The following is a 72,089-nucleotide window of genomic DNA, read 5'->3' as shown; positions in this document are numbered from 1 at the left end:
AGAAAGACAAAATACAGTATTTTTCTTTTTTTTAAAAGTAATTACTTCAGTCAGAGACTGCACACAAATGAATTACTTTTCCTACAGCTGTCATGCAGTCTATTCAGTTTAATCAAAGTCTCAGTTTTAAGAAAAATTGAAAATATGTTGGAGGCGTTATCTCTATGGAGTTCTGAACATATCACTACAACTATAACTACAACACCTACAATTATTCATCCCCATCCTAAAGGCTTTATCAGCTTAACCACAGGATTGTAGTGAATGCATTTTGTGTGATTATATGTGTGAAAATAGGTTTTAAAGTGCTTAATCCAACAATTCGTATCAATACGTCGGCCTTTCAGTTGCTCAATAGCGTTGGTCACACAGGCTCAACCAACCAGGACAAAGCTCCCACAACCAAGATGATGCTTACTCAGGGCACCCCGTCTTTTTGTTTGTCTCCTGTTTGAAAATGGTTGTTTCGAACAAAAATTCTGGCACCTTAAGGATGCAATACTCTTTAAAGTGTCGCTACTGAATTTGTAAAGATGGGCTTAAGCAGGGGTTAAATTGGCGGTGGACACGGGTGGACGGCGTCCACCCACCTTTGGCAAATAAATAAATAATTTTGACCGGCAGTTTTATAACTATGACAATCCAGTCCATTTAGGCTCTAGTCCACGTGTTCTCTCTAGCCAGTTACTCGCTCAACCAATCAAAAATCTGAAAAAAACTCATGAGGAACAGTCGTTTATATAGACAGGCACAGAAATAAAAAGATCGTTGATTGTCTGGAAGCGGACGTGGTAGGTAATTTCACTAATGGTAAATGGACTGCATTTATATAGCGCTTTTATCCAATGCGCTTTACAATTGATGCCTCTCATTCACCCATTCACACACACACCAACGGTGAAAGGCTGCCATGCAAGGTACCAATCAGCTCATTGGGAGCAATTAGGGGTTAGGTGTCTTGCTCAGGGACACTTCGGCAACCCTCCGACTGCCAGACAAACGCTCGTACCTCCTGAACTATTTCGCCCCTGGTGTCTGTGTGCGGCTGTTCATTGGGGAGTGGGGGGATCTAGTTCTTTCTACAGATCTTGTGTATGAACATGTTTTAAGGGTCACAAATTGAGTCTTTAGTCAGAACTTGATGAACGTGTTCTGCAGTATTTTCTAGCCTAGACATTCCAAGGGCAAGATGCCCCACTGTTCGTCTGACAGGAGAACCAGGCTTCCTTAAACCACTTTGGCAAGCACCTGCCTTGAAATTAAGGCAAAGAATTAAGGTGGACATTTACTTTTTTCCAAATATATTAGAGGAAACAATAATAAGACTTAATGGTTTTCCAGCCAAAACCTAATCCTCCTATGGTGGGAAGTATAAAAACTTTGCTGCCTGTTGGATAAAAAAGTATAAGAACTCTCAATAACTTAAGCTTCCAGTATTTCTTTCCTTTGGTTCTTTATGTGAAACTATGGGTAGGAAAAGTGTGGTAATCTCTACATTGCGTAACCAAAACGTATATCAATGCCCTTAAATAAAGAGCTGAGAATGTTCTCTTTAACCAGCCAGCCAATGGCAAGATATTACATTACATTACATTACATTACATTACAGGCATTTGGCAGACGCTCTTATCCAGAGCGACGTACAACAAAGTGTATAACCGTAACCAGGAACAAGTGTGTCGAAAACCCTAGAGAGAAGTACCGTTCCAAGTGCAGGGAACAACCACATAGTTTAACTTGGACCCTGTTGGTTAAAGATATTGTATTGAAGATATTTTATCTTAAAGATAAGACATTATAGTGACAACTGAACTTTTAACCAATTAAAGTACATTTCAAAAAGTGTATAGTTTGTTAGGCTTGCATGAAAGGACAAGTATTGTTTCTCCTGCATTAAAAAAAAAATGTTTTTGAGTATGCACGCTGAAAATTCGTTATTGAGGTTTTATGCCTCAAAATGTTGTATTTTTAACAGGGTGAGTATGAAAATTGTGGTAATCTCTACATTGTGAAACCTAAACGTATATCTTTATCTTTATATATACCAAACCAAAATTCATAACTCCATTTCTAACCCTCGTCAACTTTTCTCTATTTTCTCTTCTCTCCTCAGCGTGCCACCTCCTCCACCCCAGTCTTCCTTCACTGCAGATGACTTTGCAGCATTCTTTGACGAAAAGATTGCAGACATCCGCAGCTCCTCCGCCCCCTCTGCGTCCTCCGCCCCCTCTGTGTCCTCCGCCCCCTCTGCGTCCTCCGCCCCCTGTTTCTCCACATTTTCTCTCCTCTCAGACACTGAAGTCTCCCAGCTTCTGCTCACCCACCGCCCTACCACCTGCGCCCTCGACCCTATCCCCTCATCTCTCCTTCAAGCAATCACACCAGACATCCTCCCTTTTGTCGCCTCCCTCGTGAACTCATCCCTATCTTCTGGATGTTTCCCCTCATCCTTCAAGAAGGCCCACATCACCCCGCTGCTGAAGAAACCCACACTAGATCCTTCAGTCATTCAGAACTACCGCCCGGAATCTCTCCTCCCTTTCCTATCCAAAACACTTGAACGTGCTGCATCTAACCAGCTCTCTGCTTTCTTCTCTGAGAACAACCTGCTTGATCCCCACCAGTCCGGCTTCAGGCCTGGCCACTCCTCTCGGTCAGTGAGTCACTCCATGCCGCACTAGCAGCCTCCCTCTCCTCTGTCCTGATTCTTCTAGACCTCTCCGCTGCATTTGACACTGTGGACCACTCTACCCTCCTGTCCTCCCTGGCAGTAACAGGGATCCGCGGCACAGTCCTTGACTGGATTGAGTCCTACCTCTCTGACCGCTCCTTCCAGGTTGCCTGGGCGGGTAAGGTAACACCACCCCGTCCCCTCACCACCGGAGTTCCCCAGGGCTCAGTCCTTGGTCCCCTTCTCTTCTCCATGTACACCAGATCCCTTGGCCCTGTAATATCTGCCCATGGCTTGTCCTATCACTCCTATGCCGACGACACGCAACTCTTTCTCTCCTTCTCCCCATCGGACACACAGGTCCCTGCCCGCATCTCCGCTTGCCTGAGGGACATACAGAGCTGGATGGACAATCACCACCTGAAGCTCAACCCGGGAAAGATGGAGCTAATCTTTATTCCTGCTCTAACCTCTCCCCTCCTCGACTTTTCCATTTCCTTAGGGGACACCGTAGTGATATCATCACCCTGCGCCAAGAATCTCGGAGTGATGATGGACAACAGGCTGTCCCTCTCCAACAACATTGCAGCAGTAACCCGGGCATGCAGATTTTTCCTATACAACATCCGCAGAATCCGCCCCTTTCTCACCACCTACTCAACCCAGCTCCTGGTCCAAGCAATGGTTCTATCCCGCCTGGACTACTGCAACTCTCTTCTGGCTGGACTACCGGCATCTGCCACCAGACCCCTGCAGCTCATTCAGAATGCTGCGGCTCATCTGGTCTTCAACCTCCCCAGACACTCCCACGTAACTCCCCTGCTCACTACCCTCCACTGGCTGCCTGTTATAGCTCGCATCAAATTCAAAACATTGGTCCTAGCATACCAGGCAGTCAAGGGATCAGCCCCAGCATACCTTCACAAGATATTCAAACCCTACATGCCAGCCAGATCCCTCCGTTCTGCTACCTCAGGACGCCTAGCACCTCCCCCTCTTCGCACCTGCACTTCCAGAACACGTCTCCTGTCTGTTCTGGCCCCACGATGGTGGAATGACCTCCCTGTGGAGGTCAGAACAGCTGAGACTGTGACCCATTTCAAGCGATGACTGAAGACCCACCTCTTCAGGCTGCACCTCTCCCCATCCCTCCCTTCCCCCCTGTAAATGACTAAAACTTAGGGTTGTAACTAGGCAGCTGTTTCATAGGTGACTTAGTTGATGCGCCTGTCTTAACGACTACTTGTATTTTTATTTATTTTTATTTTTCCATAGATTGCTTTGTTGCCATTCTCGTTGTTAGTGTTAATCAGTTTAACCATCAGGGTCCAAGTTGAACTATGCGGTTGTTCCCTGTACTTGGACCGGTACTTCTCTCTAGGGGTTTCGTCATACTTGTTCCTGGTTATGGTTATACACTTTGTTGTACGTCGCTCTGGATAAGAGCGTCTGCCAAATGCCTGTAATGTAATGTAATGTAATGTATATCAATGCCCTTAAATAAAAGCTGAGAACGTGAACTTTAACCAAATGTGAATTGTTTGAATGAAAATCTAAAATAGAGTACAGAGCCAAATCCAGAAAAAAATATGCCATTGTCCAAAGGTTATGAAGTATACAATGCACAAAGACGGTGTCTACACACACAAAGATTATTTTTTGGGGTGTGGATTGATGTCTTACTATGGCATTACAACACAACACTGCCCCTGATATGAACTTCTACGTTTCTTTTCGCCTTGCTTAAAGATCAAACGCAGCCCTACTCTTAACCCAGACTCCCTGCTCCCACTTCCTCATGATGGTGAACCAAAAAAATGTCAAAAGCTCTTACTCAAACTTAACACCATGGGTACAATACTTTTATGTGTTTGGCTTATGAAGAACCCCAGGTAACAAACCAAAACAGTTGATGGGTATGTATTCACTCACCTCATAATAGGACTTCTGGTATACCTACATAACGTAACGTGTAACACTAACATGTAATTTCATCTATGCAACATTTTAAAGAGAGATGAATAAACAGCCCCCACGAACGCAGGCTATTATTAATGGCAACTTTGATTGCTTGAGAAAAATCAGCAGGTTGCTGGTCAGCAGCAAAGCTAGGATTGAATATTTCCCACATAACGTTTTATTCAGCGGCGACTGGTGAGCTGAAAATCGGTGGGGCGCAAAACTTTCCTGTAAACGAATCATTGATCTCAACCTGTTTTCATTAGCAATTTTCCTTTATAATCAAGCGTGCCAACGATTGGATTAATCAAATCGCAAGTAGCCTAACACACAGCGTCTTTCATAACTAAAACTTAAAAAAAGGAGAAAAAATAAGCAATTTTTACACAATTTTATAACTTGAATATGTAACATGAGGCCAAAACACATATACAGTATTTTGATGGTTGTGTTTTTAAATTTATCACACCAGTGTGAAATCAATGCTCAATAAGACCTATTCATATGAGGCCTGTGTGAATCATTTTGATGGAAAAAGTCAGTTTTGAGAAGAGAGATGGTTTTGAATGCATGAATGCATTTTGCAAGAGATTTGTGTAGTTTTGGCAAAAGGTTAACTGTTGCTGTGCTTTGTGTGTAGTGTTTTGAGAAATTGAGCTATAGTTTCAGGAAACGCGTTTAAACAATTGAGAAAAAATGTAAGTCAGGGTTGATGTTTTTTACATTTCTGAAGGTAATAATATGTTTGGTGTTGTTCAGGGACTGAGGTTTGTACATTTCATAAATCACTACTTTGACGTGATTTTCTACGTACGCGCCACGCAGTTGAGCTAAAATACGTTTTATAAATGAGGCCCCAGATGTAGTACCTAGTATGAAAGTTCACCGATGTCCTCTATTCTACTGCCCGCTTGTGGAAAATAACACGCAGGCCAGTTTAGAGAGAGCGTCACATGCATATTGCGCCCGACAATAAGAAGCTTATTTTTGTGAACTATAGGCAAATGATATTCGAATATATTCAAACGCTAACTAATTACAAAAGCTAATATTCAAACTCAATTTCATGGCACTTTTGACAGCCTTTCTGTACTGGAACAAAAAAGGTAAATATAGTACTAAAGACAGCAGTGTTTTGTATAAAGTACATCAGTGTGGCGTTGGAAAGTGTATGACCACCAACCACATGCCCGCCTGCGTCTTCTGCAAGCAATGGAAGAGGCATGCGGAGACATTGAGGTGGGGTCAGTCCATGGTTGGATACAGCACGCAAGGTAATATTTTCCCTGATGCCTAGCCAGGGATGACATTGCTTGTGATGTGGATGAGGTGATGTGGCCTGACCCTAACAGAAAAATTGCACTGTAATTATTTTTGTTTCTGTGAGTTTACAGTAACAATGTATTGATTACTGTACTGTAATTCTACATTTCTTTTTGGTTTTTTGTTCTTGTAAAAACCTGCAATGGCAAAAAAAGAATCTGTATATATGTTTTTCTGAAGCCTTCCTATTTTTGTGTTCATTGACATTTGAGTAGATGCACTGTACTGGAACAGTCACAGAAGCCTGTATGAGAAAATTAAAAAGGTAAATAAGGTAGTAAAGACAGCAGTGTTTTGTATAAAGTACATCAGTGTGTTGTTGCTGCTTTGAAAGAGTAATTCAAATGGTGCATGTGTGTATCATTTCGTCACAAAAATGCCATTTTGAAAAAGGATTGTTAGATTTTGATTGCAGAGTTTCAGTGAGATGTTTATCTCCAAGTGTTGTGTCTTATTTGGCTTGTGTGTAGAGTTTTGACACAATGAGCCAAATTCCGCAACTAGTGTGTAAGCAATCGCAAAAAACTGTAAGTCAAGTCCCCCTACAAATAATATTTTGAGCTGAATGGGGAGTTCCTGGTTAAATGCAGGTTAACTAAAATAAAACAGATGTTTTGGATTCATTTTATCACAAGTCTTGGGTAAAGATGGAAATATTTAGCCAAGAATGTTTTAAAAAATGTATATCTTAAATTTTCCGTTCAATATTAAATATATAGCTTATATCTCACATCTTGGTTTTTATTAAAACCAAGTTTTAAAATTCAACCTGGTTTTTCCTTTTATTTGTCACCCATCTGCATGTTATATACATAGTGTGTGTATGTGTGTGTGTGTGTGTGTGTGTGTGTGTGTGCGCGTGTGTGTCTACATTTTTACTAACGACATAACTAATCAGTATTGGCATATTTCATAAAACATTGTAGTTTAAATAAGAGGGGTATCAGGCTTTCTCTCTCTAAAGCAGTAAATCTAACCTTATTAACTGTATTTGAAAGAACAGTGAATGTAACAAATGACGACTTGCCAAGCTGAAGGTACCAAGTGATATTATATGAACGTCATAAATGCTCAAAGGAACCGCTCCTCTGTGGGACTTCGAACCTACATCTTGTTGTGTTACTCAACTCCCCTTCTGCAGAAAAAGAGTACAGATTGTTTGCAGTTCTTCCCTCGCATCTTTTCCTTGGAATCTAACTGTATTACAACAGAAGACAATAACCTGCTTAAATATTAACTGAAATGTTTTTTGTTGCAATTTTCTGGGGAATCATTATCAATCAATCACCTTTATTGTATTTCTTTGCAGCCAGTTACAAATACAACACCATTACAATAGGATATGACCCAGTGTACCTGAAAGACATATAAACGAAACAATAATGAAATCCTCGTTGCATTCATCTTAAATTTGAGGCCAAATGTTTACGTACATCTAGGTTAAAGACATCCAAACTCAATTTTTCACAACTCCACACATTTCATGTTCCATACATTTACTGTGTTACAGTTTTTCTCAATTGTTTAAACACGTTTTCTGAAACTATAGCTCAATTTCTCAAAACTCTACACACAAAGCACAGCAACAGTTAACCTTTTGCCAAAACTACACAAATCTCTTGCAAAATGCATTCATGCATTCAAGACCATGTTCTCTCTTCTCAAAACTGACTTTTTCCATCAAAATGATTCACACAGGCCTCATATGAATAGGTCTTATTGAGCATTAATTTCACACTGGTGTGATAAATTTAAAAACACAACCATCAAAATACTGTATATATGTTTTGGCCTCATGAGGTCATGTTACATATTCATGTGTTTTTTATCCTTTTTTGAAGTTTTAGTTTTCTTTTCGAGGGGTCCCAAAATAGGCTGCAATAAATAAATCAGAAGCTTCTAAGTCATTACATCAATTTTTGGAATCTTCCAGACCGTTTAAAAAGGCAGTCAACTTGGTGTATGCAAACTTTTGGCCCACTGGAATTCTGATATAGTGAATTAAAGCTGAAATAAATCTGTCTCTATTCGATTGTTTTAAAATTATCTCTGATGTGAACAAAGTTGATGCCATCATTAACTAGCCAAAAAAATGTATGCTAACATGAAATGTAGGTGTGTGTAAACTTTTGGCCTAAACTGTATGTCAAATCTCAGATACAATGATCTGATTAATGATCATATTTTTATATATCAGAATCTGAAGAAAAACACGTTTTCAGTGTAAGTTACTCACACATACAATGCCCTCTATTAGTCATGAGGACTTGCAAAACCTAGGCCTGCCATTAAAAGTACTAATATCGAAATTAGGCCAAGTTACAATAAACAATATATGGTATATTAGCTCACACAAATTAAACAGGCTGTATTCCAAAGCAATGCTGCTATCCATTGCTTCCTAAATTCTTTCAAGTAACTTGGCCCAGTGTACTTGGCATTTTTGTACCTTGAAACCATGATTTTCTTCAGATTCTGGTATACAATGTTCTTGCTAATGATCATATTTTTATATCTGAGATTTGACATATGACTTCACTTCTCAAATCTCTAAGGTATTATAAGGGACAGACCAAAAAAACTGGTTCATTTGGATGGCATGAGTGTGCAAAAAATCTTCTGTAATACAAATGCCAAAAAGAGTCCAGGTCCTGATAACATTAGTGGCCAGATACTTAAAACATGTGCACAATTGTCTGGAATCATTCATTATGTTTTTACCCAATCTCTTCAGCTGTAGAAAGTACCAGGGATGTGGAAACATGCCACCATTATCCCGGTGGCCAAGGTTAAGAAACCCCAGTATCACAGACAGATCCTCAGGAAGGCTAATTCTCTTATTGACTGTCCTGACCACCCACTACAGGAGGGGTTTGTGCTCCTGACCTCTGGCCTCTGAGTCAGGGTGCCTTCCATAAAGACAAAGAGGCGCTAAGACTCCTTTGTTTCCATGGCAATAGCTAAGATGAATGCAATTAGGATTTTATGATTGAGTCTATGACACTTGTTTTATATGTCTTTCAGGTTCACTGGGTTAGGGTTAGGGTTAGGGTTAGGGTTAGGCGTTCTGTATTGGCGTTCTATCTCTACCTGGCTGCCAAGAATAAGAGAGAATGACAATGAAGATTTACTGATTGATAATGATTCTCAAGAATAATAAAGAAACGGCTAGGGAGAGTGTTTAAGTTAATATTTACACAGGTTATTGCGTGTTGCATTACTGTTCGTTGCCAAGGAATGGGTACGGCGGCAGGAACTGCAAACAATCGGTATTCTTTTATTCTGCAGAAGGGGAGTTGAGTCTCACAGCAAAATGTAGGTTTAAATTCCCACAGAGGGGCAGTTCCTCAGAGCATTAATAACATTCACATAACATGACTTGGTGCCTTCAGCTTGGAAAGTCTTCATCGTGTTACATTCACTGTTCTCACAAATATGGTTAATAAGGTTAGATTTACTGCTTTAGAGAGAGAGAAAGCCTGGTACCCCTCTTATTTAAACTACGATTGAAATACGCATAATACTGATTAGTAATGTTGTTAGTAAAAAGCGTGTCCTTTTAATGACATGGCAAAGTATTCACCGAGTGGTGGAAAAATATCACTTTTTTTGTTATGAAAGTTGTGAAGTTGAAGTGTGAATTCAACAGCTGTCTTTGTGAAACATCATGGTAAGTTTCAAAGCTGTAATATATGATGTGACTTATGAATATAGATTTAACAAATATGAAAATATCTGTTTAGATCTATTTAGACGGTTTTATTTTTCTGAATAATGTATGTTTGCATACTGAAACCCTGAAAGAGAACAGTCAGCAGAGGAAACCGAGACAGGTACAATAAGAGCGGCACCCTTAAGGAATTACCAAGGGAAATAAAATGGGCTTTTATTTTGAAACCAGGGATAAGTAAATTGGAGAAGCAGAGAGGAAATAATTTTTTTTTAAATACTTGTTTCTCACAAGTGAGCCTAACTACAGGTGAAACAGTCCCATCTCTTCAGGTGAGCTCAGTGAAGACATTGTAGCACCAGTTAAGATAGCCATATAGGGGCAGAGCCAGCAGTGGGAAATGTACTGTACTGTAATTGAAATAGGGCGGCACGGTGGTGCAGTGGGTAGCACTGTCACCTCATAGCAGGGAATATGCACTGGGCATCACAGCAAGAAGGTTGTGGGTTCGAATATCGGCTTGGGACCTTTCTGTGTGGAGTTTGCATGTTCTTCCCGTGTCCGCGTGGGTTTCCTCCAGGTACTCCGGTTTCCTCCCACAGTCCAAAGACATGCAGGCAGGCCGATTGGAGTCTCCAAATTTCCCATAGGTATGGTGATGGTGTGTGTGCCCTGCGATAGATTGGCTGCCTGCCTCTCAGGCACTCCCAAACACACAGACATGCACACACACACACACACACACACACACACACACACACAGACATTCATTCCCTTTCTGTATTTAGATTAGATTAGATTAGATTAGATTCAACTTTATTGTCATTGCACAGAGTACACGTACTGAGACAACGAAATACAGTTAGCATCTAACCAGAAGTGCAAAAGAAGCAGTAAAGTGCAGTAAGGTGTATGTACATAAGTGAATAAATATGAATACAATATTGATAAATATGAATACAATACAATGTGATATAAACAGTATAGACAGTTATAAACATTATAGACAGTGGATCGGTATAAATATGATAAATATATTATGATAACCGCTAATTTGCGAAAACTGGAGAGACGCTGAGCCTCGTGTTGTGCACGCGCCGCCATCTTGGTCGACCATTTGTTCATGTGTATATGTGTGTGTATGTATTTGTGTGTACATGTGCATGTATGTATTGCATGTTGGTGCATGTGTATATGTGTTTGTAGTTAAGTCTCTCTCTCTCTCTCTCTCTCTCAGCAGCAGAGATGGGGAACACCATGCATGTGTCCAATGAGACGGCAAGGCTCCTGCGCATCTACTACAGCAAGACCCCGATTCTATGGAAACCCTTGACTATGCAAAACTCATCCGGGGGCTTGATGTCAAAAGAAAGTTCTTGTATCAAATTTGTGCGGATCCCTCCCAAAATTTACGTCAGCTGTTCCTCGGATCAGCCAATGTATGTCGTAGTGTATCACGAGGACACTAAGTATATTGTAGATGTCACCTACATTGACTCTGACCACTCTGTTGTTTTCAGTGATGCTGGGAAATGCATGCATGCTCTGGTGTCATTTCAGTGAAATAGCCTGAAAGAAACAGCCAGTGTTGCCATGCTGTACCACACTGTGCAAAAGCTGAAGATCTTTCAGTGACTGAAAGACTTCCACTTATATCCAATCCAATCCAATCCAATCCAATTTTATTTGTTAAGCACTTTAAAACAGCCATGGCTGACCAAAGTGCTGTACAGAAGAATAAATAAATACATTGCAAAATAAACACATCATAGCTATAGTCATATAGGTAACAGTCATACAATCGGAGAAATAAATAGGAAAAAATAAAATAAAATAAATAGGATAAAATAAGGATTAAATTAAAGGGTAAAATAAAGTCACTGTCTTGCTAGGAGTCAAAAGCCAAGGAGAAGAGGTGGGTTTTGACAAGGGATTTAAAAACAGACCGAGAGGAGGCCTGTCTGATGTGCTGAGGCAGGTCGTTCCATAGTGTTGGAGCTGCAACAGCGAAGGCGCGGTCCCCTCTGAGCTTCAGCTTAGTTTTAGGCACTCTCAGGAGCAGCTGATCAGCTGACCTGAGAGAGCGAGTAGGTGTGTAGGGGTGTAGAAGCTCAGAGAGGTACGGCGGGGCAAGACCACTCAGGGATTTAAAAGCAAATAAAATAATTTTAAAATGAATCCTGAAGTGTATGGGCAGCCAGTGGAGTGAGGCTAAAATGGGGGAAATGTGCTCATGCTTGCGTGTGCCGGTTAAAAGACGTGCCGCAGCATTCTGAACCATCTGAAGACGGGAGATGGAGGAAGCACTAACCCCCACATAGAGGGCATTGCAATAATCCAGCCGAGTGGTGATAAAGGCATGGATTACAATCTCGAACTGTTGCCTTGAAAGAATTGGCTTTATTTTGGCCAGCTGCCTCAAATGATAAAAACTTGATTTAACAACCGCCCTGACTTGGCTGTCAAGCTTGAGGTCAGCATCCACTTTTACCCCGAGGTTTGTGATGGTTGGATTGACATACTGGGCCAAAGAGCCCAGATCTGGAAGGGCTGTCCCAGCGGTGCCACCAAAAACCATCACTTCAGTCTTCTTCTCATTAAAATTTAAAAAGTTCAGAAGCATCCAGGCCTTTATGTCGTCAAGACACTTAACTAAGGCAGTGATTGAGTAAGCGCCTTTCTTTTTAAGAGGGACATAGATTTGACTGTCATCCACCCAGGACCGAACCCTGCGGGACCCCACATGAGAGAGGAGCAGAGGAGGACACAGAGTCGCCAAGGCTGACACAGAAGGTTCGGTCTGCCAGGTACGACCTGAACCACTCCAGTGCCACGCCCCTGATGCCCACCCACTGCTCCAAGCGAGAGATCAGGACTTCATGGTCCACTGTGTCGAATGCAGCAGTTAAGTCTAAAAGCACAAGAATAACACAATCACCAGAGTCTGTGGCTAAAAAGATATCATTAAAAACTCTTAAAAGAGCTGATTCGGTGCTGTGCAGAGATTTAAAACCGGATTGGAAAACCTCGAGAATATTGTTGTCTTTCAAAAAGGCCATTAACTGACTGTAAACTATCTTCTCGAGGATTTTTGAAATAAAAGGCAGTTTGGAGATCGGCCTGAAATTGTTAAGAGCAGCAGGATCTAGCCCAGGTTTTTTAATCAGGGGTTGAACAACTGCATGTTTAAAATATACAGGGACCACACCGAGGACAAACTGCTATTAATAACAGTAAGAACAGAGGTTCCAACAGTGGGGAAAACCTCTTTAAATAGTCGAGGAGGTACAGCATCATTTGGAGAACCTGAGGGCCTAAACTGACCAACAATCTCCTGTAAGAAAAACAGAGTCACAGGCTCAAACTGGTCCAGAACAGCAGAGCAGGTGACAGAGATTAAAGGGTCATAATCAGCAGGTGTGATGAGAGCTCTCGCAGAAGAGACCTTATCAGTAAAAAAGTGAAGAAATTTTTCACAAGCAGCAGGGGAGGCCTCTGTACTGACAGTCTGCCGAGCATTAAGAGCTGAGTCAATGGTTTTAAACAAAACACGTGGTTTGTGACAGTTAGACATGATGATATTAGACAAATATATCACAGCAGACATGATTGGCATTTGGTGGATGGTGTTCAAATATCTGTAAACCTTCTTTTTTTGTTCTGCTGCTTAATAAACTGAAGCAATCACAAAACCATCTTGTCCTTCTCATGTTCATTTCACAGTCCTGACCTGCCTTCAGTAAGGACATCTGGAGAAAACTTTGTTCCTTTGTAAATAGTACAATGTATTGTAATGTATTACTTATGATCATCATTCTGCGTAAAATATTTTAAAATACATTATTAAATAGTTTCACATAAGGAACCAAAGGAAATAAATACTATGACAGGAAGCCTAAGTTCAAATACTTTTTTATCCAATAAGCAAGTTTTTATACTTTCAGGTCAATGAGAAACCAGGGAGGGACAGAGGGCCAATGAGAACATAGAGGGGCTCTGCAGTGATTGGCCCATGGCTCTGTGGGTGCTGATGTCACCACCACTGCTCTTTGCTCTGCTGTAGTTCACTGAAAGCACCACTAGAGGTCAGCCTTAACTCACCAGCACTCAGTGATGCTTACCTCTGGGTTTACAAACATGATTCTGGGCTTTTGTTGTCACCCTTTTTGATTGATGAAGAAAACACAGTCCTAACAGAAGAGCTGATTCAACCTTAAATCGAACCACTTCATGGATTTGTAATTTTCAATACTCTGGCTCTGCTTTTTAACCAGGCTCCCATTCTGTAGCTAAAGGTAATGACCAAAAAGGTGTACACATCAATACAGAGCTAATTAATAGGGTGTTGGGCCACCATCTGCACGAGAACAGCTTATATCTGCTATGGCATACAGTCTACCTATATCTGCTGTTCTTCAGCAGGGATGTGGTAACATTCTCCCACAAGAGTCAAATCAGACACTTTTCAAGAATCTCCCATAAATGCTAACTCCTCCCCCTGCTGAACCTGTCCTTCACCCTGGATGGCACCACAGTGTCACCCTCTTCATCTGTCAAGAAACTTGGAGCACATCTGGACAAATAAACTGTCGCTCACTGACATCATAATGGCAGATTCTACGCCATGCAGATTCTTCCTGTACAACTTTCAGAGAATCAGTCACTTCCTCCCCATCTACTCAACCCAGCCCGTAGTCCAGACGCTGATAATCTCCCATCTAGACTACTGCCACTCCCTCCTTTCTGGCCTACCGGCCTCCTCCATCAGATCTCTGCAGCTCCTCCAGACCGCTGCTGCTCCTCTGATCTACAGCCTCCCCAGACTCAGCCATGTCACTCTCCTTCTCATCTCCATCCACTGGCCACCTACAGAATATCAGCTCATCAAACTCAAAACTGGTGTTACCCTGGGGTCCCAGCTCCAGGGAGTCCATGGGGCGGGGCCCTTTGCTGGCTGCTGGCCTGGGTGGGCTTGTGGCCAAGATCTGTTCTGTCATTTGTTGGTCAGGTTTGAGTCATGTTTGAGTCATGTTTACAGTTTGTGGCTTTTCAGGGCAAGAAAACGGAGAACCACTCTCGCGTCATAATTTATCAGAAAAAAAAGGAAAGGAGCATGAAAAACATTTCTGAAAATGTTTCGGCAGGTTGTTGTGATGTGTTGTAGTACAGTGGAAACAGAACACACTACGAAAATCACCTTCTTTTGTCAAAGAATACGCCAAAAAAAGATTCATTTTTTAACAGTCCGAAAGAGCTTGACATTTCCTCATACTTTGTGAAGTCTGAGGTCAGTCGTTCAGAGCTATTCTACATATCTGTTGAGAATAAAGTACATGCAGTAGAACCACCAACAGCCAAGGTAATAAGAAGTGAATATGCAATATGAAGACAAAAATCTGCACTCCTAAAATTCTTATGTGTTCCTTCTCCTTTATTAGAGACTTTGTGGTCTGATTCCATAACCCCAAACACAGTGGCCAAATAAAAAATGAATGACATTATCAGTGATTGGTGTTATGTGGGAATGAGCAAAACAACCTGTTTTCATTTAATTTTTACGCTCAATGGACAACTGTGATATGGTAAACAACCTGGTGGTTTAACAACTCATCCAAGATGAAGACTCTCCTACAGTGCAGTGACCCTATCACAGCACAGGGACATGGAATGCACATTATTCAAATTTGCAGATGATGGCCCAGTTAATACCTTGAAATCTACTGAAGTAATCCAAAAAGATTTAAAGTCCAGAAGTGGGCAGAAACCTGGCAAATGAAATTCAATATAGCTACAGTAAATGTAAAGTTCTACATGTGGGAACAAAAAAATAAGGCATGGTTACTTCATGGGAGGAACAAAATTGGAATGCGCTAAATGTGAAAAAGACTTGGGAGTAATGGGCGATCAAAGCATTTTTTTAGATTCTAGACACTGTCTTACTTATTTTATACAATACATTTGTTAGACCACAATTGGACTATTGTGAGCAGTTCTGAGGACCATACTAATAGAAAGATATACAGGCTATGGAAAAGGTTCAAAGAAGGGCAACCAAATTGATTCCAGGTATGAAAGATTAAAAGCCATGACAAAGGACTTAAGATGCTTAATGTCTCAGAGCTTAGTAAAATGAGACTTAGGGGTGATTTGACTTGAGGCTTTTCAATTCATTAAGGGGATTAACAATGTGAACTTCAAGGGATTATTCAGGCTGAGTTCTGTTACGCTTGATTATAAAAGAAAATTACTAATGAAAACAGGTTGAGATCAATGATTAGTTTAAAGGAAAGTTTTGCGCCCCACCGATTTTCAGCTCACCAGTCGTCGCTAAATAAAACGTTATGTGGGAAATATTAAATCCTAGCTTAGCTGCTGACCAGCAACCTGCTGATTTTGCTCAAGCAATCAAAGTTGCCGTTAATAATAGCCGGCGTTCGTGGGGGCTGTTTATTCATCTCTCTTTAAAATGTTGCATAGATGAAATTACATGTTAGTGTTACATGTTACGTTACGTTATGTAGGTATGCCAGAAGTCCTATTATGAGGTAAGTGAATACATACCCATCAACTGTTTTGGTTTGTTACCTGGGGTTCTTCATAAGCCAAACACACAAAAGTATTGTACCCATGGTGTTAAGTTTGACTAAGAGCTTTTGACATTTTTTTGGTTCACCATCATGAGGAAGTGGGAGCAGGGAGTCTGGGTTAAGAGTAGGGCTGCGTTTGATCTTTAAGCAAGGCGAAAAGACAAGCAGAAGTTCATATCAGGGGCAGTGTTGTGTTGTAATGCCATAGTAAGACATCAATCCACACCACAAAAAATAATCATTGTGTGTGTAGATGCCGTCTGTGTGCATTGTATACTTCATCTCATAAAAAACACGTTTTCAACGTACAAAAATGCCAAGTTACTCACACATACAAGACATACACCGTCTATAACTCATTCATTCAGACTGCCAAAATCCAGGCCTGCCATTAAAAGTATTGATATCAAAATGACGCCAAGTTACGGTACTACAAACAATATAGGCTATCTTGCCTCACCGAAATTTAATAACATGTATTCCAAAACAATGCTACCCAATATTTCCTCAATTCTTTCAAGTCACTTGGCCCTGTGTGTATATAAAAGCATGCAGTACATGGACAGGCCAAACATGTGTGTGGATGGCTTTCTCACAGTCAAGATTGATTGAATAGGCATCTATATGTCCAATGGCAGGCCTGGATTTTGGCAGTCTGAATGAATGAGTTATAGACGGTGTATGTCTTGTATGTGTGAGTAACTTGGCATTTTTGTACGTTGAGAACATGTTTTTTATGAGATTAGAAAAACAGTATGTGCCCTGTCACTTTATGTTGTGGGATTTGTTGTGTTTTTTTATTTGATAGTCGCCATCTCAAGTTACCAAATTGGCTAAATTAGCGCCGACGTTTCCTTGATGTTCCTGACTACGGTCTGAAACACTGCCAAAGAGGTGGTGACATTAAATGACACAAGCAGACACCCCAGGTCCACTATATTATTTAATATAGGTTATTTATATAATTTATTAAGGGTAATGGTTGAAAAAAAAATTCCCCTCATGAAAATAGCTTTTGTCACGTGATTTACTATCACGGTATTGCATTACGTTTATGAATCCGCCAATTATCATCTCAATACAGTCCCCCGTGCTCCCAAAACCCCCATTACATATAGTTCCGTGGCCATAGCCACACCCATCCATATACAAACACCCTTGAGGGCAAACAACTGGTGGGTGATATCCATTAAAATATCACAGCAACCTCATAAAACGAGTCCTGTGTGTATAATAGATGCGTGTACAGCATATCAGACAAACAGCAGTGTTCTAGAGGAGCTGCAGAGGTCTGATGGAGGAGGCAGGTAGGCCAGAAAGGAGGGAGTGGCAGTAGTCCAGATGGTGGATGATCAGCACCTGGACTATGGGCTGGGTTGAGTAGATGGGAAGGAAGTGGTGGATTCTCTGAATTTCTGAAATTCTCTGAAAAATCTGCATGGCGTAGAATCTGCCATTATGATGTCATTGAGGGACAGTTTGTTTTTCCAGATCCACTCCAAGATTCCTGACAAATGAAGAGGGTGACACTGTGGTGCCATCCTGGGTGAAGGACAGGTCCAGCAGGGGGGAGGAGTTAGCATTTATGGGAGATTCTTGGACAGTGTCTCATTTGACTCTTGTGGGAGAATGTTACCACATCCCTGCTGAAGAACAGCAGATATAGGTAGACTGTATGCCATAGCAGATATAAGATGTTCTCGTGCAGATGGTGGCCCAACACCCTATTAATTAGCTCTCTATTGATGTGTACACCTTTTTGGTCATTACCTTTACCTACAGAATGGGAGCCTGGTTAAAAAGCAAAGCCAGAGTAATGAAAATAACAAATCCATGAAGTGGTTCAATTTAAAGTTGAATCAGCTCTTCTGTTAGGACTGTGTTTTCTTCATCAATCAAAAAGGGTGACAACAAAAGCCCAGAATCATGTTTGTAAACCCAGAGGTAAGCATCACTGAGTGCTGGTGAGTTAAGGCTGACCTCTAGTGGTGCTTTCAGTGAACTACAGCAGAGCAAAGAGCAGTGGTGGCGACATCAGCACCCACAGAGCCATGGGCCAATCACTGCAGAGCCCCTCCCTGGTTTCTCATTGACCTGAAAGTATAAAAACTTGCTTATTGGATGAAAAAAAGTATTTGAACTTAGGCTCCCTGTCATAGTATTTATTTCCTTTGGTTCCTTATGTGAAACTATTTAAAAATGTATTTAAAAATATTTTATGCAGAATGATGAATCATAAGTAATACAACGTTTATAAACAATATTTGGCATATTTGTTCTTAATGTTATGACATCATTCTTGATTAAATCAACTTTGTTGTAAAAAAATATGACTTTAAATTTGAAATGCTGCAACAACTTTTTACAATGGAACAAAGCTTTCTCCAGATTTCCTTACTGAAGGCAGGTCAGGACTGTGAAATGAACATGAGAAAAACAAGATGGTTTTGTGATTGCTTCAGTTTATTAAGCAGCAGAACAAAAAAAGATGAAAGGTTTACAGATATTTGAACACCATCCACCAAATGCAAGTCCGCTGTGATATAAGTGGAAGCCTTTCAGCCACTGAAAGATCTTCAGTTTTTGCACAGTGTGGTACAGCATGGTAACACTGGCTGTGTCTTTCAGGCTAATCCACTGAAATTTTACCGGCATTTGAGAGCATGCATTTCCCTGCATCACTGAAAACAACAGAGTGGTCAGAGTCAATGTAGGTGACATCTACAATATACTTAGTATTCTTGTGATACACTACGACATACATCGGCTGATCCGAGGAACAGCTGACGTAAAATTTGGGAGGGATCCGCACAAATTTGATACAAGAACTTTCTTTGGCCATCAAGCCCCCGGATGAGTTTCGCATAGTCAAGGGTTTCCATAGAATCGGGGTCTTGCTGTAGTAGATGCGCAGGAGCCTTGCCGTCTCATTGGACACATGCATGGTGTTCCCCATCTCTGCTGCTGAGAGAGAGAGAGAGAGAGAGAGAGACTTAACTACAAACACATATACACATGCACCAACATGCAATACATGCATGCACATGTACACACAAATACATACACACACATATACACATGAACAAATACAGAAAGGAAATGAATGCCTGTGTGTGTGTGTGTGCATGTCTGTGTGTTTGGGAGTGCCTGAGAGGCAGGCGGCCAATCTATCGCAGGGCACACACACCATCACCATACCTATGGGCAATTTGGAAACTCCAATCGGCCTGCCTGCATGTCTTTGGACTGTGGGAGGAAACCGGAGTACCTGGAGGAAACCCACGTGGACACAGGGAGAACATGCAAACTCCACACAGGAAGGTCCCAAGCCGAGATTCGAACCCACAACCTTCTTGCTGTGATGCCCAGTGCATATTCCCTGTTGTGAGGTGACAGTGCTACCCACTGCACCACCGTGCCGCCCTATTTCAATTACAGTACAGTACATTTTCCACTGCTGGCTCTGCCCCTATATGGCTATCTTAACTGGTGCTACAATGTCTTCACTGAGCTCACCTGAAGAGATGGGACTGTTTCACCTGTAGTTAGGCTCACTTGTGAGAAGCAAGTATTTCGACTTCTCCAATTTGCTTAATCCCTGGTAAAATAAAAGCCCATTTTATTTCCCTTGGTAATTCCTTCATGGTGCCGCTCTTATTGTACCTGTCTCAGTTTCCTCTGCTGACTGTCCTCTTTCAGGGTTTCAATATGCAAACATACATTATTCAGAAAAATAAAACCCTCTATATAGATCTAAACAGATATTTTCATATTTGTTAAATCTATATTCATAAGTCACATCAGCTTTGAAACTTACCATGATGTTTCACAAAAACAGATGTTGAATTCACACTTCAGCTACACAACATTCATAACAAAAAAAGTGATATTTTTCCACCACTCGGTGAATACTTTGCCATGTCATTAAAAGGACACGCTGTAAGACAGGCTTCTCTGCACTTGATCTCACCTGCTCAGGTAGGTGGCTGGGTGTGGTCACAGGTGGAGGTCTCAGGCTGGTGTAGAGCTGAGGATCAGAGGTCTGAATGCCCTTCTCTCTGTGCACCTGGCCTTGTGTTTATAATTATAATTCTCTCTGGAGATAAATACTTATTAATATTAAATTTAATAAATACTATTAATACTTATAATTCTCTCTGGATATAAAGGTGTGGCCAGTAATTGATCACCTGTTTGAGGAAGTCACAATTTCCCAGATAGGGTGGTTTCTTCACTAAATATACTAAATAAATGAAAATGAATAGTAGTTATGGTCTCACTGGAAATGTAATGCATGAGAAATTTAATATTTGTGATATTATTGTATCATAACATGTTTTGAATGTATCCCACTTATCCATTTGGCATTGGAATTGCATGTAAAATGCAAATGGAGATTGCATGATAAAAATAGTTCAACATTCATTTTTAAAACAAGTCTTTGAAATATACTGGAAATGATTAATTGAAAGCTTGGCTTTTGGAACACATACAATGCACTTTGTAAGTTTGGTAGCATAATGGCAAACTGCAGCCTTCATTACAATGTAGGCAGACAATTACACTGTAGTACATGGAGTCAATGGAACTAGGATGAGGCTAGTTAATTAAGTCATTAATGCTTTGACTCTTTATTGTGAAACAGTTATCCAGTAACTGCAGTAAATTAGCTTCAAGTTAATGAGATTCACAGTATCTAATTTTTACATGTACACAAAATATGCTACAGAGCATAATTATCAAAAATCAGAAATTAAGGAATGCTTGTCCTGAAAGCTGAGGATGCAGTCGGGATGAAGAGCAGATTTTGAATCAGGTTCATTAAAAAAAAAACTGACTTACACACACACTAACACACATACTGTACACACACAAACTCACACACATACCCCCCCCTCCCCACACACACTATAAAACACACACTCACACATACACATACATATTTAATGTTTAGACAAATTAATGGAAAATAGAACAATACTTGAATTTCAAGTCCATCTAATATTTCTATCTAATTGTCAAACCAATTTCAATCCTTCTTGGAATGCTGCCATACACATTCTGAACTGTGTGTAGTGAGATATTGGACCACAACCTCTTTCCAAACTCAGACTATTACTATCCATGGATGGATGGACCGCACACCCTACATTTTCTGTTGGATTTTAGATGAGAGTAATGCGAGTGGAGGTAATTTTTTAAAATTCCTCATGCCACATGAAATGTTCTGGATGCAAACACAGTATTATTGCATATTTCTCACTGTCTTCAATGATGATTTTAGCCACAAATGTTTTGGTGAATGTATGTTGATGAATACAGTTGTGTACCAACAACAGTTTATAGCTGGCTGTGTTTCATTTCTGATTGGCAGCACATTAAAGCGACACACCTCTGATATGGCAAAGAGTACATCGCTATTTTACTGACATACTGACAAAATGGCTTCCCACCCAATACCAAATATTTTTGTAGTGCGAAGTAGGGCTGGGTGATATGGCTAAACAATAATATTGAAAGTTTTTTTAATGCTTTTTGGCAATATACAATAAATATCTCAGCCAAATCAAGAAACAAAATAGGTATTTTTCCAAAATATACACAAAGGTTAATTTTGGAGAGTGGCTTTCCCTCTTTCCCTCTTTCCCTCTTGTTCTTGCTTTTTACTCATTTAGAGAGAAATTCTTGGTAAAACATTTAATTTATTTACCAAAAGTAATGTTCTACATTACAAAATTGAAGAATGTTATATTATATATTAATATAAAGGCAAATGTTAACTATAACTATACATTTTAAATGTGAATGTAGGGTTTTAAAATTAAATATATAGAAAATACATTAATTGGTGGCACCCCCTGTTTTTAATGTTAGTTTTTGTGGTTTAAAAGTTTGTTTATATATTTATTTATTTATGATTAGATGATCTTGAGATGAGAAATATTACACAAGCGCTAATAAACATTTCAATGTTGTGCCAAAATCCTAGTGAAAATGGTACATTAACAATCATTTGGTACAGTTAAGAACATTCTAATCACATATTTTTGAATTTGTATGGGTTTCATTAAAATCACCAGCCCTGATGGCCATTTTGTGTTCTATGCAAACTGTGAGGCTTTGTATGCATGCAGATTTGAAAGGATAGGTCAGCATGAAATAACATGCATGGACCTGCTGGTGACTAACATTTCTGGTTAATTTAAATTCTTTAATGTCACTACATGGGAAAACCAGCTCAGATTCTCATGAAGAGTAAACAACTGATTGCAGAAGCACATCCCCTTTCCAACCCACCAAAAAAATGTGTTCATGGTGCCAGTAAATTCAGCCAACCACTCCATTGCCCAACCGCTCCCACACACAAACCGCAGGATGCCACCATTGTCCGATAATAATTCCTCAGAAAAATAATAGAGAAATGGCAACAAAAATAATAATAAACACTTCAACTGGTTGTTTTATTGTAATACAATACCAAGAGGGAAAGCCACTCTCCAAAAATCACTTTTGTGTATACTTTGGGCAAATATCTATTTTTTCTTGATTTGGCTCTGTACTACACAATTTTAGATTTGTAATCAAGCAATTCACATGTGGTTAAACTGCACATTCCCAGCTTTTATTGAATGACATTTTTTGTACCCCATGTAGAAATGACAGGACGTTTAATAGATATGTATTGTATATTGCCAAAAAGCATTTAAACAAATTTTAATATTATTTTTTAGCCATATCACCCAGCCTTACTTTGCACTACAAAAATATTTGGTATTGAGTGGGAAGCCATTTTGCCAGTATGTCAGTAAAATAGCGATGTACTCTTTGCCATATCAGAGGTGTGTCGCTTTAATGTGCTGCCAATCAGAAATGAAACACAGCCAGCTATAAACTGTTGTTGGTACACAACTGTATTCATCAACATACATTCACCAAAACATTTGTGGCTAAAATCATCATTGAAGACAGTGAGAAATATGCAATAATACTGTGTTTGCATCCAGAACATTTCATGTGGCATGAGGAATTTTAAAAAATTACCTCCACTAGCATTACTCTCTTCTAAAATCCAACAGAAAATGTAGGGTGTGCGGTCCATCCATCCATGGATAGTAATAGTCTGAGTTTGGAAAGAGGTTGTGGTCCAATATCTCACTACACACAGTTCAGAATGTGTATGGCAGCATTCCAAGAAGGATTGAAATTGGTTTGACAATTAGATATATTAGATGGACTTGAAATTCAAATATAGTTTTATTTTCCATTAATTTGTCTACACATGAAATATTTATGTATGTGTATGTGTGAGTGTGTGTTTGTTAGTGTTTGGGGAGGGGGGTAAGTGTGTGAGTTTATGTGTGTACACTATGTATGTTTGAGTATGTGTTAGTGTGTGTGTAAAGCCGCGTTTCCACCGCAGGAACTATACCCCGGAACTAGGAACCTTTTGAGGAACTCAGTGCGTTTCCACCGCAGGAACTAGGGTCTAAATTTAGTTCTGGGGGCTTTGTTTTACCCCCCAAAACGTTCCTGCTCGGGGGGTAGTACTTTCCGAAAGTACAGGAACCTTTTGGGTGGAGCTTGCAGCGCTGAACATTTCTGATCGGTCGAATACTGGTAGCATTTGTGTTGTATTTTTTTTTCCGCCATTACCCGCCATGTTTGAAAATATGCAGCGGCAAACCAATTTATTTTCATAATAACTTCAAATCAAACTTGTATGTTATGCGGCGCAGTAGCCTACTTTTGGTTATAGCCTGTCAACGTCTTGGAATTATAACGTGTGCTCTTCTGTTCTTTTCTTGCTTAAGTATTCGTTTTATAAAATGCTAAGCATTCGTCCTGGGACAGCATATTACGTAGGCTACCAAAACATTCAAACGAATTAATTCGGTTGCTGAATATTTTCTTCCGGATTTTCTTTGTTAGCCCGTTGTAAATGACTCAAAATGTTTGATACAGTTATGTGAGGTATGCGGTAGTTCTGCATAATTTAAATTGGTGATACAGTACAAGCAAACTGGAAATTACCTTCCGCACTTTTTATCCGGGTAAAATAACAGGTTAATTCTAGTAATCTTCCCTTTAGCTTTTTCAGACTGCCGTCATTTTACTTAATTTTACTGCCATTTTTTCAATTCCACGAAAAGACCAGGAAGACTATGGACTCATTTATGGTGCATGGTTCGCATCTGGAGGGCACACTTCGCTGCTCGGCTAGCAGTAACTTCGAAGGAAAGCAAACGGTGGCTGTACCACTACTAATTTACATTTTCACGCAAGTCCGAGTTTTTGTTCTATTCTTGTCATTTTGCGATTAGCCTATATGGAATTGACGACGAGAAAGTAATAAAACAGCAAATTGTTTACAACGTGTGCATGTTTTCTGCTGTTAATGAATGTGTTTGAGAGGATATATGAAAATCAATAAATACAAAAGTAACCATATATAGTCATTGTTGGTAACCCGTTGTATATAAGTGGAATAAACCCCTCCGGGCTGTCCCGGTTATTAGAAAATAATGTAGGCTACTTCGGTGGTAGTATGGGGTTACAGAAGAAATCATATGACAGATGGACCGACGACAACGTCAGTGGGCTAATTTGCCTAATCTTCGCGGTACTTTAGACCCCGGTGGAAACGCAGACAACCATTGGCTGAAGGAACCTTTTAGTTCCTGGTAAAGTAGTTCCTGGGACTGAAAGTTCCGGGTAATTTTGGTGGAAACGCGGCTTAAGTATACTGACCACAGTGTTCGCGGACGTGTTGGCTGGTGGTTCATGATCAAAAAGTTTGCACTTTATTTGGAGTGTACTGCCTACTTTGGAGTGGAAGTGGTACTTACGTGAATGTCTAAATAGGAGTCAGCAGAGGTAGGAAGGAGGTAGCCAATTATTTTTAATTGATTAATATATATTAATATAACATATATTATGCATGAAATATGCACAAAATAAGTATTGTACCTTATCAAACCTGTGTTTTGTAGTTGTTCCAATGACCATGATATGCACATTTGTACATGGCTTTGGATAAAAGCGTCTGTTAAATAAATGTAATGTAATGTAATATTATATAGTGAATCATATTTGAATATCAGTGAATCAATTTGCAGAGATGTAAAGAAGTGAACCCAGACCGATGTAGCACCTGTAATGAAGACCAAAGCTATGATAACATAGAAAAATAAATCAATAAAGTAGACATATTCACTTGAAACTGAAGATTAAAGATTGAATAATATCTATTTTGGCTAAATATTGCATTTGTAGTCAATATTTATGATAAAATAATTTAAATATTAGCTAAATATTAGGAACCTAATGTGATTTAAAAATGCATTTAAAGTCAGATCGTAAATGTTGGTTTTGAAAAATAAGATTTATTATATAAGCTAAAGATATATTTTTGTAAAGAAGATATAGTGTCTTAAACCAAGAGTTAAATAAAATAGTGTTTTAGTGATCTTTGTGTTCTGTTCTGGCACCATTTTTCATTGTAATTCAGCAATGCACTTTCAATTCACCCGTATTGCCTATATGTTTTTTTGGATAAGAGTGTTGGGTAAATGCATGTAACGCAGTATAATTCACCCACAAATACAATAAAATGAGATGAACTGTGAGGGCTTCAGAGCTTCAGTCTCCATTCAGGTGTTCATCAGCAGGGAACCTTCGGCTGACGGACAGTTTAATGTGTTAATACAGGCAGCAGTGTGGTTTCATAAGAAAAACAAAATGTACACACAGGAGGCATGACTTGGTAGTTGATTATTTGGTCATTCAATCCTATGAGAGACTTCATCCAGTCCTCTGTACCTGTGTACAGTGTACCAGCCTGCAGTTTGGTATCAGTGTCATAGGGGGGCACTGGCAGTCAGTGCTCCCCCAAATAGACACTTTTGCCCCTCTAAAAATCGACTGCAATCACAATTTCTCCACCCGTGGTTAGTGATCAAAACAATTTGAAAGTGGACAGAGTTGTTCCATACTGTATCTTGTTCATGCAATGTAAATAACATTTGCAAAGTCAAGAGAATAGGACCCCTAAAATTTAAATGCATGCCCATTCTAAATACCCTGGTGTCAAAACTACTGCAAGTGCGAAATGAAAAGGGGAAGGGCAATGCAATGGGTAGGGAGCTGGCTGCAAAGCAAAATTATAAAAGAAGGATCATAAAAATGATTGATTGATTGATTGATTGATTGATTGATTGATTGATTGATTGATTGATTGATTGATTGATGCAGATTTGAAAGGATAGGTCAGCATGAAATAACATGCATGGACCTGCTGGTGACTAACATTTCAGGTTAATTTAAATTCTTTAATGTCACTACATGGGAAAACCAGCTCAGATTCTCATGAAGAGTAAACAAATGATTGCAGAAGCACATCCCCTTTCCAACCCACCAAAAAAATGTGTTCATGGTGCCAGATAATTCAGCCAACCACTCCATTGCCCAACCGCTCCCACACACAAACCGCAGGATGCTACCATTGTCCGATAATAATTCCTCAGAAAAATAATAGAGAAATGGCAAAAAAAATATTAGATGGACTTGAAATTCAAATATTGTTTCATTTTCCATTAATTTGTCTACACCTGAAATATTTATGTATGTGTATGTGTGAGTGTGTGTTTGTTAGTGTTTGTGAAGGAGTGGAGGGGTATGTGTGTGAGTTTGTGTGTGTACACTATGTATGTTCGAGTATGTGTTAGTGTGTGTGTAAGTTTACTGACCACAGTGTTCGCGGACGTGTTGGCTGGTGGTTCATGATCAAAAAGTTTGCACTTTATTTGGAGTGTACTGCCTACTTTGGAGTGGAAGTGGTACTTACGTGAATGTCTAAATAGGAGTAGGTAGGAAGGAGGTAGCCAATTATTTTTAATCGATTAGTATATATTACTATAATATATATTATGCATGAAATATGCACAAAATAAGTATTGTACCTTATCAAACCTGTGTTTTGTAGTTGTTCCAATGACCATGATATGCACTTTTGTACATGGCTTGGGATAAAAGAGTCTGTTAAATAAATGTAATGTACTGTTATATAGTGAATCATATTTGAAAATCAGTGAATCAATTTTCAGAGATGTAACGAAGTGAACCCAGATCGATGTAGCACCTGTAATGAAGACCAAAGCTATGATAACATAAAAAAATAAATCAATAAAGTAGACATATTCACCTGAAACTGAAGATTAAAGATTGAATAATATCTATTTTGGCTAAATATAGCATTTGTAGTCAATATTTATGATAAAATAATTAAAATATTAGCTAAATATTAGGAACCTAATGTGATTTAAAAATGCATTTAAAGTCAGATCATAAATGTTGGTTTTGAAAAATAAGGTTTATTATGTAAGCTAAAGATATATTTTTGTAATGAAGATAAAGTGACTTAAACCAAGAGTTAAATAAAATAGTGTTTTAGTGATCTTTGTGTTCTGTTCTGTTCTGCCACCATTTTTCATTGTAATTCAGCAAATGCATTTTTAATTCACCCGTATTGCATATATGTTTTTTGGATAAGAGTGTTGGGTAAATGTATGTAACGCAGTAGGATTCGCCCACAAATACAATAAAATGAGATGAACTGTGAGGGCTTCAGAGCTTCAGTCACCATTCAGGTGTTCATCAGCAGTGAACCCTTGGCTGACGGACAGTTTGACGTGTGAATACAGGCAGCAGTGTGGTTTCATAAGAAAAACAAAATGTACACACAGGAGGCATGACTTGGTAGTTGATTATTTGGTCATTCAATCTTATGAGAGACTTCATCCAGTCCTCTGTACCTGTGTACAGTGTACCAGCCTGCAGTTTGGTATCAGTGTCATAGGGGGGCACTGGCAGTCAGTGCTCCCCCAAATAGACATTTTTGCCCCCCTAAAAATCGACTGCAATCACAATTTCTCCACCCGTGGTTAGTGATCAAAACAATTTGAAAGTGGACAGAGTTGTTCCATACTGTATCTTGTTCATGCAATGTAAATAACGTTTGCAGAGTCAAGAGAATAGGACCCCTAAAATTTAAATGCGTGCCCATTCTAAATACCCTGGTGTCAAAACTACTGCAACTGCGAATTGAAAAGGGGAAGGGCAATGCAGTGGGTAGGGAGCTGGCTGCAAAGCAAAATTCTAAAAGAAGGATCATAAAAATGATTGATTGATTGATTGATTGATTGATTGATTGAATGATTGATTGATTTATTGATTGATGCAGGTTTGCAAGGATAGGTCAGCATGAAATAACATGCATGGACCTGCTGGTGACTAACATTTCTGGTTAATTTAAATTCTTTAATGTCACTACATGGGAAAACCAGCTCAGATTCTCATGAAGAGTAAACAACTGATTGCAGAAGCACATCCCCTTTCCAACCCACCAAAAAAATGTGTTCATGGTGCCAGATAATTCAGCCAACCACTCCATTGCCCAACCGCTCCCACACACAAACCGCAGGATGCCACCATTGTCCGATAATAATTCCTCAGAAAAATAATAGAGAAATGGCAACAAAAATAATAATAAACACTTCAACTGGTTGTTTCATTGTAATACAATACCAAGAGGGAAAGCCACTCTCCAAAAATCACTTTTGTGTATATTTTGGGCAAATACCTATTTTTTCTTGATTTGGCTCTGTACTACACAATTTTAGATTTGTAATCAAGCAATTCAGATGTGGTTAAACTGCACATTCCCAGCTTTTATTGAATGACATTTTTTGTACCCCATGTAGAAACGACAGCCCGTTTAATAGATATGTATTGTATATTGCCAAAAAGCATTTAAAAAAAATTAATATTATTTTTTAGCCATATCACCCAGCCTTACTTTGCACTACAAAAATATTTGGTATTGGGTGGGAAGCCATTTTGTCAGTATGTCAGTAAAATAGCGATTTACTCTTTGCCAAATTAGAGGTGTGTCGTTTTAATGTGCTGCCAATCAGAAATGAAACAGCCAACTATAAACCGTTGTTAAGTTGGTACACAACTGTATTCATCAACATACATTCACCAAAACATTTGTGGCTAAAATCATCATTGAAGACAGTGAGGAATATGCAATAATACTGTGTTTGCATCCAGAACATTTCATGTGGCATGAGGAATTTTAAAAAATTACCTCCACTAGCATTACTCTCTTCTAAAATCCAACAGAAAATGTAGGGTGTGCGGTCCATCCATCCATGGATAGTAATAGTCTGAGTTTGGAAAGAGGTTGTGGTCCAATATCTCACTACACACAGTTCAGAATGTGTATGGCAGCATTCCAAGAAGGATTGAAATTGGTTTGACAATTAGATATATTAGATGGACTTGAAATTCAAATATTGTTTTATTTTCTATTAATTTGTCTACACATGAAATATTTATGTATGTGTATGTGTGAGTGTGTGTTTGTTAGTGTTTGTGGAGGAGGGGGGGGGGGTATGTGTGTGAGTTTATGTGTGTACACTATGTATGTTTGAGTATGTGTTAGTGTGTCTGTAAGTATACTGACCACAGTGTTCGCGGACGTGTTGGCTGGTGGTTCATGATCAAAAAGTTTGCACTTTATTTGGAGTGTACTGTCTACTTTGGAGTGGAAGTGGTACTTACGTGAATGTCTAAATAGGAGTAGGTAGGAAGGAGGTAGCCAATTATTTTTAATCGATTAATATATATTACTATAATATATATTATGCATGAAATATGCACAAATACTACAATAAGTATTGTACCTTATCAAACCTGTGTTTTGTAGTTGTTCCAATGACCATGATATGTACTTTTGTACATGGCTTTGGATAAAAGCGTCTGTTAAATAAATGTAATGTAATGTTATATAGTGAATCATATTTGTAAATCAGTGAATCAATTTGCAGAGATGTAAAGAAGTGAACCCAGACCGATGTAGCACCTGTAATGAAGACCAAATCTATGATAACATAGAAAAATAAATCAATAAAGTAGACATATTCACCTGAAACTGAAGATTAAAGATTGAATAATATTTATTTTGGCTAAATATTGCATTTGTAGTCAATATGTATGATAAAATAATTTAAATATTAGCTAAATATTAGGAACCTAATGTGATTTAAAAATGCAATTAAAGTAAGATCGTAGATGTTGGTTTTGAAAAATAAGATTTATTATATAAGCTAAAGATATATTTTTGTAATGAAGATATAGTGACTTAAACCAAGAGTTAAATAAAATAGTGTTTTAGTGATCTTTGTGTTCTGTTCTGGCACCATTTGTCATTGTAATTCAGCAAATGCACTTTTAATTCACCCGTATTGCATATATGTTTTTTGGATAAGAGTGTTGGGTAAATGCATGCAACGCAGTAGGATTCACCCACAAATACAATAAAATGAGATGAACTGTGAGGGCTTCAGAGCTTCAGTCAACATTCAGGTGTTCATCAGCAGTGAACCCTTGGCTGACGGACAGTTTAATGTGTTAATACAGGCAGCAGTGTGATTTCATAAGAAAAACAAAATGTACACACAGGAGGCATGACTTGGTAGTTGATTATTTGGTCATTCAGTTAGTATTTATGAAATATGCATAATACTTATTAGTTATGTCATTAATTAAGTGTAGACACACACACACACACACACACAGTGTTTCTGCCTTGTAACTTTATCTTGGAATCAAACATTATTCCAACAGAAACTCCCAATCTGGGAGTCAAATAAATAATACTGATTGCTTACAGTTCCTGCTTATTATAAGTAAGTGATAATAGTAATTCATGTGTAAAGGCTATGACAGACATGCATGTACATACAGTAAATGCATGCAAACACACACAGCCTCTACTCTGAAAGAAACGTATAGGCATGAACTCAAGAAAGAAAATACAAAGAAAATAATAGATATACAAGGAAAGAGAATGTCATATTTTTGAAGGGAAGTATTTTTAATGGTCTGTTGTACACAACAGACATACTAATTGTTTGTATGTCAGTAGAGGATCATTAGGGTCTGCTAACATTCATTTAGAAATGTGGCTTTGCAGGATAGCTACAGTAGCCTAGCTAAAAACTAGTTATCAGTACAGTACAACTAGTTTTCTATACTACTGGTATAACGTTACATATTGGACCTAATCGCAATGCAAAATTTAGAGTTTAATTTTGGATGCATCACAAATATTTAATTTCTCATGCAATTAGTTTCCAGTGAGGCCATAACTGTGCTGAATTAAAATGTATTCTTGTGAGGTGAAGAAAGCTGTCTGCTTCATGCTACCTGGGAAATAGTGACTTTCTCAAATAGGTGATCGATCACTGGCCACACCTTTATCTCCAGAGAGAATATGAGGCCAGGTGCACAGAGAGAGGGGCATTCAGAACACCTCTGATCTTCAGCTCTACACCAGCCTGAGACCTCCACCTGTGACCACAACCAGCCACCTACTTGAGCAGGTGAGATCAAGTGCAGAGAAGTGTCTTACAGCGTGTCCTTTTAATGAAATGGCAAAGAATTCACTGGAAGTGAAAAGTATAACTTTTATTGTCATGAATTTTGCGTAGTTGAAGTTTGTATTCGACAATTGTGCATGTGAAACAACATGGCAAGTTTCAAAGTTGTAATATTTGAAGTAACTTATGAACTATATATTTAACAAGTATGAAAATATTATTATTATAAAATAAATAATAAATATTATTTTAAAATATTTAGGGTGTTTTATTTTTCTGCATAATATATTTTTGCATGTTGAAACCCTGAGAGAGGACTGTCAGGGGAGGAGACCTAGACAGGTACAATGAGAGTGGCACCATGCAGGAATTACCAAGGGGAATAAACTGGGCTTTTATTTTGAAACCAGGGATGAGCAAATTAGAAAAGCAAAGAGGAAAGAATTTAAAAATATATATATTTATTGCTCACAACTGAGCATAACTACAGGTAAAACAGTCCCATCTCTTCAGGTGAGCTCACTGAAGACATTTCAGCACCAGTTATTATAGCCAGATAGGGGCAGAGCCAGCAGTGGGAAATGTACTGCACTGTAATTGAAATATGTCTCACTGTCTCTCTCTCACACACAAGCAACACATGCACTCACAAACACACACACACATGCACACACACAGACATTCATTCCCTTTCTGTATTTGTTCATGTGTATATATGTGCGTATGTATTCATGTGTATATGTGCATATATGTATTGCATGTTGGTGTATGCGTATATATGTTTGTAGTTAAGTCTCTCTCTCTCTCTCTCTCTCTCTCTCTCTCGCTCTCTCTCTCTCTCTCTCTTTCTCTCTCTCTCTCACTCTCTCTCAGCAGCAGAGATGGGGAACACCATACATGTGTCCAATGAGACGGCAAGGCCCCTGCGCGTCTACTACAGCAAAGACCCAATCGGAGGCGCTGCCTTGACTATGAAACACTCCTCCAGGGGCTTGATGTTCAAAGAAAACGCTCCTGCCAAATTTGTGCAGATCCCTTCCAAAAGTTACGTCAGCTGTTCCTCAATTCAGCCAATGTATGTCATTGTGTATTACGAGGACACTGTGCAGATGACAGACAGTGCCTATGTTGACACTGATCACTCTGTTGTTTTCAGTGATACAGGGAAATGCATGCTCTCAAATGCCGGTCAAATTTCAGTGGATTAGCCTGAAAGACACAGCCAGTGTTAGCATGCTGTACCACACTGTGCAAAAGCTGAAGATCTTTCAGTGACTGAAAGACTTCCACTTATATCACAGCAGACATGATTGGCATTTGGTGGATGGTGTTAAAATATCTGTAAACCTTTCATCTTTTTTTGTTCTGCTGCTTAATAAACTGAAGCAATCACAAAACCATCTTGTCCTTCTCCTGTTCATTTCACAGTCCTGACCTGCCTTCAGTAAGGACATCTGGAGAAAGCTTTGTTCCATTGTAAAAAGTTGTTGCAGCATTTCAAATTAAAAGTGATATTTTTTTTACAACAAAGTTTATTTAATCAAGAATGATTTGATAACGTGCAGAACAAATATGCCAAATATTGTTTATAAATGTTGTATTACTTATGTTTCATCATTCTGTGTAAAATATTTTTAAAGACATTATTAAATAGTTTCACATAAAGAACCAAAGGAAACAAATACTATGACAGGAAGCCTAAGTTTAAATGCTTTTTTTATCCAATAAGAAAGTTTTCATACTTCCCACCACAAGATGTTATTGGCTGGGAAACCATAGTATCTTATTCATGTTTCCCCTTTTTACTTAAGAAAAAGGTAGATGTCCAACATCATCTTGTGCCTTAATAACAGCTTAAGAAAGCAGGTGGTTGCGTGAAATAATTAAATTAATCCTGTTCTTGCCCTTGGAGTGAGTGCTTTCTGTATCTGAGCCACCCAAGTGAAGTCATTCTGGGTTTATCTCTGAAAAATATATTCATTTATAAATAAATATTTCTATGAATTATGTTTGTAATTTTTACATTTAAAAAATGTGTTCAAAAAATTAGATGCCACACACGTAGACATTCGGGTCAGTGAGAAAACAGGGAGGGACAGAGGACCAATAAGAACACAGAGAGGCCCTGCAGTGATTGGGCTGTGGCTCTGCGGGTGCTGATGTCACACCACTGCTCTTTCCCCTGCTGCATTTCACTGAAAGTACCACTAGCTGTCAGCCTAGACTCGTGATTACTCGGTGATGCTTACCTCTGCATTTACCACTATGGTTCGTGGATTTTGTGCTCACACTTGGGGCTGTATGTTAATGATCTAAGCGCACAGTTTAAAGTGCATGGCGCAAGTGCATTTAGGGTGTGCCCAAATCCACTTTTGCTAGTTTACCGGCGGATAATTTGAGCGCAAATTGAGGTGCATGGTTCAAGGGGGTTGTGCTTCGTCTCTTAATTAATCATAGGCGTGTTTTGGGCGTAACATGAAATAAACTAATCAGCGTGTCATCTCCCATTCCCTTTAAAAGCCAGGTGCACTTGCACCTTGGCGGATTGCTATTATAATGGCAGATTTGCCAAGTAGTAGGAAAGAAATTCTGATAAATATTTTGACTAACCATTATGACATAATTTAAAAAAAAATATTGCGCGATGTACGCCGATGTAGGCGCATATTACTATCTTAATAATGCGCCCTTAAAATAACAGTAAAATACTGCGACACTGACTTAAGACCAGGTTTTTGTTGGTCAATCGTGCAATCGCTTTCAAGATAGCACTGCGCCAACAATGCGCCTCACCACACCTCATTTTAAGAGCAACACACTCATGGGCGCTCAGACGGGCACAAGTACACTTGCTATTTAAACAACGTGAGCGCTAGATGGGAAAATGACAACTGCGTCGGTCTGAAACTAGCAAAGACACTTGCGTTGTGCTTGGCGCTGCTTTGCGCCGGGTCTAAGATAAAGCCGTTTATGTTTGATAGAGAAACCACAGTCCTACTGAACAGCTGATTCAACTTTAATATTAACCACTTCATGAAATCATTATTTTCATTACTCTGGCACTGCTTTTTAACCAGGCTCTCATTCTGTAGCTAAAAGTAATGGCCCAAAAGGTGGAAGCATCAATGCACAGTTAAATTACAAGAGTGTTGGACCATCATATACATGAGAACAGCGTATATCCGCTATGGCGTGGAGTCTACCTGTATCTGCTGTTCTTCAGCAGGGATGCGGTCCCATTCTTCCACGAGAAGAGTCAAATCAGCCTCCCCAGACTCAGCCCTGTCACCCCACTTCTCATCTCCCTCCACTGTCTCCCTACAGTATATCAGCTCATCAAACTTAAAACTGGTGTTACCCTGGGGTCCCAGCTACAGGGAGTCCCTGGGGCGGGGCCCTTTGCTAGCTGCTGGCCTGGGTGGGCTTGTGGCCAAGATCTGGTCTGTCATTTGTTGGTCAGGTTTGAGTCATGTTTGAGTCATGTTTACAGTTTGTGGCTTTTCAGGGCAAGAAAACAGAGAACCACTCTCGCGTAATAATTCATCAGAAAAAAAAGGAAAGGAGCATGAAAAACATTTCTGAAAATGTTTCGGCAGGTTGTTGTGATGTGTTGTAGTACAGTGGAAACAGAACACACTACGAAAATCACGTTCTTGTGTCAAAGAATACGCCAAAAAAAGATTCATTTTTTAACAGTCCGAAAGAGCTTGACATTTCCTCATACTTTGAGAAGTCTGAGGTCAGTCGTTCAGAGCTATTCTACATTTCTGTTGAGAATAAAGAACATGCAGTAGAACCACCAACAACCAAGGGAATGAGAAGTGAATATGCAATATGAAGTCAAAAATCTGCACTCCTAAAATTCTTATGTTTACCTTCTCCTTTATTAGAGACTTTGTGGTCTGATTCCATAACCCCAAACACAGTGGCCAAATAAAAAAATGAATGACATTATCAGTGATTGGTGTTATGTGGGGATGAGCAAAACAACCTGTTTTCATTTAATTTTTACGCACAATGCACAACTGTGACATGGTAAACAACCTGGTGTTTTAACAACTCATCCAAGATGGAGACTCTCCTACAGTGCAGTGACCCTATCACAGCACAGGGACATGGAATACACATTATTCAAATTTGCAGATGATGGCCCAGTTAATACCTTGAAATCTACTGAAGTAATCCAAAAAGATTTAAAGTCCAGAAGTGGGCAGAAACCTGGCAAATGAAATTCAATATAGCTGCAGTAAATGTAAAGTTCTACATGTGGGAACAAAAAAATAAGGCATGATTACTTCATGGGCGGAACAAAATTGGAATGCACTAAATGTGAAAAAGACTTGGGAGTAATGGGCGATCAAAGCATTTTTTTAGGTTCTAGACACTGTCTTACTTATTTTATACAATACATTTGTTAGACCACAATTGGACTATTGTGAGCAGTTCTGAGGACCATACTAATAGAAAGATATACAGGCTATGGAAAAGGTTCAAAGAAGGGCAACCAAATTGATTCCAGGTATGAAAGATTAAAAGCCATGACAAATGACTTAAGATGCTTAATGTCTCAGAGCTTAGTAAAATGAGACTTGAGGCTTTTCAATTCATTAAAGGGATTAACAATGTGAACTTCAAGGGATTATTCAGGCTGAGTTCTGTTAGTAGAACATGGGGCACAACCATCAAAATACTGTATATATGTTTTGGCCTCATGAGGTCAAGTTATAAAATTGTGTAAAAATTGCTTATTTTTTCTCCTTTTTTGAAGTTTTAGTTTTTTTTTTTTTGAACTAATCATTGATCTCAAACTGTTTTCCTTCATTTTCAGTGATTAACAAGCATGCAAACATCTGACTAATCAATTGGAAAGGGACACAGCTTCTTCACATTGTGTTAGGGAGATTAAATGATAAATGTGATTTAGAAAAATCAGTTTTAATCACTAAGCAGCGGCAGAATCTTCCCCTGATTTTCTTTGAGTATCAATACAATTAATCCACAAAATAGGCCAGTCAATACTATCATATAATTATAGCCAGCTCTCTCCAAATAGGCAGTTTTAGCAAGTAGCCTAGGCCTTATAGCCTACATTTATTTAAATTTGCAGCACGAAATTGTGCACGTTTTTAATCAAAATTATTTGCGGATACATGCACTTCTTTCTCCGCACTCGTATTCATGGCAAATATCTGCAATGCGTAGATTGTAAACAAAATTGAAGTGCAGGTTTTGTTTTTGCTGGTTATTCTGAAAGCTAACATGGTAGATAACAGACTGGTGTATCTTGTTTGTTAAGTGTAGGCTACTTGGTGATTAAAACTGATTTTTAATGGATAAATTGAATTTATGATTTAATCCTCCTAACACGGTATGAGGACGCTGTGTTAGGCTACTTGCCATTTGATTAATCCGATCGTTGGCACGCTTGATTATAAAAGAAAATTACTAATGAAAACAGGTTGAGATCAATGATTAGTTTAAAGGAAAGTTTTGCGCCCCACCGATTTTCAGCTCACCAGTCGTCGCTGAATAAAACGTTATGTGGGAAATATTAAATCCTAGCTTAGCTGCTGACCAGCAACCTGCTGATTTTGCTCAAGCAATCAAAGTTGCCGTTAATAATAGCCGGCGTTCGTGGGGGATGTTTATTCATCTCTCTTTAAAATGTTGCATAGATAAAATTACATGTTAGTGTTACATGTTACGTTATATAGGTATGCCAGAAGTCCTATTATGAGGTAAGTGAATACATACCCATCAACTGTTTTGGTTTGTTACCTGGGGTTCTTCATAAGCCAAACACACAAAAGTATTGTACCCATGGTGTTAAGTTTGAGTAAAAGCTTTTGACATTTTTTTGGTTCACCATCATGAGGAAGTGGAAGCAGGGAGTAGGGGTTAAGAGCAGGGCTGTGTTTGATCTTTAAGCAAGGGGAAAAGAAACGCAGAAGTTCATATCAGGGGCAGTGTTGTGTTGTAATGCCATAGTAAGACATCAATCCACACCCCAAAATATAATCTTTGTGTGTGTAGACGCCGTCTGTGTGCATTGTATACTTCATCTCATAAAAAACACGTTTTCAACGTACAAAAATGCCAAGTTACTCACACATACAAGACATACACTGTCTATAACTCATTCATTCAGACTGCCAAAATCCAGGCCTGCCATTAAAAGTATTGATATCAAAATGACGCCAAGTTACGGTACTACAAACAATATAGGCTATCTTGCCTCACCGAAATTTAATAACAAGTATTCCAAAGCAATGCTACCCAATATTTCCTCAATTCTTTCAAGTCACTTGGCCCTGTGTGTATATAAAAGCATGCAGTACATGGACAGGCCAAACATGTGTGTGGATGGCTTTCTCACAGTCAAGATTGATTGAATAGGCATCTATATGTCCAATGGCAGGCCTGGATTTTGGCAGTCTGAATGAATGTGTTATAGACGGTGTATGTCTTGTATGTGTGAGTAACTTGGCATTTTTGTACGTTGAGAACATGTTTTTTATGAGATTAGAAAAACAGTATGTGCCCTGTCACTTTATGTTGTGGGATTTGTTGTGTTTTTTTATTTGATAGTCGCCATCTCAAGTTACCAAATTGGCTAAATTAGTGCCGACGTTTCCCTGCTGTTCCTGACTACGGTCTGAAACACTGCCAAAGAGGTGGTGACATTAAATGACACTAGCAGACACCCCAGGTCCACTATATTATTTAATATAGGTTATTTATATAATTTATTAAGGGTAATGGTTGAAAAAAAAATTCCCCTCATGAAAATAGCTTTTGTCACGTGATTTACTATCACGGTATTGCATTACGTTTATGAATCCGCCAATTATCATCTCAATACAGCCCCCCGTGCTCCCAAAACCCCCATTACATATAGTTCCGTGGCCATAGCCACACCCATCCATATACAAACACCCTTGAGGGCAAACAACTGGTGGGTGATATCCATTAAAATATCACAGCAACCTCATAAAATGAGTCCTGTGTGTATAATAGATGCGTGTACAGTATATCAGACAAACAGCAGTGTTCTGGAGGAGCTGCAGAGGTCTGATGGAGGAGGCAGGTAGGCCAGCAAGGAGGGAGTGGCAGTAGTCCAGATGGTGGATGATCAGCACCTGGACTATGGGCTGGGTTGAGTAGATGGGAAGGAAGTGGTGGATTCTCTGAATTTCTGAAATTCTCTGAAAAATCTGCATGGCGTAGAATCTGCCATTATGATGTCATTGAGGGACAGTTTGTTTTTCCAGATCCACTCCAAGATTCCTGACAAATGAAGAGGGTGACACTGTGGTGCCATCCTGGGTGAAGGACAGGTCCAGCAGGGGGGAGGAGTTAGCATTTATGGGAGATTCTTGGACAGTGTCTCATTTGACTCTTGTGGGAGAATGTTACCACATCCCTGCTGAAGAACAGCAGATATAGGTAGACTGTATGCCATAGCAGATATAAGATGTTCTCGTGCAGATGGTGGCCCAACGCCCTATTAATTAGCTCTCTATTGATGTGTACACCTTTTTGGTCATTACCTTTACCTACAGAATGGGAGCCTGGTTAAAAAGCAAAGCCAGAGTAATGAAAATTACAAATCCATGAAGTGGTTCAATTTAAAGTTGAATCAGCTCTTCTGTTAGGACTGTGTTTTCTTCATCAAACAAGAAGGGTGACAACAAAAGCCCAGAATCATGTTTGTAAACCCAGAGGTAAGCATCACTGAGTGCTGGTGAGTTAAGGCTGACCTCTAGTGGTGCTTTCAGTGAAATACAGCAGAGCAAAGAGCAGTGGTGGCGACATCAGCACCCACAGAGCCATGGGCCAATCACTGCAGAGCCCCTCTATGTTCTCATTGGCCCTCTGTCCCTCCCTGGTTTCTCATTGACCTGAAAGTATAAAAACTTGCTTATTGGATGAAAAAAAGTATTTGAACTTAGGCTCCCTGTCATAGTATTTATTTCCTTTGGTTCCTTATGTGAAACTATTTAAAAATGTATTTAAAAATATTTTATGCAGAATGATGAATCATAAGTAATACAACGTTTATAAACAATATTTGGCATATTTGTTCTTAATGTTATGACATCATTCTTGATTAAATCAACTTTGTTGTAAAAAAAACCACTTAATTTGAAATGCTGCAACAACTTACAACAATTTACAAAGGAACAGAGTTTTCTCCAGATGTCCTTACTGAAGGCAGGTCAGGACTGTGAAATGAACATGAGAAGGACAAGATGGTTTAGTGATTGCTTCAGTTTATTAAGCAGCAAAACAAAAAAATGAAAGGTTTACAGAGCCTTGTCGTCTCATTGGACACATGCATGGTGTTCCCCATCTCTGCTGCTGAGAGAGAGTATGTATTACATTAACATGCAATACACACATGCACATATACACACAAATACATACACACACATATACACATGAACAAATACAGAAAGGAAATGAATGCCTGTGTGTGTGTGCATGTCTGTGTGTTTGGGAGTGCCTGAGAGGCAGGCGGCCAATCTATCGCAGGGCACACACACCATCACCATACCTATGGGCAATCGGCCTGCCTGCATGTCTTTGGACTGTGGGAGGAAACCGGAGTACCTGGAGGAAACCTATGTGGACACAGGGAGAACATGCAAACTCCACACAGGAAGGTCCCAAGCCGAGATTCGAACCCACAACCTTCTTGCTGTGATGCCCAGTGCATATTCCCTGTTGTGAGGTGACAGTGCTACCCACTGCACCACCGTGCCGCCCTATTTCAATTACAGTACAGTACATTTCCCACTGCTGGCTCTGCCCCTATCTGGCTATCCTAACTGGTGCTACAATGTCTTCACTGAGCTCACCTGAAGAGATGGGACTGTTTCACCTGTAGTTAGGCTCACTTGTGAGAAACAAGTATTTCGACTTCTCCAATTTGCTTAATCCCTGGTTTCAAAATAAAAGCCCATTTTATTTCCCTTGGTAATTCCTTCATGGTGCCGCTCTTATTGTACCTGTCTCGGTTTCCTCTGCTGACTGTCCTCTTTCAGGGTTTCAATATGCAAACATACATTATTCAGAAAAATAAAACCCTCTATATAGACCTAAACAGATATTTTCATATTTGTTAAATCTATATTCATAAGTCACATCAGCTTTGAAACTTACCATGATGTTTCACAAAAACAGATGTTGAATTCACACTTCAACTACATAACATTCATAACAAAAAAAGTGATATTTTTCCACCACTCGGTGAATACTTTGCCATGTCATTAAAAGGACACGCTGTAAGACAGGTTTCTCTGCACTTGATCTCACCTGCTCAAGTAGGTTGCTGGGTGTGGTCACAGGTGGAGGTCTCAGGCTGGTGTAGAGCTGAGGATCAGAGGTCTGAATGCCCTTCTCTCTGTGCACCTGGCCTTGTGTTTATAATTATAATTCTCTCTGGAGATAAATACTTATTAATATTAAATTTAATAAATACTATTAATACTTATAATTCTCTCTGGAGATAAAGGTGTGGCCAGTAATTGATCACCTGTTTGAGGAAGTCACAATTTCCCAGCTAGGGTGGTTTCTTCACTTTGCTGGAATAAATGAAAATGAATAGTAGTTATGGTCTCACTGGAAATGTAATGCATGAGAAATTTAATATTTGTGATATTATTGTATCATAACATGTTTTGAATGTATCCCACTTATCCATTTGGCATTGGAATTGCATGTAAAATGCAAATGGAGCTTGCATGATAAAAATAGTTCAACATTCATTTTTAAAACAAGTCTTTGAAATATACTGGAAATGATTAATTGAAAGCTTGGCTTTTGGAACACATACAATGCACTTTTTAAGTTTGGTAGCATAATGGCAAACTGCAGCCTTCATTACAATGTAGGCAGACAATTACACTGTAGTACATGGAGTCAATGGAACTAGGATGAGGCTAGTTAATTAAGTCATTAATGCTTTGACTCTTTATTGTGAAACAGTTATCCAGTAACTGCAGTAAATTAGCTTCAAGTTAATGAGATTCACAGTATCTAATTTTTACATGTACACAAAATATGCTACAGAGCATAATTAAATATAAAACTATAATAATAAACTATTCTCCACCTTCTCTTCCCTCCTCATTCCTCCTCCACCCCCACCTCCCTCTTCCCTCTCCGCAGATGACTTTCTGGCCGCCTTTGAAGGAAAGGTGGCTACAATCCGGAACTCCTTCACCCATCCAGTGAGCCCCCCAACCCCCCAGGACAACCCCACAGCCACACTGACCTCCTTTGAAATGCTGGAGGACTCCGATGTATTACAACTGATCACCTCTCATCGCGCAACCACCTGTCCACTTGACCCCATCCCATCTAAAGTTCTCCAATCTATCTCCAGCGAGCTCCTTCCCTATCTGTCTTCCATTATTAATTCCTCTCTCTCCTCTGGTCATGTTCCCTCTGTTTTTAAGACGGCTCGTGTTACCCCACTACTCAAAAAACCCACCTTAGACCCCTCCGATGTAGCAAATTATCGACCCGTATCCCTTCTACCCTTTCTGTCCAAAACCCTCGAACGAGCAGTTCTTAAACAATTAACCTCTTTTCTCCATCAGAACAACCTGCTAGACCCTCTCCAGTCTGGCTTCCGATCTGGGCACTCAACAGAGACTGCACTCCTAGCTGTGACGGAGGCACTTGCCACTGCAAGAGCCTCACGCCTTTCCTCTGTCCTGATCCTTCTTGACCTGTCTGCAGCTTTTGACACGGTCAACCATAAAATACTCCTCTCCACCTTGGCTGGGATGGGAATTGCCGGGACTGCCCTGTCTTGGTTCGCTTCCTATCTTGCAGATAGGACCTACCAGGTCACCTGGAAGGGGTCTGCCTCTGCTTCTCATCCACTTGTTACGGGAGTGCCGCAGGGATCTGTACTGGGTCCTCTGCTGTTCTCCTTATACACCAGATCTCTTGGTTCAGTCATTAATTCACATGGTTTTTCCTATCATTGTTATGCAGATGACACACAACTCTTCTTTTCTTTCCCCCCCTCGGCCACACTGGTCAATGATAAGATCTCTTCCTGCCTGGCTGACATCTCCACCTGGATGGCCAGCCACCATCTGAAGCTCAACCTCAACAAAACTGAGCTGCTCTTCTTCCCGCACAAGACCTCCTTGCTTCGTGAACTCTCAATCACGGTTGATGGCACCACAGTGACTGCCTCTCACTCTGCCAAGAGCTTGGGGGTGGTCCTGGATGACCAACTGGACCTCAAGGAGCACATCAAGGCAACATCAAGGTCCTGCAGATTCCTCCTATACAACATCAGGAGGATTCGACCATACCTGACGACGCACTCCACCCAGCTGCTCGTCCAGGCTACGGTGACCTCTCGCCTTGATTACTGCAACTCTCTCCTTGCAAACCTGCCAGCTTGTGCCATACAGCCACTACAGATGATCCAGAACGCCGCTGCCCGGCTCATCTACAACCTCCCCAAATTCTCCCACGTCACTCCTCTGCTGCGATCACTTCACTGGCTACCGGTCGCTGCCAGGATCCGATTCAAAGCCCTGACCCTTGCCTACACTGCCGCCAACAGGACAGCCCCCATCTACTTGCAGGACATGACTCAATTCTATGTGCCTGCTCGACCACTCCGCTCTGCAGCAGCAGGGCGTCTTGTAACCCCTCCCACCCGCCCAAAGGGATCACAGAGCTTCTCCACCCTAGCTCCCCAGTGGTGGAACGAACTCCCCGTCCCTCTCCGAACCTCCCCCTCACTATCCATCTTCCGCCGTGGCCTGAAGACTCATCTCTTCAGACTATACCTAGAATAACCACCACCATGCTGTGTATATATATTAAAAAAAAAAAAAAAAAAAAAAAAAAAAAAAAAAAAAAAAAAAAAAAAAAAAAATACCCTTTTTTCCTTGTCACTTGTTACATGTTGCCCCATCCCTGCACTTCTTGGTAAATTGTATTTGTCCTAATACTCTAGCTTAATCTTCTGCCTAGTTTGGCTTTGCAGATGTTAGACCAGGATAGTGTTCATTGTTCTCAGCTAGAAATAGCTGTACAAAATAAGTAATTGTACCTTACTGAACCCGTGTTCAGCAGTTGTCTACGATCATGAAAATGCACTTCTTGTACGTCGCTTTGGATAAAAGCGTCTGCCAAATGAATGTAATGTAATGTAATGTAATGTAATTATCAAAAATCAGAAATTAAGGAATGCTTGTCCTGAAAGCTGAGGATGCAGTCGGGATGAAGAGCAGATTTTGAATCAGGTTCATTAAAAAAAAAAACTGACTTACACACACACTAACACACATACTGTACACACACAAACTCACACACATACCCCCCCCTCCCCACACACACTATAAAACACACACTCACACATACACATACATATTTAATGTTTAGACAAATTAATGGAAAATAGAACAATACTTGAATTTCAAGTCCATCTAATATTTCTATCTAATTGTCAAACCAATTTCAATCCTTCTTGGAATGCTGCCATACACATTCTGAACTGTGTGTAGTGAGATATTGGACCACAACCTCTTTCCAAACTCAGACTATTACTATCCATGGATGGATGGACCGCACACCCTACATTTTCTGTTGGATTTTAGATGAGAGTAATGCGAGTGGAGGTAATTTTTTAAAATTCCTCATGCCACATGAAATGTTCTGGATGCAAACACAGTATTATTGCATATTTCTCACTGTCTTCAATGATGATTTTAGCCACAAATGTTTTGGTGAATGTATGTTGATGAATACAGTTGTGTACCAACAACAGTTTATAGCTGGCTGTGTTTCATTTCTGATTGGCAGCACATTAAAGCGACACACCTCTGATTTGGCAAAGAGTAAATCGCTATTTTACTGACATACTGACAAAATGGCTTCCCACCCAATACCAAATATTTTTGTAGTGCGAAGTAGGGCTGGGTGATATGGCTAAACAATAATATTGAAAGTTTTTTTAATGCTTTTTGGCAATATACAATAAATATCTCAGCCAAATCAAGAAACAAAATAGGTATTTTTCCAAAATATACACAAAGGTTAATTTTGGAGAGTGGCTTTCCCTCTTTCCCTCTTTCCCTCTTGTTCTTGCTTTTTACTCATTTAGAGAGAAATTCTTGGTAAAACATTTAATTTATTTACCAAAAGTAATGTTCTACATTACAAAATTGAAGAATGTTATATTATATATTAATATAAAGGCAAATGTTAACTATAACTATACATTTTAAATGTGAATGTAGGGTTTTAAAATTAAATATATAGAAAATACATTAATTGGTGGCACCCCCTGTTTTTAATGTTAGTTTTTGTGGTTTAAAAGTTTGTTTATATATTTATTTATTTATGATTAGATGATCTTGAGATGAGAAATATTACACAAGCGCTAATAAACATTTCAATGTTGTGCCAAAATCCTAGTGAAAATGGTACATTAACAATCATTTGGTACAGTTAAGAACATTCTAATCACATATTTTTGAATTTGTATGGGTTTCATTAAAATCACCAGCCCTGATGGCCATTTTGTGTTCTATGCAAACTGTGAGGCTTTGTATGCATGCAGTTTTGAAAGGATAGGTCAGCATGAAATAACATGCATGGACCTGCTGGTGACTAACATTTCTGGTTAATTTAAATTCTTTAATGTCACTACATGGGAAAACCAGCTCAGATTCTCATGAAGAGTAAACAACTGATTGCAGAAGCACATCCCCTTTCCAACCCACCAAAAAAATGTGTTCATGGTGCCAGTAAATTCAGCCAACCACTCCATTGCCCAACCGCTCCCACACACAAACCGCAGGATGCCACCATTGTCCGATAATAATTCCTCAGAAAAATAATAGAGAAATGGCAACAAAAATAATAATAAACACTTCAACTGGTTGTTTTATTGTAATACAATACCAAGAGGGAAAGCCACTCTCCAAAAATCACTTTTGTGTATACTTTGGGCAAATACCTATTTTTTCTTGATTTGGCTCTGTACTACACAATTTTAGATTTGTAATCAAGCAATTCAGATGTGGTTAAACTGCACATTCCCAGCTTTTATTGAATGACATTTTTTGTACCCCATGTAGAAATGACAGCACGTTTAATAGATATGTATTGTATATTGCCAAAAAGCATTACAAATGTTTAATATTATTTTTTAGCCCTACTATTATCACCCAGCCCTACTTCGCACTACAAAAATATTTGGTATTGGGTGGGGAGCCATTTTGTCAGTATGTCAGTAAAATGGCGATTTACTCTTTGCCAAATCAGAGGTGTGTCGTTTTAATGTGCTGCCAATCATAAATGAAACAGCCAACTATAAACCGTTGTTAAGTTGGTACACAACTGTATTCATCAACATACATTCACCAAAACATTTGTGGCTAAAATCATCATTGAAGACAGTGAGGAATATGCAATAATACTGTGTTTGCATCCAGAACATTTCATGTGGCATGAGGAATTTTAAAACATTACCTCCACTAGCATTACTCTCATCTAAAATCCAACAGAAAATGTAGGGTGTGAGGTCCATCCATCCATGGATAATAATAGTCTGAGTTTGGAAAGAGGTTGTGGTCCAATATCTCACTACACACCGTTCAGAATGTGTATGGCAGCATTCCAAGAAGGATTGAAATTAGTTTGACAATTAGATATATTAGATGGACTTGAAATTCAAATATTGTTCTATTTTCTATTAATTTGTCTACACATGAAATATTTATGTATGTGTATGTGTGAGTGTGTGTTTGTTAGTGTGTGTGTGTGGGGGGGGGGGGGGGGGGGTATGTGTGTGAGTTTGTGTGTGTACACTATGTGTGTTTGAGTATGTGTTAGTGTGTGTGTAAATATACTGACCACAGTGTTCACGGACGTGTTGGCTGGTGGTTCATGATCAAAAAGTTTGCACTTTATTTGGAGTGTACTGCCCACTTTGGAGTGGAAGTGGTACTTACGTGAATGTCTAAATAGGAGTCAGCAGAGGTAGGAAGGAGGTAGCCAATTATTTTTAATCGATTAATATATATTAATATAATATATATTATGCATGAACTGAACTGTGTTCTTGGCTATAAATAGCTGCACAAAATAAGTATTGTACCTTATCAAACCTGTGTTTTGTAGTTGTTCCAATGACCATGATATGCACTTTCGTACATCGCTTTGGATAAAAGCGTCTGCTAAATAAATGTAATGTAATGTTACATAGTGAATCATATTTGAATATCAGTGAATCAGTTTGCAGAGATGTAAAGAAGTGAACCCAGACCGATGTAGCACCTGTAATGAAGACCAAAGCACTATGATAACATAGAACAATAAATCAATAAAGTAGACATATTCATTTGAAACTGAAGATTAAAGATGGAATAATATCTATTTTGACTAAATAATGCATTTGTAGTCAATATTTATGATAAAATAATTTAAATATTAGCTAAATATTAGGAACCTAATGTGATTAAAAAATGCATTTAAAGTCAGATCGTAAATGTTGGTTTTGAAAAAAAGATTTATTATATAAGCTGAAGATATATTTTTGTAATAAAGATATATTGTCTTAAACCAAGAGTTAAATAAAATAGTGTTTTAGTGATCTTTGTGTTCTGTTCTGGCACCATTTTTGATCATTCAGCAAATGCACTTTTAATTCACCTGTATTGCATATATGTTTTTTTGGATAAGAGTGTTGGGTAAATGCATGTAACGCAGTATAATTCACCCACAAATACAATAAAATGAGATGAACTGTGAGGGCTTCAGAGCTTCAGTCTCCATTCAGGTGTTCATCAGCAGTGAACCTTCAGTTGATGGACAGTTCAATGTGTGATTACAGGCAGCAGTGTGATTTCATAAGAAAAACAAAATATACACACAGGAGGCATGACTTGGTAGTTGATTATTTGATCATTCAATTCTATGAGAGACTTCATCCAGTCCTCTGTACCTGTGTACAGTGTACCAGCCTGCAGTTTGGTATCAGTGTCATAGGGGAGCACTGGAAGTCAGTGCTCCCCCAAACAGAGCATTACTCAAGCAGATATTTTTGCCCGCCCAAAAGTCGACTGCAATCACAATTTCTCCACCCATGGTTAGTGATCAAAACAATTTGAATGTGTACAGAGTTGTTCCATACTGTATCTTGTTCATGCAATGTAAATATCGTTTGCAAAGTCAAGAGAATAGGACCCCTAAAATTTAAATGCGTGCCCATCCTAAATATTCTGGTGTCAACCCTACTGCAAGTGCTAAATGAAAAGGGGAAGGGCAGTGTAATGGGTAGGGAGCTGGCTGCAAAGCAAATTTCTGAAAGAAGGATCATAAAAATGATTGACTGATTGATCATGATCCCCCAGAAATGTAAGAAAATGTCCACACACAAAAAGTTCACTTACTATTTGAACCGGCTATTGTGATTTGTTGTAATGCTGTTTGATTCCAAGATAAAGGTACAAGGCAGGAACTGCAAACAAGCAGCATTCTTTTTTGCAGAATGGGAGTGGAGTCTCACGACAACGTGTAGGTTCAAGGTCCCACAGAGCAGCAATTCCTCTGACAGGGTTTCCGCCAGTGTATTGCAAGCCCGGCGGCCCGCCTGGCCTAAGTTGACCACCCGCCGGGGCTAAGAATCGGGGAATTAAGAAAAAAAAAAAACATTTTTAATGTATTTTTAATATGTTTTTTAAACTACAGTTACAGTGGGGCGGCTCGGTTGGAAAGCTCCCCAGCGACACCTGTTGGTTTAAACGTGAACTCACTATAGGAAAACAGCAGGCCTGAGATCAGTGTTCTTTACTCTCGATGCGCGTAGTGACGTTCAACACTTGACGCTTCCAACTATCACAAGCTAACGTTACCTAGCAAGCCACCTTTTCTTATTTAGAAGGCTAAATAACCTCGTTACGAGCTGCGTTATCACTTCATCTCGTCAGTAAGTACATTCTTTTTATATTAACTTAAGCAGTGTGTGGGTCACGTTAAACTAATAGCATTAGTGTAATATTCGATACATTACATGACTTATTAATCGCCATCAAATTAACGACTTTACTTGTTTATTAATAACGTTAGAATACAAGTTTTTTGTAGAGTGCAAAAACTTTGATATTATTTATTTTAATTTAATTTAATTAATTTTGTTGTTGTTGAAAACACAGCATTCCAAGACTGTGTATTGTTGTCAGATTCTTTGTAAGACTCTGCTATGCTGTAAATAGTTGTTGATTTTTTAAAGATGTGTGTTGAATAAATGACTTATTTATAACAACATTCACATCACATAGTCATATTTTTAAATCTCCAGTCAGCTTTTAGCACTGACCTAACGTAGGGCCCTATGGAATCTGTGTTAAAGCTTTTTTAAATTCTCAATTCCGCGATTTCGTCCGTGATTCTGTTATCACATAAACTATAGGGCCCTACCTTAATCCTACCATCAGTCTGTCGCTGGCCCGCGCCGGGCCCCCGTCAAAAGATACCGGGCCTAACAGCTTTTCTGGGGGAAACCCTGTCTGAGCATATATAACATCTGATGAAAAACACGTTTTCAACATACAAAAATGCCAAGTCACACATACATAGCACTGTTGACAAGTTATTAATTAAAACCGGCAAAATCCAGGGCTGCCATTAAAAGTATTGATATCAAAATTACAAAAAGCAATATTGGCTATCTTACCCAGAAATATTACAGAAGTGCTAATAAACATTTCAGTGTTATGCTAAAAACCTAGTGAAAATGGTACGTTAAAGAACATTTACTTTAATGGGTTTATTAAAACGACCAGCCCTGATGGCCATTTTGTGTTCTATGCAATCTGTGAGGCTTTGTATGCATGCAGGTTTGCAAGGATAGGTCAGCATGAAATAACATGCATGGACCTGCTGGTGACTAACATTTCAGGTTAATTTAAATTCTTTAATGTCACTACATGGGAAAACCAGCTCAGATTCTCATGAAGAGTAAACAATTGATTGCAGAAGCATATCCCCTTTCCAACCCACCAAAAAAAAAGTGTTCATGGTGCCAGTAAATTCAGCCAACCACTCCATTGCCCAACCGCTCCCACACACAAACTGCAGGATGCCACCATTGTCCGATAATAATTCCTCAGAAAAATAATAAAGAAATGGCAACAAAAATAATAATAAACACTTCAACTGGTTGTTTTATTGTAATACAATACCAAGAGGGAAAGCCACTCTCCAAAAATCACTTTTGTGTATATTTTGGGCAAATACCTATTTTTTCTTGATTTGGCTCTGTACTACACAATTTTAGATTTGTAATCAAGCAATTCACATGTGGTTAAACTGCACATTCCCAGCTTTTATTGAATGACATTTTTTGTACCCCATGTAGAAATGACAGCACGTTTAATAGATATGCATTGTATATTGCCAAAAAGCATAAAATGATGTAGCACCTGTAATGAAGACCAAAGCTATGATAACATAGAAAAATAAATCAATAAAGTAGACATATTCATTTGAAACTGAAGATTAAAGATTGAATAATATCTATTTTGGCTAAATATTGCATTTGTAGTCAATATTTTTGATAGAATAATTTAAATATTAGCTAAATATTAGGAACCTAATGTGATTTAAAAATGCATTTAAAGTCAGATCGTAAATGTTGGTTTTGAAAAATATGATTTATTGTATAAGCTAAAGATATATTTTTGTAATAAAGATATATTGTCTTAAACCAAGAGTTAAATAAAATAGTGTTTTAGTGATCTTTGTGTTCTGGCACCATTTTTGATCATTCAGCAAATGCACTTTTACTTCACCTGTATTGCATATATGTTTTTTTGGATAAGAGTGTTGGGTAAATGCATGTAACGCAGTATAATTCACCCACAAATACAATAAAATGAGATGAACTGTGAGGGCTTCAGAGCTTCAGTCACCATTCAGGTGTTCATCAGCAGTGAGCCTTCAGCTGACCGACAGTTTAATGTGTGAATACAGGCAGCAATGTGATTTCATAAGAAAAAATTAATGTACACACAGGAGGCATGACTTGGTAGTTGATTATTTGGTCATTCAATTCTATGAGAGACTGTCCTCTGTACCTGTGTACAGTGTACCAGCCTGCAGTTTGGTATCAGTGTCATAGGGGGGCACTGGCAGTCAGTACTCCCCCAAATAGACTTTTTTGCCCCCCCCAAAAATAGACTGCAATCACAATTTCTCCACCCGTGGTTAGTGATCAAAACAATTTGAAAGTGGACAGAGTTGTTCCATACTGTATCTTGTTCATGCATTGTAAGTAACGTTTGCAAAGTCAAGAGAATAGGACCCCTAAAATTTAAATGCGTGCCCATTCTAAATACCCTGGTGTGAACCCTACAGCAAGTGCGAAATGAAGTGGGGAAGAGCAGTGTAATGGGTAGGGAGCTGGCTGCAAAGAATATTTCTGAAAGAAGGATCATAAAAATGATTGATTGATTGATCATGATTCCCCAGAAATGTAAGAAAATGTCCACACACAAAAATTTCACTTACTATTTGAACAGGCTATTGTGTTCTGTTGTAATGCTGTTAGATTCCAAGGAAAAGGTATAAGGCAGGAACTGTAAGCAATCAGTATTATTTATTCTGCAGAAGGGGTGTTTCTGTTAAAATACTGTTTGATTCCAAGATAAAGGTACAAGGCAAGAACTGCAAACAGTCAGCATTCTTTTACTGCAGAAGAGGAGTGGAGTCACACAACAAGATGTAGGTTCAAAGTCCCACAGAGGAGCATTTATAGTATTCATATAACATCACTTGGTACTTTCTGCTTGGCAAATCATCAATTGATACATTCACTGTTCTCACAAATACGGTTAATAAGGTTAGATTTACTCCTTTAGAGAAATAATAAAATTTAATTAACCCAGATTTAAGATATAAGCTATATAGTTAATTTTGAAAAGACAATTAAAAATAAAAATTTACAAAAAACATTTTTGCTAAATATTTGCAGTTTTAACAAAGACTTTAAAAAATCTGTTTTTAGTTAACTTTATTTAAAGTTATTTAAACAGGAACTCCCCATTCAGATCGAAATCTCTTTTAAAAGGGGGAACTGACATAAAACACAAAGTTAACAAACAATTTACAAACATCAAAGCAGAAATTAGACAGTATAAAACAGTAATTAAAAAATAGATCAGAGGTTAAAAGCAGGAGCATACTACATAGAGTCACAAATTGCATATTTAAAATCAGCAATTGAAAATAATTTTTCTAGATATATTCATTTGAAACTGAAGATCTAAGATTTAAAAATAATATTTATTTTGGCTAAATGTTTCATTTTTACCCAATATTTGTTTAAATAATTTACATTAAATAAATGTTAACCTTGGTTTTTATTATTTTTTTAAAAAAGCTAAATATCAGGAACCCAAGATTTAAGATATAAATAAATATATATATTTGCTAAATATTTAACTTTTAACTAAAAGATTGTTAATAAAATATACATTTAAAATTAGATCTTAAATCTTTGTTTTGAATAAAACATGATTTATTATATAAGCGAAACATATATTTTAAGTGTAAAATAAAATAGTGCTTTAGTGATCTTTACGGGCTGCTCTGGCACCATTTGTCATTGTAATTCAGTGAATGCATTTTTATTTCACCTGTATTGTATGCTAATATGGATAAGAGTATCATAATGCTTTTTTTGCTTCTTTCATGTTACCAGAATGCTGATATAAATCAAGTATTACTTTAGTTTCCAATGCTGTCCTGTTGAATTTAACACTTTTGAATGCATTTTGCAATGTGACACAAGTGGAACTAACTCCAATAGCAATTAAAACAGACACTATCTCAACTTGGAAACACGCCCACTTTACTAAAACACACCCACAAGTTTTAGGTGAATTTCTGTTGATATGATTGGTTAAAGTTGGGTTGTTCATTGTCTCACAAGAGCATAAATACATGACTCACGCCTTACAATTCACATTGCATTTTAATCAGAGCTGCACAACTGTGAAGACTCAGCAACTGAACTGCCAAGATGACCGTAAGTATGCAGCATTTGGGATTTTTTTAAAAGCCAAAAAATAGAATAACTTCATATGGGAAATAAAGCACATGGAGAAATTTGTTTGATTTTAGTAAATACAAGTGCATCTTATCATTTCTATAAACTTAACATGACATACACACAGAGGATACTTTCACAATAAATACAGTTAAAGAGGTTGTTCAGTTAATGTTCCATTGTAAATTAATAGTGTCAAAAAATGTGTCTTTTTAATGGCAAGCTTTCGGTCAAAGACCTTCGAAGACACATTTTTTGCAATACTCTCAGTGTGCCCTCTGTCCTTTATTACATTGCATGGTTTTATCTTTGGATGCACCTGAGCAGTTGTCGGATGTGCCAACGATTCTTCTACTATTCATTTACAATGGAACATTAACTGAACAACCTCTTTAACTATATTTATTGTGAAAGTATCCTTGGTCTTTGTGATGCTAGCTTTAGCCCTGCCTAATATGAGGGAGATTCCTTGCACAGTTCTGCATCACTGCTGAGAAAAAAGGTGAATTTTGATTCAACTAGGAGACTGTTGACTTTCTAATGTTTACAGCCTAAGAGAAGTTTAAGAGTCAGTGTACGCAATGTGTATTATTTTGCATGTGAGCATGTGATCACAAGAGAAAGGTTTTATGTTTTGACTATAATTTCCTTGTTTTTTCTTTCCTCTGTTTTAAACAGAATGTGGAGGTGAAAAACATGGCCTTCAAGCCAGAAATGGAACTGTGGGTCAAAGGTGTCCCCAGTAAGACTTCACGTAGGTGAGTCATTGCTGCACGTTGGGCTTTAATTTATAAGAATGCCTTCTAAAAGCAGAATTCGAGCGTACTCTCCGATCAAGACGTAGATATTACATTTGGGCAACAACCCATATTTTACGGTTTGTTAAACAAGTCTCCAATCCTGATGTGCATCTGTGTGTGAGTCATTGGTGCCTCTGTGTCCATTAGCACTGTTCGCACTCATTAAACTTCTTGCTGTCTTCATCCTTGATCATCCATCATCCATCTCTTGTGTGACTCTCTTTTGCTCCCAGATTCTCCATCAATGTGGGCACAGACGAAAAAAACATTGCGCTGTACTTTAGCGTGCACTTCAACGATTCAGCTTACCAAAACGTCATCATCATGAATTACGTCAAGGCTGGCGTCCAGGGTGAAGAAGTGAGAGTGACAGACTTCCCTTTCCATCCAGATAAGGAGTTTGAGGTGAGGCCTCGGACAGGGAGACACTGAGTCACTAAAAGGAGACTTCCTCCAGTCCTCTGTACCTGTGTACAATGGACCAGTCTGCAATTTGCTATCAGTGTCATAGGGGGGCACTGGCAGTCAATGCAGTCTTCTAACCTAAAGGTCACAGGTTCAATTCCCTGGTAGGACATTGCTATTGTACCCTTGTACTGCCTTGCTTAAGTACAATTGGACACAATTAAAATGCTATTTTAAAAAGTCGCTCTGGATAAGAGCATCTGCTAAATTCCTGTAATATGTTCAGATGAGAGAGTTCACCCAGAAATCTTCAGCCACCATTCTCAGAAAATTTACCCTTCAAAATCCTTTCTACCCTTCGGGCAGAAATATTGTATTGGAATATTCCAGTCAAATCATTCCACTCTTCCTTCATTCCTTCAATGTTCTTTATCCAAGACCAATTATGTAAAATATGTTTTTATAGCAATGGAAATAAATATCAGTAATATAAATTAAGATCAAGTCCTGCATCAAATAGATTTGAGATTTATTTATTCTAAGATCACTCATTATTTCATTGTCTTTCACTGCAGTCGTAGTGTGTTCTGTGTGAACTGGACTGTGTTAACTTTCTTCTTTGGTAACTTATCTCTCCTGCTTCTCTACCCAGCCCCATTTTAACTGTTCATATCTCTCCTTCTCTCTTCCAGGTGACCATTACCTTCGACGACAAATTTCACATTAAACTGCCAGGTGACCAAATGGTGATATTCCCCGACAATCTGGCTGCCACGCCATATAATAAAATTTGGGTTGACGGAGAGGTCAAGGTCCGTGGCATAAGTATAAAATAAAGACCAACCAGGAGGTGCGGAACATCCCCTTTCTGGCTCCTGATTGGCTGTTCTGCTTCGGCTTCCCGCCACCTTCCTACAGCTGCGCTATGGCTGCACTTTGTCCCTCCCAGACATCAGTGCCTTTAATCTTGTGCTTCTCTGCAACATTTAACAGACCCCCTCTGGCATCTGTCCAAACTCACGGAGTGTGAGAATCAGTACAGCTTCAATAATAAATCTCTATCATGAGCAAATCTCATCATGGTGTCTGTGTGTGGCTGTTCATTGGGGGGTGGGGGGCTCCAGTTCTTTCCACAGATCTTGTGTGTGAACATATTTTAAGGGTCACAAATTCACTGTTCAGTCAGAACTTGGTGAACATATTCTGTAGTACTTTCTAGGCTAGTCGGTGGTGTTTCTAATGGAAAGTTAATACTGATTAATCTTCACTCGTTTTCCATTGACCCAGCTGGATGTTCTCTGGAGAGATTTGGGTCAGGTTTCTTGATAAAAAGAGCAGTCTTGTTAGACCAGAGACCTGAACTTGCAACCTCAAATTCCATGACCAGTAGTCAGACAAACATGCACAGAAACAGAATGATTGGGTTTTTGTGATGTGATGAAAAGTCATGTAGAAACCAACGGCCTCTCTGGGGCTGAATTGAAGTGACTTGCCGAGTATCAGCTGCACAAAATCTCCCTCTCACTGACCCACAAACAATAATGAGCTGGTCCCAGAAGGCCGGGGTGGGAATGAAAGTTGATCAAACTACCAGATGGGGGGGCGGGGAGCTCTGTCCAGGTAACTATAGGCAGTCATGACGGGCAAATCAGCCACTGTGGGTCTGTCACAGTCATGTGGCATACGCTGGATTTTGTCTACACTAACATGTGATCAGTTAATTACTGAATAATTACTCAGCAATTGCTTAAAAATGACAAATAACTAAAATTTAAATGATCAGCAAGGAATCCATCATTATTCAACCTCCACCAATGAGATCTGTCACAAAGGGACGACATTTATTCCACCTCTAATTAGAATTAGATTCAAATTAGAATCCATATTCCCAGGTGAGATGACATGCAGAGAAGCCTGTCTTACAGTGCATCCTTTAAATGAAATAGCAAAGTTTTCACATTGTGGCAGCCTTCGTCTTGTGTACCTTAATAACAGTTTAAGAAACCAAGATGTTGCCAAATTTATTAAAGGAAGCCTGGTTCTCCTATCAGACTCAAAGTGGGTCATCCTGCTCTTGGAGAGAGTGCTTTCAGCATCTGAGCCGCTCAGAAGAAGTCATTCTGGGTTTACAAGACATACTCTGGAAAATATATTCATTTATAACTAAATAAATTTGGTAGATGTTGTTGAGGACTCTTTCCAAGTCTTTGAATTATGTTTCTAAATTCCATATTTATATGTTTAAAAAATGAGTTTACACACACACAGACATTGAGGTGAATGAGAAGACAGGGAGGGACAGAGGACCAATGAGAACACAGAGAGGCTCTGCAGTGATTGGGCTGTGGCTCTGCGGGTGCTGATGTCACACCACTGCTCTTTGCTCTGCTGCATTTCACTAAAAGCACCACTAGATGTCAGCCTTGACTCATGATTACTCAGTGATGCTTACCTCTGCATTTACCACCATGGTTCGTGGATTTTGTTCTCACACTTTGGGCTGTATTTTAATGATCTAAGCGCACAGTCTAAAGCGCATGGGGCAAGTGCATTTAGGGTGTGTCCAAATCCACTTTTGCTAGTTTAACGGCGGATAATCTGAGCGCAAAGTAAGGCGCATGGTTCAAGGGGGTTGTGCTTCATCTCTTAATTAATCATAGGTGTGTTTCGGGCGTAACATGAAATAAACCAATCAGAGTGTCATCTCCCATTCCCTTTAAAAGCCAGGTGCGCTTGCACCTTGGCGGATTGCTATGATAATGGCAGATTTGCCAAGTAGTAGGAAAGAAATTCTGATAAATATTATGACTAACCATTACGACATGCATTTTTTAAAAATATCGCGCGATGTACGCCGATGTAGGCGCATATTACTATCTTAATAATGCGCCCTTAAAATAACAGTAAAATACTGCGACACTGACTTAAGACCAGGTTTTTTTTGGTCAATCGTGCAATCGCTTTCAAGATAGCACTGCGCCAACAATGCGCCTCACCACACCTCATTATAAGAGCAACACACCCATGGGCGCTCAGACGGGCACAAGTACACTTGCTATTTAAACAACGTGAGCGCTGGATGGGATGACAACTGCGTCGGTCTGAAACTAGTAAAGACACTTGCATTGCGCTTGGCGCCGCTTTGTGCCGGGTCTAAGATAGAGCCCTTCATTACATTACATTAAATTACATTACAGGCATTTGGCAGACGCTCTTATCCAGAGCGACGTACAACAAAGTGTATAACCATAACCAGGAACAAGTATGATGAAACCCCTAGAGAGAAGTACCGGTCCAAGTACAGGGAACAACCGCATAGTTCAACTTGGACCCTGATGGTTAAACTGATTAACACTAACAACGAGAACGGCAACAACGCAATCTATAAAAATAAATAAAAATACAAGCAGTTCATGTTTGATAGAGAAACCGCAGTCCTACTGAACAGCTGATTCAACTTTAATATTAACCACTTCATTAAATCATTATTTTCATTACTCTGGCACTGCTTTTTAACCAGGCTCTCATTCTGTAGCTAAAAGTAATGGCCCAAAAGGTGGAAGCATCAATGCACAGTTACATTACAAGAGTGTTGGACCATCATGTACATGAGAACAGCGTATATCTGCTATGGAGTCTACCTGTATCTGCTGTTCTTCAGCAGGGATGCGGTACCATTCTTCCACGAGAGTCAAATCAGACACTTTTCAAGAATCTCCCATAAATGCTAAGCCCCCCCACCCACTGGACTTGTCCTTCACAGTGTCACTCTCCTTCCTCTCTGGCCTACGAGCCTCCTCCATCAGATCTCTGCAGCTCCTCCAGAACGCTGCTGCCTGTCTGATCTACAGCCTCCCCAGACTCAGCCATGTCACCCCCCTTCTCATCTCCCTCCACTGGCTCCCTACAATATATCAGCTCATCAAACTCAAAACTGGTGTTACCCTGGGGTCCCAGCTCCAGGGAGTCCATGGGGCGGGGCCCTTTGCTGGCTGCTGGCCTGGTGGGTTTGTGGCCAAGATCTGTTCTGTCATTTGTTGGTCAGGTTTGAGTCATGTTTGAGTCATGTTAACAGTTTGTGGCTTTTCAGGGCAAGAAAACAGAGAATCACTCTCACGTAATAATTCATGAGAAAAAAAAGGAAAGGAGTATGAAAAACATTTATGAAAATGTTTCGGCAGGTTGTTGTGATGTGTTGTAGTACAATGGAAACAGAACTCCACACTACAAAAATCACCTTCTTGTGTCAACGAATGCGCCCAAAAAATGATTCATCTTTTAAACGTTCGAAAGAGCTTGACATTTCCTCATACTTTGTGAAGTCTGAGGTCAGTCGTTCAGAGCTATTCTACATATCTGTTGAGAATAAAGTACATGCAGTAGAACCACCAACAACCAAGGGAATGAGAAGTGAATATGCAATATGAAGACAAAAATATGCACTCCTAGAATTCCCTTATGCATTCCTTCTCCCTTATTAAGGAATTTGTGGTCTGATTACATAACCCCAAACACAGTGACAAAGTAAAAAATAAAAGAAATGATCAGTGATCAGTGTTGTGTGGGGATGAGCAAAACAACCTGTTTTCATTGAATTTTTACGCACAATGCAAAACTGCAACATGATAAACAACCTGGCAGTTTAACAACTCATCCAAAATGGAGCCTCTCCTACAGTGCAGTGACCCAATCACAGCACAAGCACAAGAAAAGCACATTATTTAAGTTTGCAGATGATGGCCCAGTTAATAGTTTAGAATCTACAGAAGTAATCCAAGAAGATTTAAATAAAGTCCCAAAGTGTGCAGAAACATGGCAAATGAAATTCAGTATAGCTAAATGTAAAGTTCTACATGTGGGAATGAAAAAATCAGGCAGGATTTCTTCATGGGGGAAACAAAATTGGAATGTGCAACAAAGGTAATGTAATAAGAATCTAAAAATAAGGATCTAAAAAGGTAGAGACAATCCTCTCATGGGAGACATTGGTTTTGATGATTGTTCTGGGTCAGGGCTGCCCAGCCCTGTTCCTGGAGATCTACCCTCCTGTAGGTTTTCATTTAAACCCTTACAAAGCCACATCCCATTCAACAGCTAGAGATCTCCGTCAGTGGGTTTACATGATGTCTGAAAAAGTCGATCTATTGTTTTAGTCCGGCTAAAACTGGACTTTTAAAAATCATGTAAACATTGTAGTCCGACTGAAATCGTATGAAGTCTATTTTTTCAGAGTCGGACTAACATGCCTGGATAATGCAGTTGGGGGTCGATTTACTACGGCATGTATACGCTTCAATAGGCCAAAAATTGGCCTAGGCATTCTGCGCATGTTACATAATTTAGATTTATTTATTTATTTATTTAACCACTATTTAACCAGGAAAACCCCATTGAGATTTAAATCTCTTTTGCAAGGGGGACCTGATATGAAACACAAAGTTGCCCAACAAGACTTACACCTAACAAAATGTACAAACATCAAATGTGGAATGAGTCAGAGGTATAACAATAATTAAAAGTAGAGAAGATTTTAAAAGAGGTTAAAAGCAGGAGCATACTTCGGTCACAGAGTCATGAATTGCAAGTTTAAAGTCCACAATTGAAATTAATTTGTCAAGTTTAAAATTCTTTTGCAGATTGTTCCAGCTGTAAGGTGCAAAATATCTGAAACCCATCTTCCTTAATTCAGTAGAGGGACTTTAAAGAGTATCACGTCCCTAGAGCGGAGGTGATAACTATGTGAATTTCTAATTAGCAGACAGCTGAGGTAGGAAGGGAGTAGACCAATTATTGTTGTAGATGAATATGTACCAGTGGGTCAATCTGCGCAGATGTAAGATGTAAAGAAGTTAACCCAGACCAGGCATGTAAAGCAGAAGAGGAAGCATGCATAGCAACTATATGCTCACAGTGGCCAAGCGAAATCGATAACGTTTCAGAAAATATATAACTTTAAAAGATTTAATTCAATCTTCTACTGGGACTTCTGCCGGAAACATTCCACCATTATCCCGGTGGCCAAGGTTAAGAAACCCCAGTATCACAGACAGATCCTCAGGAAGGCTAATTCTCTTATTGACTGTCCTGACCACCCACTACAAGAGGAGTTTGTGCTCCTGCCCTCTGGCCTCTGAGTCAGGGTGCCTTCCATAAAGACAAAGAGGCGCTAAGACTCCTTTGTTTCCAATAGCTAAGATGAATGCAACTAGGATTTTATTATTGAGTCTATGACACTTGTTTTATATGTCTTTCAGGTACACTGTTGTATTGCCATTGTATTTGTAGCTGGCTGTAAATAAAGTTTCCCACAGAAGGAAAATAAATAAGATTCATTGATTGCTAATGATTCCCAAGAAAAATAAAGAAATGGCTATGGAAAGTATTTAAGTTAATATTTGCACAGGTTATCGCATTCTGTTGTAATACAGTTAGATCCCAAGGAATGAGTATGAGGCAGAATCTGTAAGCAATCAGTATTATTCATTCTGCAAAAGGGGTGTTTCTGTTGCAATACTGTTAGATTCCAAGGAATTTGTAATGCTGTTAGAGGAATGAGTACGAGGCATGAACTGCAAACAATCAGTATTCTTTTATTCTGCAGAAGGGGAGTTGGGTCACACAACAAGATGTAGGTTCAAAGCCCCACAGAAGAGCATTAATAACATTCATATAACATCACTTGGCAAAACGTAATTTGATACATTCACTGTTCTCACAAATACAGTTAATAAGGTTTTATTTACTGCTGTAGAGAGAGCGAAAGCCTGGTACCTTGGTTATTTAAACTACAATGTTAGTATTTATGAAATATACATAATACTGATCCGTTATTTTGTTAGTAGAAATGTACACACACACACACACACACACACACAGACACACGTATATTACATATATACATATAGATGGGTGAAAAATTAATGGAAAAGCCAGGTTAAATGTTAAAACTTGGTTTTAATAAAAACCAAGACTTAAGATATAAGCTATATATTTAATTTTGAAAAAAAAAAAATTAAAAATATGTATTTACAAAAATATATATATTTTTCGCTAAATATTTGCATTTTTAACAAAACCTTGTGATAAAATACATTTTTAAAATCAGTTTTGTTTTAGTTAATTTATTTAACCAGTACCTCCCCATTCAGATCGAAATCTCTTTTGAAAGGGGGTACTGACATAAAACAAAAAGTTTTGCAACAACACAGTTAACAAACAATTTACAAACATCAAATCTGAAATGAGACAGTATGAAAGAGTAATTTTAAAAATAGAGCAGAGGTTAAAAGCAGGAGCATACTTCATAGAGTCACATTACATTACATTACATTACAGGCATTTAGCAGACGCTCTTATCCAGAGCGACTTACACAACTATTTTACATAGCATTTTACATTGTATCCATTTATACAGCTGGATATATACTGAAGCAATGCAGGTTAAGTACCTTGCTCAAGGGTACAACGGCAGTGTCCTACCCGGGAATCGAACCTGCGACCTTTCGGTTACAAGTCTAGTTCCTTACCCACTGTGCTACACTCCGTCACACATTGCATATTTAAAATCAGCAATTGAAAATCATTTTTCTAGATATATTCATTTGAAACTGAAGATTTAAGATTTAAAAAATAATATTTATTTTGGTTAAATGTTGCATTTTTACCCAATATTTATGTTTAAATAATTTACATGAAATGAATGTTAACCTTGGTTTTTATTATTTTTTCAAAAAGCTAAATATCAGGAACCCAAGATTTAAGATATAAATAAATATATATATTTGCTAAATATTTAACTTGTTAATAAAATATACATTTAAAATTAGATCTTACATCTTTATTTTAAATAAAACATGATTTATTATATAAGCGAAACATATTTTAAAATAATATATATTGTTTTAATCCAAGTGTAAAATAAAATAGTGTTTTAGTGATCTTTACGGGCTGCTCTGGCACCATTTTCATTGTAATTCAGTGAATGCACTTTTATTTCACCTTTATTGTGTGCTAATATGGATGAGAGTATTGGGTAAATGCATGTAAAGCAGTAGGATTCACCCACAAATGCAATAAAATGAGATGAACTGTGAGGGCTTCAGAGCTTCAGTCTCCATTCAGGTGTTCATCAGCAGGGAACCTTCGGCTGACGGACAGTTTAATGTGTTAATACAGGCAGCAGTGTGATTTCATTATTTTTTTATGTTTTTACTTAACCTTTATATACCCAGGGTTGGTTCGCTGAGCATGGATGCTCTTTTGCAGCAACGCCTTGCTCCACACTCATACTCACACACTCAAATTAAATGTACACACAGGAGGTATGACTTGGTAGTTGATTATTTGAACATTCAATCCTATGAGAGACTTCATCCAGTCCTCTGTACCTGTGTACAGTGTACCAGCCTGCAGTTTGGTATCAGTGTCTTTGGGTGGGCACTGGCAGTCAGTGCCCCCCCAAATAGACACTTTTGCCCCCCCAAAAATCGACTGCAATCACAATTTCTCCACCTGTGTTTGGTGATAAAACTATTTGAATGTGTACAGAGTTGTTTCGTATCTCGTTCATGCAATGTAAATAACATTTGCAAAGTCAAGAGTATAGGACTCCTTAAACTTAAATGCCTGTCCGCCCTAAATACCCTGGTGCCAACCCTACAGCAAGTGCGAAATGAAGCCGGGAAGAACATTATAATGGGTAAGGAGCTGGCTGCAAAGAATATTTCTGAAAGGAGGCCAATAAAAATGATTGATTGATTGATTGATTGATTGATCATGATTCCCCAGAAATTTAAGAAAATGTCCACACAAAAAAATTTAACTTAATATTTGAACAGGTTATTTTGTTCTATTGTAATGCTGTTAGATTCCAAGGAAAAGATATGAGGCAGGAACTGTAAGCAATCAGTATTATTTATTCTACAGAAGGGGTGTTTCTGTTAAAATACTGTTTGATTCCAAGATAAAGGTGCAAGGCAGAAACTGCAAACAATCAGCATTCTTTTTCTGTAGAAGAGGAGTGGAGTCACACAACAAGATGTAAGTTCAAAGTCCCACAGAGGAGCATTTATAACATTCATATAACAACACTTGGTACTTTCTGCTTGGCAAATCAATTGATACATTCACTGTTCTCACAAATACGGTTAATAAGGTTAGATTTACTGCTTTAGAGCGAGAGAAAGCCTGGTACCCCTCTTATTTAAACTACAATGTTAGTATTTATGAAATATGTATAATACTAATTAGTTATGTCATTAATAAAAGTGTAGAGACACACACACACACCCACACACAGTGTTTCTGCCTCGTAACTTAATCAAACATTATTCCAACAGAAACTCCCGATCTGCAGAATAAATAATACTGATTGCTTACAGTTCCTGCTTATTATGAGTAAGTGATAACAGTAATTCATGTGTAAATGTAGGCTATGACAGACATGCATGTACATACAGTAAATGCATGCAAACACACATAGCCTATACTCTGAAAGAAACACATAGGCATGAATTCAATCATTTTCCCTTTACCATGAATAGAAATACAAAGAAAGAGAATGTCATATTTTTGAATGGAAGTATTTTTAATGGCCTGTTGTACACAACAGACATACTGATTGTTTGTATGTCGGTAGAGGATCATTAGGGTCTGCTAACATTCATTTAAAAATGTGGCTTTGCAGGATAGCTACAGTAGCCTAGCTAAAAACTAGTTATCAGTACAGTACAACTAGTTATCTATACTACTGGTGTAACGTTACATATTGGACCAAATCCCAACGCAGATTTTGGAGTTTAATTTCGGAGTCATCATTATCTGTACTAACGGTATACCCTCAGTCTGTGTCATACATATGCAAGACCACGGCATGCATTCAAAACATGTTACAATGCAATTTCTCATGCATTTAGTTTCCAGTGAGACCACAACTGTGCTGAATTATAATGTATTCTTGTGAGGTGAAGAAAGCTGTCTGCTGGGAAATAGTGACTTTCTCAAACAGGTGATCGATCACTGGCCACACCTTTGTCTCCAGAGAGAATATAAGGCCAGGTGCACAGAGAGAGGGGCATTCAGAATACCTCTGATCTTCAGCTCTACACCAGCCTGAGACCTCCACCTGTGACCACACCCAGCCACCTACCTGAGCAGGTGAGATCAAGTGCAGGAAAGCCTGTCTTACAGCGTGTCCTTTTAATGACATGGCAAAGAATTCACTGAGTGGTGGAAAAAGATCACTTTTTTTGTTATGAATGTTGTGCAGTTGAAGTGTGTATTTAACAATTGTGTATGTGAAACAACGTGGTAAGTTTCAAAGTTGTAATATTTGAAGTGACTTATGAACTATATATTTAACAAATATGAAAATATCAATTTAAAAAATTTAGGGTGTTTCATTTTTCTGCATAATACATGCTTGCATATTGAATCCCTGAAAGAGGACAGTCAGCAGGGGAAACCGAGACAGGTACAATAAGAGCGGCACCATGCAGGAATTACCAAGGGGAATAAACTGAGCTTTTATTTTGAAACCAGGGATGAGCAAATTAGAAAAGCTAAGAGGAAAGAAGATTTTTTTAAAATACTTGTTGCTCACAACTGAGCCGAACTACAGGTAAAACAGTCCCATCTCTTCAGGTGAGCTCAATGAAGACATTTCAACACCAGTTAGGGTAGCCAGATAGGGGCAGAGCCAGCAGTGGGAAGTGTACTGTACTGTAATTGAAAAATGTCCGGACAAGATTAGTTTCACCAGGGGAGGTCAGGTAATGTAATTTTCACCAGGGTAATTCAGTAATTTTATTCATGTCCGGAACGACTATGTCAGTGATTTTGACCGGGCACGCGAATAGCAATTCCGGCTGAAATAACCTACTGTTTTTCAGCGAACTCCGAGATCCTCTGATAATTCTATTACCGTCCGGATCGACATGTCAGTATTTGATGCGGATTAGAATGATTTTGGGTGGCAGACCTGCTTGCGTATCTCATCCCAAATTTTGTGGTTGTGGGTTGATTGCTCAAATTGGCGTTGGAAGCACGGTCCCCCCCACACTGATACGAGTCTCTTCTCGAGCCCAGTGTCGAGTCTTTCATAATATATAACGTTATATATAGTTATTTTAGCTGTACTATAACGTTATGCGTGCGTTGTGTTGTGTTTTGTGTTTTTTTTCCAGTAGGCGGGAATAGAGTGTGACGAATTCAGCCAAACAGACATGCCCCTCAGTCATTTTGGGGAGTAATTCTTATTCCATGCAGATCAGCCATTAAAATCACTGGTGCTATGATTAAAAAATACATTACCGATGTTGTCGGGCAATGCTAATCTCGTCCGCACAGGGCTACTGTCTCCCTCTCACACACAAGCAACACATGCACTCACAAACACACACACATGCACACACACAGACATTTATTCCCTTTCTGTATTTGTGTATTTGTTAATGTGTATATATGTATTTATTTGTGTGTGTATATGTACATTTATGTATTGCATGTAAGTGTTTGTGTATATGTAGTTGTAGTTAAGTCTCTCTCTCTCTCTCAGATGGGGAACACCATTCATGTGTCCAATGCGACGGCAAGGACCCTGTGGGTCTGCTCCAGCGTGACGTCGATCCCAAGGGATGCCTTGACTAAGAAAAACTCTTCCGGGGGCTTGATACTCAAAGAAAATCCTAATGTAAAATGTTCGCAGATCCCTCCAAAAAGTTACGCCAGCTTTTCCTCAGATCAGCCAATGTATGCCATCGTGTTTTACGAGGACCCTCCGCTGATTATAGACGACACCTATGTTGACTCTGATTACTCTGTTGTTTACAGTGATGTTTGGAAATGCATGCTCTCAAACGCTGGTGTCATTTCAGTGGATTAGCCTGAAAGACACAGCCAGTGTTACCATGCTGTACCACACTGTGCAAAAGCTGAAGATCTTTCAGTGGCTGAAAGACTTCCACTTTTATCACAGCAGACTTGATTGGCATTTGATGAATGGTGTTCAAATGTCTGTAAACCTTTCATCTTTTGTTCTGCTGCTTAATAAACTGAAGCAATCACAAAACCATCTTGTCCTTCTCATGTTCATTTCACAGTCCTGACCTGCCTTCAGTAAGGAAATCTGGAGAAAACTTTGTTTCTTTGTAAAAAGTTGTTGCAGCATTTCAAATTAAAAGTGGTATTTTTTTACAACAAAGTTGATTTAATCAAGAATGATGTGACAACGGAAAGAACAAATATGCCAAGTATTGTTTATAAACGTTGTATTACTTATGTTTCATCATTCTGTGTAAAATATTTTTAAATACATTATTAAATAGTTTCACATAAAGAACCAAAGGAAATAAATACTATGACAGGAAGCCTAAGTTCTAATGCTTTTTTATCCAATAAGCAAGTTTTCATACTTCCCACCACAGGAGGATTAGGTATTGGCTGGGAAACCATTGTGTCTTATTCATGTTTCCGCTTATTACTTAAGAAAAAACGTTGATGTCCACCATCATCTTGTGCCTTAATAACAGCTTAAGAAAGCAGGTGGTTGTGTGAAATAATTAAATTAATCCTGTTCTCTCATCAGACTCACAGTGGGGCATCTTGCCCCTGGAGTGAGTGCTTTCTGTATCTGAGCCACCCAAACAAAGTCATTCTGGGTTTATCTCTGAAAAATATATTAATTTATAAATAAATATTTCTATGAATTATGTTTGTAATTTCTACATTTAAAAAATGTGTTCAAAAAATTAGATACCACACATGTAGACATTCGGGTCAGTGAGAAAACAGGGAGGGGCAGAGGGCATAGAGGGGCTCTGCAGTGATTGGCCCATGGTTCTGTGGCTGCTGATGTCACACCATTACTCTTTCCCCTGCTGCATTTCACTGAAAGTGCCACTAGATGTCAGCATTGACTCACCGTCCCTCAGTGCTTATTGCCTCTGGATTCACCACCTTGGTTCTCCTTTTTTTTTGTCACACTTGAAGAAAAACAGATTCTTTCTGTACAAAATTCAGAAAATCCACCACTTCCTCCCCACCTACTCAACCCAGCTCTTAGTCCAGGTGCTGATCATTTCCCATCTGGACTGCTGCCACTCCCTCCTTCCTGGCCTACCAGCCTCCTCCATCAGACCTCTGCAGCTCCTCCAGAACACTGCTGCTTGTCTGATATACTGGGCCAAGTGACTTGAAAGAATTGAGGAAATATTGGGTAGCATTGCTTTGGAATACATGTTATTAAATTTCGGTGAGGTAAGATAGCCTATATTGTTTGTAGTACCGTAACTTGGCGTCATTTTGATATCAATACTTTTAATGGCAGGCCTGGATTTTGGCAGTCTGAATGAATGAGTTATAGACGGTGTATGTTTTGTATGTGTGAGTAACTTGGCATTTTTGTACGTTGAAAACTTGTTTTTTATGAGATGAAGTATACAATGCACACAGACGGCGTCTACACACACAAAGTGTGTATTTTTTGGGGTGTGGATTGATGTCTTATTATAGCATTACAACACAACACTGCCCCTGATATGAACTTCTGCTTTTCTTTTCGCCTTGCTTAAAGATCAAACGCAGCCCTACTCTTAACCCAGACTCCCTGCTCCCACTTCCTCATGATGGTGAACCAAAAAAATGTCAAAAGCTCTTACTCAAACTTAACACCATGGGTACAATACTTTTATGTGTTCGGCTTTTGAAGAACCCCAGGTAACAAACCAAAACAGCTGATGGGTATGTATTCACTTACCACATAATAGGACTTCTGGCATACCTACATAACATAATGTGTAACACTAACATGTAATTTCATCTATTCATCTAAGAGAGATGAATAAACAGCCCCCACGAACACCGGCTATTATTAACGGCAACTTTGATTGCTTGAGCAAAATCAGCAGGTTGCTGGTCAGCAGCTAAGCTAGGATTGAATATTTCCCACATAACGTTTTATTCAGCGGCGACTGGTCAGCACAATTACCACAATTTTCATCCTCACCACCCCTGTTAAAAATACAATATTTTGAGGCATAAAGCCTCAATAACAAATTTTCAGCGTGCATACTCAAAAACATGTTTTTTTTAATGCAGGAGAAACAATACTTGTCCTTTCATGCAAGCCTAACAAACTATACACCTTTTGAAATGTATTTTAATTGGTTAAAAGACTTTTCAGTTGTCACCATAATATCTTATCTTTAAGATATAATATCTTTAATATAAGATCTTTAACCAACAGGGTCCAAGTTAAACAATTACTCTGATCACCTGGTGGCATCTGGGGTGAAGAAGTGAGGGATGCACACTTCTCTTTACAGCCGGGGCAGGAGTTTGAGGTGAAGTCCTCTGTAACAGGGGGCAATGGGGGAAAATGCGCCCACAAATAGGTACTTGTGTCCCCCGTCCCCTCCCCCGTCCCGCCGTGATCAAAATATCTCCACCCCTGGTTTTCGATCTAAATAATTTGAATGTGCACAGAGAAATACAGTACGCTCCCAGCAGAGATTCTTCTGAAATATTCCAGTCAAATCATTCCACTCTTCCTTCATTCCTTCAATTATGTTCTTTATGCAAGACAAATTATGTACAATATATTTTTTATAGCAATGGAAATAAATATCAATAATATAAATGAAGATCAAATCCATTTATAAATGCAGTCCATTTAATCCTGCATCATATAGATATGATATTTATTTATTCTTAGATCACTTGTAATTTAATGGTTTTGTGTCGTAGTGTGTTCTTCGGTACTTTATGTGAAACTATGGGTAGGAGAAGTGTGGTAATCTCTACATTGTGAAACCAAAACGCCAAAATGCCCTTAAAAAAAAAGCTGAGAATGTTCTCTTTAACCAGCCAGCCAGTGGCAAGATATTATAGTGACAACTGAAAAGTCTTTTAACCAATTAAAGTACATTTCAAAAGGTGTATGGTTTGTTAGGCTTGCATGAAAGGACACATATTGTTTCTCCTGCATTAAAAAAAAAAAAATGTTTTTGAATATGCATGCTAAATATTTTATACACAGGCAAGATTAGTTATTGAGGCTTTATGTCTCAAATGTTGTTTTTTAACAGGGGGGTGGGTATGAAAATTGTGTTAATCTATGGCAAGCTGTTTTAGCTTTAATTCATTTCTAGAGGATAACGCAAATTCAAATTCTAACTAGTTAGAATGCAAATACTTGATATCAGAAATTCAATTGTTACTAGTTATAATGTGTATTTCGGATATCAGAAATTCGATTTTAAATAGTTAAAATGCATATTATTGATATTGGAAATTAAATTTTAACTAGTTAAAATTCCAATTCTTGATATCGGAAATTCTATTTTAACTAGTCAGATTGAAAATGTTTTTCTCGTTAATTTCAATGGGAGTTGGAATTTGACCTATATAAAATGCCAATTTCTGATATCATAAAATCTATTACTGATATCAACAATATAATTTCAACTAGTTAAAATTGCAATTGAATTTCACTGTTGTGCAACACAGTTCACAAACATGTTACTAACATCAACTCACGAATGAGACAGCAGGAAACATTACTTTAAAAGAAGAGAACAGGTTAAAAGCAGGATCATACTTCATAGAGCCATGAATTACATGTTTAAAAACAATTGAAAGTAAATTTTCTAGTTTTTTTTTCTTTTGCAGTTTGCTCAAACTATAAGGGGCAAAATATCTTAAGCCCAGGGGTTAAATTGGGATTTGGGAGGTGGGTGGACCCTGAAATCCGGTGGCAGGTGGGTGAAAAAAGGTACAAACCAATGAATGTCTCAGCTCAAAATAGTTGTATCTTTAATGTATTGTGCACATAATTGTAACTAAGGGAAACAATGTTTTAAAAAGAATGTACACTATTGATGCAAGCTTTTACATAATATATTTCAAGTTTATTGAGTGTCATTAATGCTGAGAATTTTTTTTACCCATGAAAATAACCAATCATCCTCCTCTTGTCCTCACTTTCTTCCTCCTTTATCCATCTTTCTTAAACTGGTGAGGTGCAAAATTTTCCTTTGAAGTAATCATTGATCTCAAACTGTTTTCATTCATTTTCAGTGATTAACAAGCATGCAAACATCTGACTAATCAATTGGAAAGGGACACAGCTTCTTCACATTGTGTTAGGGAGATTAAATGATAAATGTGATTTAGAAAAATCAGTTTTAATCACTAAGCAGCGGCGGAATCTTCCCCTGATTTTCTTTGAGTATCAATACATCTAATCTACAAAATAGGCCACTTAATACTATCATATAATTATAGCCAGCTCTCTCCAAATAGGCAGTTTTAGCAAGTAGCCTAGGCCTTATAGCCTACATTTATTTTAATTTGCAGTACAAAATTGTGCACGTTTTTAATCAAAATTATTTGCGGATACATGCACTTCTTTCTCCGCACTCGTATTCATGGCAAATATCTGCAATGCGTAGATTGTAAACAAAATTGAAGTGCAGGTTTTGTTTTTGCTGGTTATCCTGAAAGCTAACACGGTAGATAACAGACTGTTGTATCTTGTTTGTTAAGTGGAGGCTACTTGGTGATTAAAACGGATTTTTAATGGATAAATTGAATTTATGATTTAATCCCCCTAACACGGTATGTAGACGCTGTGTGTTAGGCTACTTGCGATTTGATTAATCCGATCATTGGCACGTTTGATTATAAAGGAAAATTGCTAATGAAAACAGGTTGAGATCAATGATTAGTTTACAGGAAAGTTTTGCGCCCCACCGATTTTCAGCTCACCAGTCGCCGCTGAATAAAACGTTATGTGGGAAATATTCAATCCTAGCTTAGCTGCTGACCAGCAACCTGCTGATTTTGCTCAAGCAATCAAAGTTGCCGTTAATAATAGCCGGTGTTCGTGGGGGCTGTTTATTCATCTCTCTTTAAAATGTTGCATAGATGAAATTACATGTTAGTGTTACACATTATGTTATGTAGGTATGCCAGAAGTCCTATTATGAGGTGAGTGAATACATACCCATCAGCTGTTTTGGTTTGTTACCTGGGGTTCTTCAAAAGCCGAACACATAAAAGTATTGTACCCATGGTGTTAAGTTTGAGTAAGAGCTTTTGACATTTTTTTGGTTCACCATCATGAGGAAGTGGGAGCAGGGAGTCGGGGTTAAGAGTAGGGCTGCGTTTGATCTTTAAGCAAGGGGAAAAGAAAAGCAGAAGTTCATATCAGGGGCAGTGTTGTGTTGTAATACCATAGTAAGACATCAATCCACACCCCAAAATAAAATCTTTGTGTGTGTAGACGCCGTCTGTGTGCATTGTATACTTCATAACCTTTGGACAATGGCATGTTTTTTTCTGGATTTGGCTCTGTACTCAATTTTAGATTTTCATTCAAACAATTCACATTTGGTTAAAGATCACGTTCTCTGCTTTTATTTAAGGGCATTCATATACGTTTAGGTTTCACAATGTAGAGATTACCACAATTTTCATACTCACCACCCCTGTTAAAAATACAACATTTTGAGGCATAAAGCCTCAATAACAAATTTTCAGCGTGCATACTCAAAAACACGTTTTTTTTAATGCAGGAGAAACAATACTTGTCCTTTCATGCAAGCCTAACAAACTATACACCTTTTGAAATGTACTTTAATTGGTTAAAAGACTTTTCAGTTGTCACTATAATATCTTATCTTTAAGATATAATATCTTTAATATAATATCTTTAACCAACAGGGTCCAAGTTAAACTATGTGGTTGTTCCCTGCACTTGGAACAGTACTTCTCTCTAGGGTTTTCGACACACTTGTTCCTGTTTATGGTTATAAACTTTGTTGTACATCGCTCTGGGTAAGAGCATCTGCCAAATGCCTGTAATGTAATGTAATGTAATATCTTGCCATTGGCTGGCTGGTTAAAGAGAACATTCTCAGCCTTTTATTTAAGGGCATTGATATACGTTTTGGTTACGCAATGTAGAGATTACCACACTTTTCCTACCCATAGTTTCACATAAAGAACCAAAGGAAGGAACCATTTTACATAGCATTTAAACTTTATCCAATTATATTTAAGCAATGCAGTACAAGGGTACAACAGCAGTGTCCTACCAGGGAATTGCACTGCCCTTCCCCTTTTCATTTAGCACT

At 38.6% G+C, this 72,089-nt stretch overlaps 1 protein-coding gene and 1 long non-coding RNA gene across 2 annotated transcripts; both read left to right on the top strand.

Annotated features, from left to right (window-relative positions):
- The first annotated feature begins 31,545 nt into the window (after positions 1-31,545).
- LOC118234071 lies at positions 31,546-33,053 on the top strand. Its single transcript, XR_004766616.1, has 2 exons — positions 31,546-31,656; positions 32,527-33,053. It is a non-coding gene; the product is annotated as an uncharacterized LOC118234071 (long non-coding RNA).
- A 19,601-nt stretch (positions 33,054-52,654) lies between these two features.
- Positions 52,655-55,032, top strand: LOC118234063 (galactose-binding lectin l-1-like). Its single transcript, XM_035430376.1, has 4 exons — positions 52,655-52,729; positions 53,429-53,508; positions 53,784-53,955; positions 54,648-55,032. The coding sequence occupies exons 1-4, from the start codon at positions 52,724-52,726 to the stop codon at positions 54,789-54,791; spliced, it is 402 nt and encodes a 133-aa protein (XP_035286267.1). The 5' UTR covers positions 52,655-52,723; the 3' UTR covers positions 54,792-55,032.
- Positions 55,033-72,089: the final 17,057 nt, after the last annotated feature.

Source organism: Anguilla anguilla, chromosome 8, assembly GCF_013347855.1.
Source record: "Anguilla anguilla isolate fAngAng1 chromosome 8, fAngAng1.pri, whole genome shotgun sequence".
Taxonomy (NCBI): Eukaryota; Metazoa; Chordata; class Actinopteri; order Anguilliformes; family Anguillidae; genus Anguilla; species Anguilla anguilla.
The sequence above is the reverse complement of the archived record's forward strand: the minus strand, read 5'-3'. Positions and strand labels throughout refer to the sequence as shown.

What these genes read in the sequence shown, in the direction of transcription:
- LOC118234063 (XM_035430376.1), top strand. An exon ending in CCCAGTAAGACTTCACGTAG is followed by an intron (nt 53,509 to 53,783) that starts GTGAGTCATTGC and finishes TTTTGCTCCCAG; the next exon opens with ATTCTCCATCAATGTGGGCA. An exon ending in ATCCAGATAAGGAGTTTGAG is followed by an intron (nt 53,956 to 54,647) that starts GTGAGGCCTCGG and finishes TCTCTCTTCCAG; the next exon opens with GTGACCATTACCTTCGACGA.